General features: G+C 45.2%; 1 protein-coding gene across 1 annotated transcript; it reads right to left on the bottom strand.

Annotated features, from left to right (window-relative positions):
* Positions 1 to 19,472: 19,472 nt before the first annotated feature.
* Positions 19,473 to 50,811, bottom strand: FAM241B (family with sequence similarity 241 member B). The gene is made up of 2 exons (XM_069242264.1): positions 50,722 to 50,811; positions 19,473 to 19,730 (listed from the first exon to the last, which is right to left on the bottom strand). Exons 1-2 carry the CDS (start codon positions 50,809 to 50,811, stop codon positions 19,473 to 19,475), a joined length of 348 nt encoding a protein of 115 aa, XP_069098365.1.
* Positions 50,812 to 72,089: the final 21,278 nt, after the last annotated feature.

The raw sequence follows: 72,089 nt of genomic DNA, 5'->3' as shown, positions 1-72,089 counted from the left end.
TAAGATTAGGCCTGTCTTTGATCATTTTGTAGATCATTTTTCAGAGGTCTATGTTCCAGGCAAAGAAATAGCTGTGGACGAGTCTTTGGTCCTCTTCAAGGGTTGTTTGGTTTTTAGGCAGTACATTCCTAGCAAGAGGGCATGATGTGGAATTAAATTGTATATGCTGTCTGAAAGTAGTACAGGATACGTGTATAATTTCCGTGTCTACACTGGTAGGGATTCCAGTATTGACCCCCCTGGTTGTCCTCCCACTTTTAGAGTTACTGAGAAAATTGTGTGGGAACTTGGTAGACGACTGTTCAACAAAGGTCACCATTTGTATGTAGATAACTTTTACACTGGAGTGCAGTTGTTCAAGGAATTGTTTAGAGTGGACACTGTTGCTTGTGGCACAATTCGTTGTAACCGGAAAGGCTATCCAAGGGAGCTTGTCTGTAAAAAACTTGAGAGGGGGCAGTGCAGTGCCTTGCGGAGTAATGAGCTGCTAGCTCTGAAATTTTCAGACAGGAGGGATGTGTACATGCTATCTACCATCCATGATGAGAGTACTTCCCCCGTGACTGTTTGGGGCCAGATTGCTGAAGTGCGCAAACCTGTGTGCATTTTAGATTATAATAAGCACATGGGAGGTGTAGATAGAGTTGATCAGAGGTTGGAACCTTATACTGCTATTCGTAAGTCTTACGTTTGGTATAAGAAGTTAGCAATTCACCTCTTCCACTTAGCAACTTTTAATGCTTTTATTGTGTTTAAGGATAGGTCTCCAGAGTCAAAGATGACATTTGTGAAATTTCATGAGTCAGTGATAGAGAGCCTTATTGTGGTGGAACAGGCCAGAGTTCCTAGAGAAGCAGTGGTGGAGGATATGGCTAGATTGAAAGATCGCCACTTTGCTGAGCACATTCCTCCCACACCCAAAAAAGCCTTTTCAGCTAAGAAATGTAGAGTGTGTTTTCGAAGAGGTATCCGGAGGGAGACTCTAATGTACTGCCCAGATTGTCCTTCAAAGCCTGGGCTGTGTGTGGGTGGTTGTTTTAAGAATTACCACACCAAGAAGAATTACTGGGAACAACCATGAGTGTAAACTCATGTCTGTTTTGTATTTTCATGTGTTCAGTTTCATGGTTAGCATTTCTGTCATGTACTTAGTTAGAGCTTTTGTGTTTGTAGTTTTGTAATTATTTCTACTTAGTTAGGGGTTTCTTTGTTTAAAAAACAAACAAAAGTGATGCCATTGTGTGTGGAGTGGGGTTTGGCTGAGGGTGTACATAGTGTACATATTGACTTGCTGTTGGCTACTGCAACACACTGCCAGCCCAACACCAGTCCACACACTCCCATCAGCTGGTGTGATTGTTGTATCAGGCATGTGGGCGTATGTAAGTGATGGGCCCTTGAGTGGCGCTGTCTGTCGATGTGAGTGTTGTAATGTGCTGGGCCCGTGGCTGGCGGTGTGAATGGTCTTGTGTGTGTCATGTATGAAAGGTGTGTGAATGGACTGTAAAGCGGTTGGTGCCTTGTCGCGGCTTTACATCTCACGAGCTGTGAGTCATTGGTTCATTTTTTTGCCTTTCAGTTATTAACAGTGCATTTCATTTTTGTGAAATCTCTTGTTAATAAAATGTGATCCACTGAACCATCACTCATCCTCGTGCCAAATCCAACCAGTATTTGTGGTAAAAATGACAAAACCTGCTCCGCTGTAATCAGGCTTCGCAGCAGACCTGTGACACGCTAGGTGCCTCGGGTGGGACCCCGATGATGAAGCATGCCACCAACTTGGTTGGTGGGTGAGGGGTCTTTTTCACATAACCTAAGTGCATTTCATTTCACAATTTTAGTGTTTGGCACATCACAGACGTATGTGGACACATCAAAATGATATATTACAAAACTACCTGTGTTTGGGGGGGAAGGGGCACCTGTTTTTGGTCCTGGGTGTGGCATTCATCTAGGGAAACCTACCAAACCCAGACATTTTTTAAAACTAGACACCCCATGGAGTCCAGGGAGGTGTGGCTTAGGGTGGATCCCCCAACATTTTCTTACCCAGACTCCTCTGCAACCCTCAAAATTTGTTTAAAAAAGCATATTTTCCTGGCTTTCGTTTGTGCGATCACCGCTCCAGCACAAAATTCCTACTCCCCAGTGTTCCCTTCGGTCTCCCAAGTAAAATGACACCTCACTTGTGTGGGTCCCCAAAGCAGAGTTAGCCTAAAGATGTATAAAAGAAGAATATGTCCTTATCAACTCGCTGTGCCATCCCCTCTATCTCTACAAGTTTTGGGCCTTAATCTGTTGCAGGCACCTGGCCCACCCACAAAAGTGAGGTATCATTTTTATCAGGAGACTTGCAGGAACGTTGGGCAGAAGGACATTTGTGGCTCCTCTCAGATTCTAGAACTTTCTGTCACCGAAATGTGAGGAAAATGTATTTTTTTAGCCACATTTTGAGGTTTGCAAAGGATTCTGAGTAACAGAACCTGGTCAGAGCCCCACAAGTCACCCCATCTTGGATTCCCCTAGGTCTCTAGTTCTAAAAAATGCACAGGTTTGGTAGGTTTCCCTAGGTGCCGGCTGAGCTAGAGGCCAAAATCTACAGGTAGGCACTTTGCAAAAAACACCTCTGTTTTCTGTCAAAAAATGGGATGTGTCCATGTTGTGCTTTGGGGCATGTCCTGTCGCGGGCGCTAGGCCTAGCCACACAAGTGAGGTATCATTTTTATCGGGAAACTTGGGGGAACGCTGGGTGGAAGGAAATTTGTGGCTCCTCTCAGATTCCAGAACTTTCTGTCACCGAAATGTGAGGAAAATGTGTTTTTTTAGCCAAGTTTTGAGGTTTGCAAAGGATTCTGGGTAACAGAACCTGGTCAGAGCCCAACAAGTCACCCCATCTTGGATTCCCCTAGGTCTCTAGTTTTCAGAAATGCACAGGTTTGGTAGGTTTCCCTAGGTGCCGGCTGAGCTAGAGGCCAAAATCTACAGGTAGGCACTTTGCAAAAACCACCTCTGTTTTCTGTCAAAAAATGGGATGTGTCCATCTTGTGTTTTGGGGCATTTCCTGTCACAGGCGCTAGGCCTAGCCACACAAGTGAGGTATAATTTTTATCAGGAGACTTGGGGGAACGCTGAGTAGAAGGGAATTTGTGGCTCCTCTCAGATTCCAGAACTTTCTGTCACCGAAATGTGAGGAAAATGTGTTTTTTTAGCCAAATTTTGAGGTTTGCAAAGGATTCTAGGTAACAGAACCTGGTCAGAGCCCCACAAGTCACCCCATCTTGGATTTCCCTAGGTCTCTAGTTTTCAAAAATGCACAGGTTTGGTAGGTTTCCCTAGGTGCCAGCTGAGCTACAGGGCAAAATCTACAGGTAGGCACTTTGCAAAAAACACCTCTGTTTTCTGTGAAAAAATGGGATGTGTCCACGTTGTGTTTTGGAGCATTTCCTGTCGCGGGCACTAGGCCTACTCACACAAGTGAGGTACCATTTTTATCGGGAGACTTTGGGGAACATAGAATAGCAAAACAAGTGTTATTGCCCCTTGTCTTTCTCCACATTTTTTCCCTCCAAATATAAGAGAGTGTGTAAAAAAGACGTCTATTTAAGAGATGCCCTGTAAATCACATGCTAGTATGGGCACCCCAGAATTCAGAGAGGTGCAACTAACCACAGCTCCTCAACACCTTATCTTGTGCCCATTTTGGAAATACAAAGGTTTTCTTGATAGCTATTTTTTACTCTTTATATTTCAGCAAATTAATTGCTGTATACCCGGTATAGAATTAAAACCCACTGTAGGATGCAGCTCCTTTATTGGTTCTGGGTACCTAGAGTTCTTGATGAACCTACAAGTCCTATATATCCCCGTAACCAGAAGAGTCCAGCAGACGTAACGATATATTGCTTTAAAAAATCTGACATTGCAGGAAAAAGTTACAGAGTAAAACGTTGAAAAAAATTGCAGTTTTTTTCACCTCAATTTCAATATTTGTTTTTTTCAGTTCTTATTTTCTGTAGGAAACCCTTGTAGGATCTACACAAATTACCCCTTGCTGAATTTAGAATTTTGTCTACTTTTCAGAAATGTTTCGGTTTCTGGGATCCAGCATTGGTTTCACGCCCATTTCTATCACTGACTGGAAGGAGGCTGAAAGCACAAAAAATCGTAAAAATGGAGTATGTCCCAGTAAAATGCCGAAATTGGGTAGAAAAATTGGGTTTTCTGATATAAGTCTGCCTGTTCCTGAAAGCTGGGAAGCTGGTGATTTTAGCACCGCAAACCCTTTGTTGATGCCATTTTCAGGGAAAAAACCACAAGCCTTCTTCTGCAGCCCCTTTTTCCAATTTTTTTGAAAAAAAACTAAATTTTCACTGTATTTTGGCTAGTATCCTGGCCTCCTTCTGGGGAACCCACAAAGTCTGGGTACCTCTAGAATCCCTAGGATGTTGGAAAGAATGACGAAAATTTGGCGTGGGTAGCTTATGTGAACAAAAAGTTATGAGGGTCTAAGCGCGAACTGCCCCAAATAGCCAAAAAAAGGCTCAGCACAGGAGGGGGAAAAGGCCCGGCAACGAAGGGGTTATAGAAGCACCCTTGAAGAGCTTTTACACCCTTTCCTGAAAACACAGTCACTACTGTTGATCGGGCCACAGACACGTGAGAATCAAGAGGATGCCTACTGAAGTTCCATGGCCGATAATATCACACCCTCGTTGAGTGTGTTCATGTCCAGCTATGCTCGAGGAAAGAGATGTCAAGGTCCCTGTCAGACTGTTGATTAGCTGGAGCAATGGCTTAGTCAGTTAATGGCAATACTGGCATCTGTCACATCTGCAATGATGTGGGGATAATGAGTTGGAATCTTGGCAAAACGACTCCGTCGTTCATTCTGCTCGGATAAACAAACTGAGTATTATTAAATGGTTAATAGTAACATTTATTTACAGCCCTTGGAAAAGGCACAAATGGAGTGTGACATGCTCTATTAGCAGAGTCTAATGCTTTGTATCATGAAAGCGTCCCAAGATCAACAATATATATGGACGTGGATTAAAACATGTGAATTCGACACTGAGTACTGATATAATTTAAATACATAAAAATGCTACCCATATGGTGGTGAGATAAGACTAATACAAATCTGAAGACACATGGGGGCTCATTATAACATTGGCGGTAAAAGGCGCTTACCGCCGTGCAGAAGACCGCCTATACACCGCGGCGGCGGCGGCATTCCGTCACAGCTATTATGACACACATCTTGGAATCCGCCGAAATTCAGACACCCACACAAGACCGCCACCCCAAAGGTCAGTGATAAACTGGCGGAAACAAATCCTCCACCTCCACACCAACAGAAACACGCCCATGCTATTACGACCCACGAATCCATGCAGCGGTCTTTCAACCGCGGTATTCCATTGGCGGTACACACCGCCGCACTCAAAATACACACACATCTCCAAAACACCGCCACATTGGACAATTACAAATACACACACCTGATACACATACAAACACCACTCCCACACACCCAATACAATATAAAACACACACCCACATCACCCACAAACCCCTACTACCAAAAATTAGAGACGAAGGCGACAGAGAGAGAGCACAGAATAGACAACCCCACTACACAGAGGCACACAACACCATCACCCACACAACATCCACGCACAAAACACCACACACCACACACCACTGCACTCACCACAACCATCACCACATACACCACCCCACACATCACCCACACCACCCCATGGCACGCCAAAGACACCCCCGCTTCTCCGAGGAGGAGCTCAGGGTCATGGTGGAGGAAATCGTCCGGGAAGAGCCACAGCTATTTGGCTCACAGGTACAGCACACATCAATAGCCAGGAAGATGGAGTTATGGCGCAGAATAGTGGACAGGGTCAACGCCGTGGGACAGCACCCAAGAAAAAGGGAGGACATCAGGAAGAGGTGGAACGACCTATGGGGGAAGGTGAGTTCAACGGTCTCCAGGCACAACATTGCGGTACAGCGGACTGGCGGCGGACCCCCACCTCCTCCCCCACAACTAACAACATGGGAGGAGCAAGTCTTGACCATCTTGCATCCTGAGGGCCTCGCAGGTGTCGGTGGAGGGTGGGACACTGGTAAGTCAAATCTTAACTATCATATCCCCCACCCTACCTGCATGCTATCACACTCCCCCTCCCTCACCCCCTCCCCTAACACTACAACTCCTCACTAATGTACCCATGACATCAACCACCCATTCCAACACCAAGCCCTGCTTGACACAACTAAGCATGGACACCCATCACTAAAGCATGCCCACTGCACATACCCAGTACACCCCCCCAACCATCACCACACAAACCCACACACAGGAATGCTTGCACTGGGGTACACAAACATCCACCCATTGCACACCATTACACACACACATGCAATAATCATGCTCTTATGCCCCTGCAGGAACCCGAAGGACCGGCCCCACACCAGAGGGTCCAGACAACACCACTCCACCCCCAGAAGAGGCCCACAGTGAGGAGAGCAGCTCTGCCCTACTGGATCCTGATGACCAGCCCGGACCATCGTGGGCCTCGGGACAGTCGGTTCCCCTTGCACAGGCACAGCCCAACACCGACCTTCCACCCTCTGGTAACACCAGCACAGCACCCACCCAGAGGGCCCAAACCTCCCTACCCAGGACAGGTCAATCAGCGGTGTGTCCACCACTACAGGGCACCCAGGGTAACCCACCACCCCAACAACAACAGGGACCTGGGGGCAGTGGTAGTGGGCACACGGTCCAGGGGACGAAGGCACAGGAACACAGGGGAACTGGGAGGGCTGCTGTGCGACAGGGGGCGGACAGGCCAAGGGAACCCACTCTCCACGAGGCCCTCTCCTCCATCATGGGAGCATACCACCACTCCCAGGAGACGATGGCGACGGTCCTGGACAAGTTGCAGGAGACCCTGCGCCTGCAGGACGAACTGTATTTGGGGTTCAGGGAGGAGCTCAGGACCATCAGCTCCGCCCTGGGCACCATCGTAGGGGTGCTGAAGGACATGCAGCAGACCTTGAGGGACACTGTGGCACTCCAAGGGGCCCCTGACACTAGCATGGACGATGAACTGCCCACCACCTCTGCCGGCGCTAGTGGACAGGACGCCCCGCCACAGGACCAACACACCAGCACCCCACCCCCTGCAGACGGACAACCACCACGCAAGCGGTCCCTGAGATCCAGGAACAGGACAGAGCAAGATGGCAAGACCCCCACCAGGAAATGAGACCAATCTGATTGTCGTCCCACTTTGTTACCCTGTCCATACTTAAACTGCCCCAGCTCCACTTCCTATTCCCAGATGGGCAGTGCACCTGTGAGACTAATAGACTGGACTCTGCCATGGACATTCCTCCGCCATCACCCATCCTCATTTTACAACCCTCTCCCATTTCTGAGCACTTCAATAAACACCCTTGAAACACAAAAAAATCTGGAGTCAGTCTGTGATTTAGTAAAAATGTATTATCAATGACAGTGTCATAATGGGTGTACCATTGTAAAGCTAACATACCTATGTCACACATCACAAGGCCTTGAAGGATGCAAGCAGTTGACACGTAGGTAACCACACCTGTGAAACCGTAATGGGAGGGTACAACTCAGTTACCAAATAGTGATTTAAATCGAAAAACAGGATAGAGGTAGACGTGTGAAAGTTAATGTAATGCTAAAAATGAAAATGTTCTCACCTGTGTCTCACTGGAAATATTGCTGTATGACTGACTCCCTGTTTTCGTTGTCTTCTTCATCAGCTTCATCCTCATCACTGTCCACAGGCTCCACAGGCTCCACAGCTGCTACAACACCGTCATCTGGATCATTCTCCTGCAGAAAAGGCACCTGGCGTCGCAAAGCCAAATTATGGAGCATGGAGCAGGCGATGAAGATGTCGCACACCTTCTTCGGTGAGTAGAATAGGGATCCACCTGTCATATGGAGGCACCTGAACCTGGCCTTCAGGAGGCCGAAGGTGTGTTCGATCACCCTCCTAGTCCGCCCATGGGCCTCATTGTATCGTTCCTCTGCCCTGGTCCTGGGATTCCTCACTGGTGTCAATGGCCAGGACAGGTTGGGGTAACCAGAGTCCCCCAATAGCCATACACGGTGCCTCTGGAGTTGACCCATCATATCAGGGATGCTGCTATTCTGCAGGATGTAGGCGTCATGCACTGAGCCAGGGAACATAGCATTTACCTGCGAGATGTACTGGTCTGCCAAACAGACCATCTGGACATTCATCGAATGATAATTCTTCCGGTTCCTGTACACCTGTTCACTCCTGTGGGGGGGGACCAGAGCTACATGGGTCCCATCAATAGCACCTATGACGTTGGGGATATGTCCAAGGGCATAGAAGTCACCTTTCACTGTAGGCAAATCCTCCACCTCAGGGAGAATGATGTATCTCCTTACGTGTTTCAGCAGGGCAGACAACACTCTGGACAACACGTTGGAAAACATAGGCTGGGACATCCCTGATGCCATGGCCACAGTTGTCTGAAAAGACCCACTTGCAAGGAAATGGAGAACTGACAGCACCTGCACGTCAGGGGCGATTCCAGCCGGATGGCGGATTGGTGACATCAGGTCTGGCTCCAACTGGGTACATAGTTCCTGGATTGTGGCACGGTCAAACCGGTAGGTTACGATGACATGTCGCTCTTCCATTGTCAACAGGTCCACCAGCGGTCGGTACACCAGAGGATTCCACCATCTTCTCATATGTCCCAGCAGACGGTGCCTACGAAGGACAACAGCGAAGAACCAGTCATTATTCCTCCAGGTATGTACTCACAGTCACACACAAGACTACACCACTCACAAAACCCTTCCTGTATGTGTGTTGAGTGTAGGCCTAGCTATGTGTGACGCAGTAGTAAATGAAGCCATGTGGGCCCCTGAAATGGCGGCTGCCTGACCTCTAAAGTGGGACAATGGGATTGTGGGGTAACTGCGCTGGCGTTGCACACCGTCGGGGTAGGCGGTTGTAGACCGCGGCGCAATGCTGCATTGGTTAACAGTGGACCCTATGGGTCCCAGGAGCCAATGAACAGGTGCGCTGGCGGTGATGATGCGCACCGCCGCGGACGTCACCGCCGAGGACGTCACCGCCATTTTCTATCTCTTCAATCACTAGATACCTGACCTTTGACAGGAGAGGACCTACACTGCAAGTGCTGCTGTGACCTCGGTCTGGAAGCTACGATGGCTGCTGCGTCTGGGGATAGGGCCTCTGCCTTCACTGCACAGGAGTTGGAGAAACTGGTAGACGGGGTCCTCCCCCAGTACACGCTACTCTGCGGTCCTCCAGACCAACAGGTTAGTACACAGGGAGCACGTTGTATGGGCTAGACCTGGGTGGAGAGGGCTGGTTGGAAGAGGGAAGGGGGCAGAGTTCATAGAACATTTATGCATGGGAATGAATGGGCCACATGGCCAGAGTAGGGAGGGGGCCACTCACAACGACGGTGCAGTTGGTAATGACTGTTACTCTTTCCTTGTGCATGTCATGTAGGTCAGCGCCCACCAGAAGAGGGACATTTGGCGTGCCATCGCCAAGGAGGTCCGGACCCTGGGGGCCCACCAGAGACGGGGCACCCACTGCTGTAAGAGATGGGAGGACATTCGCCGCTGCAGCAAGAAGACGGCGGAGGCTCAGCTGGGGATGGCCTCCCAACGTGGGAGGGGTGCCTGTCGCACCATGACCCCCCTGATGTTCCGGATCCTGGCGGTGGCCTACCAGGAGTTGGATGGGCGCTTGAGGGCATCACAGCAGACACAAGAGGGTGAGTACACTATCATTCAGTGGACTTTGCGCGCAGTGAAGGTGTCTGGGTGGGGGAGGAGGGCTGTGGGTTTCCCTAGGCCAGGGCAAGTTCCGTAGGCATGGCCCCTCCGTAATGTAGGCCATGTGGCACTCTACCCCACCTCAGCAGAGTGCCAAGTCGAGGTATAGTTGTCCCTGTGGCATCCATGTGCGCAGATGTACACCATTGCTATATTGGCCATATCCCAGAAATTGCATGTGCAGAGGGCAGGAGCACGGCGTAATGCAGGGGGCAGCTGCGTTTGTCTTGTCTGCCAACGGTAGCGGTATGCCATGCACTAAAACCCTCTTTCTTCTGTCTCCCCCCCTTTTTCTGCTCTCCATGTCCTTTTGTGCATCAGCATCAACAGGCGGAGGTACCGTGGCACCGGAGCACGAGGGAGCTGCATCCCACATGGCCATGGAGGGCCACACCATGGACTCTGAATGCACCAGTGGGACGGAGGGCGAGGGGAGCTTCACGTCGGCCACCGGATCACCAAGCAGCGACATGGACTCGTTCGACGATGTGGGCGCCCTTGTGGTGGCGGCACCATCTGTGCCCCCCACCTAAACAGGTACAGCCGCCACCTCCCCTACTAGCACCGCCCTCCCAGCAGCCCCTCAGTGTTCGCCCCGTGCCCGCTCACCCAGGAGGGTGAGCATCACCTTCGCCCCAGGCACCTCAGGCCCTGCCCCAGTCACCCCTGCTGCCCTCAGTGAGGAGGCCATTGACCTCCTCAGGTCACTCTCTGTTGGGCAGTCTACCATTGTGAATGCCATCCAGGGTGTAGAACGAGAGTTGCAACACGGTAATGCATTCCTGGAGGGCATTCATTCTGGTCAGGCTGCCCTTCAGCGAACCCTGCAATCTTTGGCCTCAGCAATGATGGCAGCCATTGTCCCTGTGTCTAGCCTCCCCCCTCCAACTTCCTCCACCCAGACCCAATCTCCTGTACCCCAGCCCATCCCAAGCACATCTACAGACCAGCATGCACACAAGTCAACACACCCAAGTAGCTCAAGTCAACACACCCAAGCAAACATAGGCACCACACACAACACAGGCACTCACGCAAGCCTCAGCCACACACAGACACAACAACATCCACTGCCTCCACTGTGTCCCCCTCCTCCTCTTCTCCCTCCTCCCTCCCAGTCTCGTCTACACACACACCTGCATGCACCACATCTACAGGCACCATGAATCGCACCAGGACACCCAGCACCACAAGCCGCTCACCTGCACTCACCACCTCCACTGCCATTTACACGTCCCCTGTGTCCTCTCCCAGTGTGTCTGTGATGCCCCCTCCCAAAGTACACAAATGACAGCAATCACTCACCCAACATCCATCCACCTCACGACAGCCTCCAGTACCTGCACCTGCACCCAAAACAGCTAAAGTGACACCTCCGACAACCACCTCCTCTTCCTCCACTCCCAGACCCCCTCCAACTACCCATCCCAGTGTTCGTCAGAAACTGTCCCTTTGTAAAGTTGACCTTTTTGCCCCCTCCAATTAACCAGTCCCGTCGTAGCGCCTCAGCCAAAAAGCCTCCAATACCAGTGGTGCCTGTTCAAGGTTTTTGGAGTGCACCGGCCACCAGGGCAGGCAGTAGGACCCGGAGCCAAGGAACTGGCAGCCCACCCCCTGTAAAGGCTCTAAAATTGGAGAGTGGACGACGGGACTGTGTTAAGACTCCTGGTGGGAAAACAACTGACATGGGTTCCAAGGGGATTGTAGAGTCAGCTGTGACTCCACCAAAGGTGGGGAAGGGCCAGAGGAAGTCTCCCCAGCCTGTTGTGAGTGTCACGGCGGAGAAGTGCGCCATCATTTCCGGCGGTCGAGACACAACCGCCAGCACCATCGTCACTGGTCCAGAGACCACCGCCAGAGTCACAGCCCAGGAGGGCCCAAGTATCGTCACTGGTCCAGAGACCACCGCCAGAGTCATTGCCCAGGAGGGCCCAAGTATCGTCACTGGTCAGGAGACCACCGCCGGAGTCATTGCCCAGGAGGGCCCAAGTATCGTCACTGGTCAGGAGACCACCGCCGGAATCATTGCCCAGGAGGGCCCAAGTATCGTCACTGGTCAGGAGACCACCGCCTGAGTCATTGCCCAGGAGGGCCCAAGTATCGTCACTGGTCAGGAGACCACCGCCGGAGTCATTGCCCAGGAGGGCCCAAGTATCGTCACTGGTCAGGAGGCCACCGCCGGAGTCATTGCCCAGGAGGGCCCAAGTATCGTCACTGGTCAGGAGACCACCGCCGGAGTCATTGCTCAGGAGGGCCCAAGTATCGTCACTGGTCAGGAGACCACCGCCACCGCCAGAGTCATTGCCCAGGAGGGCCCAAGTATCGTCACTGGTCAGGAGACCACCGCCGGAGTCATTGCCCAGGAGGGCCCAAGTATCGTCACTGGTCCGGAGACCACCACCAGAGTCATTGCCCAGGAGGGCCCAAGTATCGTCACTGGTCAGGAGACCACCGCCAGAGTCACAGCCCAGGAGGGCCCAAGTATCGTCACTGGTCAGGAGACCACCGCCGGATTCATTGCCCAGGAGGGCCCAAGTATCGTCACTGGTCAGGAGACCACCGCCAGAGTCACAGCCCAGGAGGGCCCAAGTATCGTCACTGGTCAGGAGACCACCGCCACCGCCAGAGTCAGAGCCCTGGAGGGCCCCGGCTGCCACAGCCCTGCTGGGCAATGATGAAACGTCATGCCACACACCAATGTCCAGTGTAGAAGACGTCATGCCACACACCAATGTCCAGTGTAGAGAACATCATGCCACACACCAATGTCCTTATCAGAACCGCCATGGCAAAGCACCGCTGAACAGTCCTGAACCGCCATGTCAAAGCACCGCTGAACAGGGCAAAGACCGCCATGGCGAAGCACCGCTGAACAGGGCAAAGACCGCCATGGCAAAGCACTGCTGAACAGTCCTGAACCGCCATGGCAAAGCACCGCTGAACAGGGCAAAGACCGCCATGGCAAAGCACCGCTGAACAGGGCAAAGACCGGCATGGTGAAGACCGCTGAACAGTCCTGAACCGCATTGGAATAGCACCGCTGAACAGGGCAAAGACCGCCATGGCAAAGCACCGCTGAACAGGGCAAAGACCGCCATGGTGAAGACCGCTGAACAGTCCTGAACCGCCATGGCAAAGCACCGCTGAACAGGGCAAAGACCGCCATGGTGAAGAGCGTTGAACAGGGCAAAGACCGCCATGGTGAAGACCGCTGAACAGGGCAAAGACCGCCATGGTGAAGACCGCTGAACAGGGCATGCACCGGGTAGGAATGCATAGACCGCCACATCAGGCATCCTTATCCCACGTGCAGTTGGGGCAGTGACAGGACACGACCTTTCACGGGGAGACTCATCCAGTCTGGGCACCAGTCTCCCCCAGTACCAGTAGAGACCTGCATCAACTTGAGAGACTGTGGCTTTGCACTCCCCAGGATGGCACAGTGGGCAAACCACCCACTGTATAGACTTGAGAGACTGTGGCTTTGCACTCCCCAGGATGGCACAGTGGGCAAACCACCCACTGTATAGACTTGAGAGACTGTGGCTTTGCACTCCCCAGGATGGCACAGTGGGCAAACCACCCACTGTATAGACTTGAGAGACTGTGGCTTTGCACTCCTCAGGATGGCATAAATGGGCATGGAGCCCCGTCGTGGATCTGGCTTTGCAGTCATCCGGCTCAGGTGCCCCCCCTTCCCTTCCCCCTGATGTGCCTGTAGTATTTCTATCTGATGCCCCGGCAGTGTTCTCTCCGATTGTGGTCAGGTATCGTTTGTGGGCCTCGCCCACGCATTTTTGGACTGTTGCTGCACGGACATTGTTATGTACATATCTGCACTACTTCTCGTATTGTATATAATTATGACCAATTTTCAAATATATATCTGTATATTTTTGTATGACATGTATATTGGCACATTACATTGTTAGACCGATTTTCGCTTTGTGTATTCATTCTTCCGGGGGGATTGTGGGTTGTTACTGTGATTTTTTGTGAATGCATTGGTGTGTATGTTGTAATATGCGAGAGCAGGGGTGGGGGTGTTTGGTGTGTGTCCCCCTAACTTTTGCCTCCCCCCTCCCCCATGTCGTAGGTGCAGTACTCACCGTTGTCTGCGGCGCCTACGTAGCTGTTGGTCGTAGAGGAGCAGAAACACAAGGGCAGGAAGTATTTGGAGTTCCGGCTCCATGTATTCCTCGTTCCTCGGGGGATATGTTCAGGTGAGCGTTTTCCCATTGCAAAAGCTGTTTCCGACGTGTTTTTATCCACGGTGAATCCGCCCCGGAAAAGGTGGTGGATTGGCGGGTTGTAATACTGTGGGCGGTACATTGTCTTCCGCCTGTCTGTTGGCGGTGACCGCCGCGCTGCTTGTCTGTACCGCCGTGGCGGGCGAAGTGTTAAAGTGGCTGTCTTTGTTGGCGGTTTCCGCCAGGGTCATAATTCCCTTTTTTTGTCCGCCGGCCTGTTTGCGGTATTTTTGCTGCTTTAACACCGTCCGCCAGGGTTGTAATGACCCCCATGATCTTTAGGCATGCTGAAGGTGGCATCTTAAAAAAGTTTAGAATTACCGTGGTTCTCAAACCCTGAAGCAGCAGTTTTATCAGTGCAATACCTGCTGGCTGTAATTGTGTAGAACTGCTCACGACTATCGGCACGTTTGTGTATATCTAGGTTTACTTGAAAGTAGACAGACGGACAATGAATGCTTTTATGTATAATAAAAACAACAAACTGTGGTATGTCAATCCATGAAAGCTAACTGGAAGATGTAAGTATGCTCATTTTTGGCTGTAGTCGTTTGGTACTGACCAGGACTTTCAGCGCAGCAGTGTACATCTGAGCTTCTTTGAAAGTAGATTGACAAAATGAATATAAAAGAGAAAAAATCTGGAATGTAAACCAATGAATTTTAACTGTAAGATTTATATATGTTGGTTCTACTATGAGTAAACTGATCAGTACTGACAGTTTTTTAGCATTATCTTTTTAATGTTTTGATTCTTCCCAAGAAAAAGAAATCTGTTGTTATATTTCTATATTTCTTATCTTTCAAAAGATGTAATTCAAAAGTTTTGCTGCATGTCTGGCAAAAGAGTTCCAACCAACGCAATTATCGTATAGAGTGACGGTCGTCAACATAGGTACAAATGAGGACTCTGTACTGTGAGGGGCATATTTATACTCCGTTTGCACCAAAAAAATTTCGACGCAAAACTAACTCCATATTTATACTTTGGCGTTAGACGCGTCTAGCGCCAAAGTTCATGGAGTTAGCGTCATTTTTTTGCGTGAACACCTTCCTTGCGTTAATGATATGCAAGGTAGGCGTTCCCGTCTTAAAAAATGACTCCGATGCATATGCGTCGTATTTATACTCCTGGGCAAAAATGACGCCCGGGAGTGGGCGGGTCTAAAAAACCTGCATTAGCGCCGGATTTTAGCACCTGGGTCAGGGCAGGCGTTAAGGGACCTGTGGGCTCAGAAAGAGCCCAGAGGTGCCCTCCCCTGCCCCCAGGGACACCCCCTGCCACCCTTGCCCACCCCAGGACGACACCCAAGGATGGAGGGACCCACCCCAGGGACATTAAGGTAAGTCCAGGTAAGTATTTTTTTTTGTGGCATGGGGGGCCTGATTTGTGCCCCCCTACATGCCACTTTGCCCAATGACCATGCCCAGGGGACAGAAGTCCCCTGGGCATGGCCATTGGGCAAGGGGGCATGACTCCTGTCTTTGCTAAGACAGGAGTCATTTCAATGGGGGATGGGCGTCGTAAAAAAATGGCGCAAATCGGGTTGTGGCGTTTTTTTTTGCCTCAGCCTGACTTGCACCATTTGTGGACGCCCATACGCCATTTTCCCCCTACGCCGGCGCTGCCTGGTGTACGTTGTTTTTTTTAACGCACACCAGACAGCGCCGGCGGCTAACGCCGGCTAACGTCATTGAATAAATACGGCGCCCGCATGGCGCTTCAGAATGGCGTTAGCCGGCGCTAATTTTTTTGGCGCAAAACTGCGTTAGCGCAGTTTTGCATCAAAAAGTATAAATATGGCCCTGAATATCTTTGCAGTTTTACATGGATGAAGGCCTGGTGCCTTGCCACAGATGGTTCTGTTAGTGATATAGAGAGTCCTGAAAGATGAGCAGCTACTAAATGAAGCCAGAGCAGTTCTTGGAGAGCAATTAATATAGGATCTCGTAGATTGACCTACACTCATTTTGCTGCTACGTTCTGGATTCTTTGCTGTCTTCAGTGCAGAAACAAAGGGTCCCCTGGCACAGTCTTTTTGGATAGTCAAGGTGGGCAAGATAGGATAGGACAAATGAGGTGGCAGCCTGATGTTTGTAAGGGAAACATAAACCCAGGTAGTTGCACCATACATTCTGCATGAGGTAGAAGGCATTTCTTTAACCTTGGTTCACTTGGGGGACCAGGAAAAGCTGAAGTCCATGAATACTTCCAAGTTTCTCACTTCTTTTTATGTCGATGGTTGTACACAGTTTTCACAGAGCCACATGCTCATTTGTTGTTTGTCTTTCATGCCATATTATGATCTCTTGACAGGTGACTTTTAAGGGGATTTCTTAATATTAATTGGTTGATTAACTAGGAGACGGTGGTCTGGTGAAGGGTCTATAAAAGTTCCTTTGTTAAGGGGTGTTCTGTAGATCAATAGATATGCACAGTAAAAGGTGCAATTGGTGTGGCTTAACAGTAGACTAGGATTCATTCACGAGATTAATTTCACTAGAAAATGATGGTGAGCAAAACCCATTTTCCACCTATATGTTACGTTATGTTAACTGAAATGTGTAGGCATATTGTTGTTATATTGCCTTACTTAGATACAATGAAAAAAGCATCGTGATTATGGCTAAATAGTTCACATTTGTGAATGCCTTGTCAATTTCTAATCATTAAAGGGCTTTAATAGTCTTAAATCTCTGCCAATTGGTTAAAAAAATGAGTTCATCACAATTTACATAGACTAACTGCAGATTTTATTGTCAGTAAGGAGCGCGGCTGTAAACCTTCGACTTAAACACTTACACTTATTGATCTTCTCCACTGACATCAAACTACAGCTACTGTAAACTATCTAGGGCAAGTAACTGATCCTGTGGGCAGTATTTTCTAAACAAGGTGCACTGCAAAAAATGACAACAGTTCCCAAAATGTCTGTGTAATCTGAGTAGAAGCTTTAGCACCCATTACTGATGAAAAGCACAAAGCATATGTTTATACCAGTGGTTCCCAACCTTTCGACTCTGTGGACCCCCACTTAATCATTATTGGAACCCGAGGACCCCCACTGAATCATTATTAGTATCTGGGGAGCCCCCCCGCCCCCTTCTCCCCCCATTGAGCCATTACTGAAAGCTGGTGACCTAATCTGTTAATATTATTTCATTTTCTTAGCCGTCGCGGACCCCCTGAGGAGGCTTCCGGAGCCCCAGGGGTCCCTGGACCACAGGTGGGGAACCACTGGTTTATACTGCTAGAAGAATGTGACATGATTTAATTAAGAGGGTGTGTAAACACTGAACCATGGACAACTGTAGCTATCAAATAATGTGAGCCTTTATTGTTACTCATCATTTCCAGAATTAGATCCATAAAAACTTAGCAGGTATTTTTTCAGTTCTGAACTAAAGCCACTGATAAAGGTAGACATCCAAGATATTAACTTGTTGCGCCACATTCACTGCAGGTCACTGCATCACTGCAAGGCTGGAGTAAAAATAGTTCTTGATTGGTTGAAAACTTTGACAAAAGTGATTCTAAGACTCCATCACACAGTAATGTTCAGAAGATAAGAAGGCGGTAATAAAGTGAACAACATCCCCTAAATAAAGTATTTGGCACTGAAGGCGTACAACTGGCAATTTCTAGTGGGAAGCAACAGCATGGATTAGGAAACATTAATTTGCTGACAACGCAGGCTTTTCGGCGTATGTGGATCTCTCTGCTCATTAGGATTACTTTGGTAGAGCCAGAGGTTGACACTCCACATACTTTCCCCACTGGAAACTCCGAGGTATTAGGCAAAGGCTATAGGTCTCTTGCTCCCGGCTGGCTTTCTGCTTCTTTCTGAACAGTTGCTGTGCACCGGAGTTTGGGAAACTGTTCTCTTTGTCATGATCATTTACAAAACTTCCTACTGCCTTTAAATCAGAAGCCTAAAGAGCAAAGGTCGTGGGTACAGTCACGGATTTTCTCCACTCCTTGAAATATCAGATTTATGGGCGTGGATATGCCTGCTCTAGCATTTCGGCGGATGCCACTGCTAGACTTCATCAATTTGGTCCATTAGCTCATACAGCTGTTAAGCATAGCCAGCTTGTCAGTGGCAGGAATCACTCACCTGTAACATATGTTTTGCATGCAGTCAAGCATAAAAACACACGTCACACCTCTGTACATTAGAATAATAAAAACAGAATTCTATTTCAAAGAGTACAGAAACTACAGCAGCTTCAAGGTCAAGCAACAATATGCAACATTCACCAATGTCCAGGTACTTCAAAGCTTCCTCTAGGGACTTCCAACTGACCTGGTAACTGTTTTCCAAGATCGTAGTTTTTATGTCTGACTCCTATTATAACAAAACTCTATTACAAAACATACTTTGAATATACATCATGATTATGAATTATTGAATACAATGGTTTGAACTCGAGTATCTCAACCTTTTCCTTCTTTAGTATCCTCTGTAAAATGTCTCAAAGTTACTACAAGAAGCTCCAAACAGAAGCAGAGCCAAAAACAGGGAGACGAGGAGACTGGTCTGTGGGGTGGTACTTTTTTCATTTTGTTGTGGCTGTGAATGTATTACTCATACGATCTCAGATTGAGAGCCTGGCAAAAGGACATTGTTTGTGTATTGGACTCAACAAAGAAAGCAAGAAAGTCCAAGTACACATCGAAAGCATGAAGTGGGTGGGCAGAAATCTTGACCTCACTATCAGCATTGTCAAGACAGGTTCCAAACCTTATTGCACAATTGTCCTATGGAACAAAACGTGCACAGTAGAGGATTTCACACTGGCCATGAACAACATGTGCTGACAGTGTTTTTCACTAAGAACAAGGCTAAGAGTGAATTGTTCAAAGTTGAAAATGGTAAAGAAGGGGCCCAAATTGCATAGTAGAAAAATCCTGCATCACAAAGGCACTTACAATTGGTGTCCAAAATGGTACCTGTGGTGGTGCAGTGGGCATCAGAAAATTTGATAGACATTTGACAAGGTGGGATATGTATGACCTACTGATCAGTGTGTACATGCAATTCAAGTCTGGTCCCATGAGCCTAGTCACCATGGTTTTATAAAGGGTGCTAATCCACCTGTCATTAAGTCCTAAATATAACCAATTTGCTCATTCATTTTAAAGTCATACAAAAAGAATGCACATAGCAATCCTGTAAATCTCTCTCCCACCACACACACATATACACAAAACCGTGTGTTTCCAGTAGGTGCATACATACATTGTAAAACAGTTATGCCTACAAAGACATCAGACCAACCAGTGTCATCATAGAAAGAGACCAGTTACCGCTGACTGAGGTGCGAGACTACGTAGATGAAGCCCACTAGTAATAAGCCCCGCACACCCAAAATCATTATGAGGAAGAGGAGGACGATGGACATCACTGGCTCTACCACCTGGTTGCCGAGGCTCCTGCGGGGGAATCCCAGGGTGACCAGCTGCTGGTTAATATCCATGAACTGGGGGCGCCCCTCAGCCCTTACGCCATCTGCATGCTGTGGGGGAGGCGGGGCAGGGTTTTGGGCAGAATCGAAAAAGCCCTATGAATTTAAAAATAAGCATAGTCACCAATCTAAATATGATTTGTGTGCATACCTAAGTAAAGCAAAGAAAAAAGTAAATACTAATCTTTAGTATTCATTTAAGACTCCATGAAATACAAAATTAAAATAGTGTTTAAATGTTCTTGAAGGATGCAAGAGCATGCACTGCTGCACAAAAAGGTGCATCTGCATTATGGTGAAGCAATACAAATTTAACCAAAAATAGAAAGGTCATTAAAGAGAAAAACAAAATAAATAACACAGCAAGAAAGTCAAGATTGAAACATGGGTTTTAAAAACATCTAAATTACATTGGTAGAAGTACATTTCTTCAAATCACAGGTCAGAAGCAGGCGAGCAACAGAAGTCATCCAAATAGCAAGCAACTGATGCTGGTTATTGAGTGTGTAGTGGAGTGGGTATGCTACTTGGATTGACGTTTCTAATGGAAATACTACATTCTGGACTTAACCTCTGGACATTGGTGACGCAGTGTTAATGTTTTTTGTTTTGCATAACATATATACTAATCTGCACATTATATTCACATATGTAAAGTATGATTTCCACGTTAGGTTATCCATAGTTACTGTAGGCCTCAGTTTAACCGACTCTTGTTAACTTGAAAATGTACCATTGCCTGCTGTGTTTTCTCTCTTTCTCTCGAATCAGGAGCCAATTTGCAATAGTCGGAGTTAATTAGACTGTAACAAAATGTTTTGGTTTCTGTGAGGATTGTTTATTTCTGTATGTATCACTAAAGCTGAATAATGAATAAAAAGGGTTGACCACTCTTCACTCCCCCCCCAAAAAAAATATCGTGAACGGTTCAATCCTGATTGTGTCCTCTCCTTGGGAACCATGGTAAGTGCCGCATCTTGTCGAGAATTGTATGTTTTAATTGTTGATTGCTTAGCAAGTTAAATGATGCCCCTCTCCACGTGCACGAGACTAGACAGTCACCTTTGCTTTTGCTCAGAATTAGACTCCTGATCAAATTTAATCTAATTTACCTACCTGATTTTTTACTGATTCTGCCTATTAGCAGCTTTATTTGTTGGCACCTTCTGCTTGACTTCCCGCACAAATTTCCTGATTTACTTTCAGCTTTGCAAGTTAGGGAATTTACCTTTAGGGAAAACTAAAATGTGCTTGGTTTGCTTATGACAACTTTAAATAGTTTGCCTGTATCTGTTATTTTTAATTGCTTTGAATTATACTGACCCATGCATTTTTATGATAATTGATTTATGACTAATTTGAATGATTAGAGGTTGTAAATTTGCTAATCTGCTAATAAACCTTGATAATTTGCAAATCTACTACTCTCTATCAACCTTAAGGGCCTAATATGCTTCTCTGCAAATGATGAATTGTTGAACTGTTGATATTAAACCTCAGCTTGAACTAAACGGCCCAAACGCTCCAGTGCATTTGTACTTGAGTTTGCATCACCGATCTGCACTGCACAAATCCCATCCCCACTGCAATAACAGTCAGATCCCCACTGGTTTGAACCATGGAATACCATGGTGATCATCTGGTCAGGTGCAGATTATAGAGTGAGGCATTGAATATGAGTGAGATGTACACTATTGGTAAAACTACTGGATACAAGTGTGGTGTACGGTATAGTCTTAACCACTGCACATCAGACTATGGATTCATTTAAATTCATGACTAGGTGGGCATTGTGGAAACAGTCAATAGATAGCAGTGTAACAGAGAATGCACAACATAAAGATAAACATTGAAAAGTAAACCAGGAGCATAATATGGCCTCAACCACTGGATGCAATGGCCAATATTACAACTACTGGCTACAAAGGTGGAATTATAAGGGCAGCAACTAACATAAAACGGATCTGAATATACTTGACTGTAATACTTTTAGATCCATAAGTGTGTGGCTGCCACAAAAGAACAACATGATTAAGTCCCATTTAGAATACCCTGGTAGGAGCGCGTCAGCGACCTCCCGAACAAGCCTTCCCTTGATACAAGTACAAAAAAAACCATTCTAAAGCCCACAGGTGCCCCCAAAGAGACATTCAGGTGCTAGTGGCCTAGGTCAGACAAGGAAAAATGAGACTGTCGAGTTAGTTTTTTTCTAAAAATCGCTTCAGAGAAAGTAAGCCTAAGGCTAGCAGGAAGGGGATTCCTGAGCCCAGCAGTTGGGAAAGGAAACAACCTTCCTCCTCTCCTTGCTTTGCGCACCCAAGGAGTTTGAAGAAGTCTTTGACTGCTGGGTCTCAGAGAACGGTAGGCTATTATTCTCCTTTATAGATATACAGGTCCTTTAAAGTCCAAAGTTCAATAGGCTAAGGTGAGTGCCTTAAATAGGATTTGCTTAACAATAGGTAGCAAATGAAGGTGTCAGAGATGGGCATTACTAATTGAGAAACTGGAATTTTCAGGATCAGCCGGCAGCCGCATTTTGCAAGATCTGTAGACGAAGCAGTAAGTAAGCAGGCAAACCAAAATAAAGGCTATTTGCATAGTCTAATTTGGATGTCACTAAGGAGTGAACAATGGTCTTACATGTGTCCTTTGGCACAGGATGCAATGTTCTTAGTGACAGAGATGTAAGAGTGGCAAAGCAGGTAGCCAATACGCTTTTTACTTGGGACTACAAGATTTATAGCTGTTGGTGCAGAGGAGGGCGGGGCATCCAGTTCCGAAGGCCAAATCAGGACAGCAACTAATAACAAAAAAGAGGACCTCTGTTTTATCAGAGTTAAGCCTGAAGAAATTATCACTCATCCAACCTCCAACAGACTTTAGGCCCACTTTAAAAGGATTAAAGGCTGACGTGTCCCTTGAAAGGATAAAAGCAGTTGGGTGTCGTCAATATAGAAAATCACCAAGTTTCACCTAGGCTGGCTAGCAGCTCCAGGTAAATGTTAAAAAAGGTGGGACTTAAAGCGGAGCTCTGAGGTACTCCACACGCAAGCGGTTTTGCTGTAGAGGAGAAAGGAGATAACAGGACAGAAGCTGTCATGTACTCCAGGAAAGACAAACCACAAGAGGGCCTGGCCTTGTATGTTCCTAGGTCTACCCAGAAGAATCTCATGAGAGACCGAGTCGAAAGCTGAAGGTGAGTCTACGAGCACCACTATGGCCGCAGAGTTCTGATCAAGGTTCACTTTTATAAATTCTTAAGACTTTCAGCCAGCAGAGCCGACTTGTTGTTAAATCCAGTCTTAAAGCCAGATTGGGAGTTGTTCAAGATGCAGTTGGGACCAAGTTTCTCCTTCATTGTAGTCACAGTTGGCAGAAGAAAAATTGGTCTTTAGTTGCTTAAAATCTTGGAGTCAGCATTAGGTTTTCTGAGTAAAGGAATCAGGAGAGAGAGCCTGTTTCCAGCACTTAGGAACTGGGGCAGGGTCAATGGAAGAATTCATCAGTTTATTCAAGATAGGCTTCACAATAGAAGCCACCTTTTTATTAGGGTCGAGCCTGCGTTGCATGCGCTCACGCATGCGTAGCAGCGAGACTCTTTAGTGTTTAGAAAAGGGCATTGGAGCCCTGTCAACATCACGTCAGTGTTTTTTATTGGTTCGTGGGCTTGCCTAATAAAATCTGCTTGCTGTCATTAGTCGAAGGCACACATATGGCAGGCCATTTCCAGTGGCTAGCCCTCCTCGAGCGGAGCGACCAAGTACAGAAAACATGCGAGGCTCACTGTTTTCCATCGGGCTCGTGGACTTCTTTTTCTCTAATTTACGAGTGCGATCTCGCTTGGCAGAAGTCTCGCTTTACATAGTTAATCTTTTGGTGAAAAGTCGGGTTAGGAGTTTCAACGCTATCAGCTCTAAAATGAGCAAACGCGAGACCCGTATTTTCAGTTTAGGTGGCAAAAAAGAAAAATCCAGTTAGGAATTCACAACACCTAATAGCTCTAATGCGAGACCCACTGCATTGAAAATGCTTGTATTTGCTTTAGACATTTCCCCCTGCTATTAGTAATGGGCAGGTTTTATTAGTAACATGTGAGAAGTCACTGGAGGTCGTAAAAGGCGAACTTTTGAACTTTGGGGAAGGGCCTTGGAGCAATTTTCTGAAGCAACAACATCGAGAGAGCTGCATCACAAAGGGGTTTAGGGAAAGCGAGGAGAGAAAGCAGTGCGCCGAGCCCTCACATTTGTGTGTTGGTTCAAAGTGTGCACCTGTAAACACACCGGTGCTGTGCCAGAACTCAGAGTGACATGTTACATCTGTGCGTTGCAAGCAAGCACAAAATTCCGACTGTATCACAATTATACTTACATCTGCGTTTTATAAGTATATTTACATCTGTGCATTCGTTGTGAGCATATGTAGAGCTGTGTGTTTTGAGTGTGACATGTAGAGCTTTGTTGTGAGTTTGATACATACATCTGTGCGTTGTGAATGTGAGACCTACATCTGTGTTGTGAGTGCGATGCCTACATTGTATTATGAGTGCAATACCTACATCTGTGCGTTGTGATTGTGATACCTTTCTCTGTGCGTTGTGAGTGTGATGCCTTCGTCTGTGTGTTGTGAGTGTGATGCCTTCGTTTGTGCGTTGTGAGTGCGATGCCTTCGTCTGTGCGTTGTGAGTGCGATACCTACATCTGTGAGTTGTGAGTGCGATACCTTCATCTGTGAGTTGTGAGTGCGATACCTTCATCTGTGAGCTGTGAGTGTGATACCTTCATCTGTGAGTTGTGAGTATGATACCTTCATCTGTGCACTGAGTGTGATACATCGGTGCTCTACTTTGTGAGTGTGACATACATATCTGTGTTGTTAGTGTGATACTTGCATCTGTGCTTTGTGAGTATTATATGTAGATCTGTGCTTTGTGAGCGTGATACCTACATTTGTGCTTTGTGAGCGTGATACCTACATCTGTGTTTTGTGAGCGTGATACCTAAATCTGTGTGTTGTGCGTGTGACACCTAAATCTGTGTGTTGTGAGTGTGACACCTAAACCTGTGTGTTGTGAGTGTGACACCTAAATCTTTGTGTTGTGAGTGTGATATATAGATCTGTGCATTGTGAGTGTGACACCTACATCTGTGCTTTGTGAGCGTGATACCTACATCTGGGCATTGCGCGTTTTACACCTACATCTGTGCGTTGTTAGTGTGATTTATTGATCCGTGTGTTGAGTGATATATAGATCTGTGAGTGTGATACTTACATCTGTGTTTTATTTCTGTGAAATACAGATCTGTGCATTGTGAGTGTGACACCTGCATCTGTGTGTTGTGTCACATCTGTGAGTTGTGAGGGCGATACCTTCATCTGTACGTTGTGAGCATGACATCTACACATGTGCGGTGTGAGCGTTATTTCTATGGGTGCGCGTGCCAGTCTCAACCTTCACTCAACATGCCGCAGAATGGAATGTGTGTTATAATTGTGCTCCTGAGTTGACTGATTATGATGGGCTCCTGGAGGACACCTGTGTGCGTGCTTAAGGTGGCACTGACCTATGAAAAGCCACTGAGGATGTATCGGAAAGAAATCTGTACAGCTGATATTGTAATACTTGGTGGAAACATGTGATAGTGAGCGTATGGACTGACAGTTTAGACCATTACATGGTTTTATTCAATTACATTGGATTAAGAAAATCTTTTAGCAGCCAGTAAGTTAAACAATTGCGAAGCTATCCCCTAAACAAGGAAGCCCCAGTAAATTACATAGCTGTACTTTGCTTTGAACTAACATTTCAAAGACCCCGGGAAATATGGATTCTTTGTTTTATTTTACAGAGCTCCCGTCAGCAGTGCAGTCCTTTCAGGGAGCATTGTGACTGTAGCAGGAGAATGAGAAGTTGAGAGCGCGGTGTGTGTGGCCTGCAAACAGCCTGGTTTCAGGGGCTGCAGATGCCGCCTTTACACCTTTACATGGCACATCTTCAGGGAGAGGCAGGTTTGTACTGACTAACACGGTTTGTGGTGCTTAAGTCAAAAAGACAGGATTGGAGCTCTATCGCCGGGCTCCAATGTTCCTTGGGACCTCAGGCGTGTTACTTTGTTAAACTTGCTGAAGCAAACGGCCCGCAGTTAAATTACCTGCTGTTAGGTATACTGATGTTGGTCCCTCCTTGGGGCGGTTTGTTACCACCTTGCAGACTGTCCCCGTTACATGGATAATTGCACAATTGTCAATATGTTTGACTGAGAGCGAAGTTATTTTTCCTTTTTTGTCCCTCCTTCGCACTCATGCTCATGGCAGCCGTTGCACTTTGAATTGGTTTGCTTAAGTTAACTAATGTTTTACTTTTCATTTTCAATTTATGTGGCAGGAAAATTCCAGTTATGAATTTACAACACCAATAGCTGTAACTGAATCAAATGCGAGACTCATTGCATTGCAAATGGTTGTTAAGAATGTCAGGTGGACACTTGTCCGAGGGTGAAAGAGACTTGCATTTAGCCAGTTCTAGTAGGGAGTCCTGAGATATAGGACTATAATCTGCTAGGATTTGCCCAGAGGAGCAGTTGACCTCCATGCCGACATGGATTCTGAGTTCCTAGGGAATTGGTCATAGATAGCAGTGGCCTTATTCTGATGGGCACTTGAAGAGAGGAAGGAATTCACCATTTTGAAAATCTCCCAAGGTTTATTGACTGCCTTAGCAACAGAGGAGGAGATATACTTCTTATAGGCTCTGATAATAGCTGTAAGATAGGATTTCAGATCTATCTTATATGTGGATTTGCCCTCAGCTTCCTAACATTTCCTCCAATTACGTTCTAGCCTTTTACACAAGGCCTTTTCTTTTTTTAAATTTGCTGGGAACGAGGGAGCAGACATTGTCATTCTTTTACTAGCCAAGTTTCTTATAGGGGCGATACGATCAAACGCTTCTGTAAGCTAGACAATAAAGTTTTCTATATCTCAATCCAGAGTACCTGTCGATTCTAGAGGCATATATAAAAGTGTCTCAGTTAAAGAGGATTCTGAGATTTTATGCCAAGGCCTCAAGGTTTTGTGATCCCAATTTGTCTGACCATATACCCTGGGTGGGCGGATGATCACAAAAGGAATCACAAAGCGGTCTGAACATGTTGTAGAGGAGGCCTAACTGAATGATTTAGAGGGTCCGCAAAATGAGATCTAGTGGATGCCCTGCTTGATGTGTTGGATCCTTCACAAGCTGCTCCAGATTAAAACCCTCTAAATGGGTCAAAAATTGTGCGGCATTAGAGCAATGAATTTTGTTCACATGTAAATTAACGTCGCAAATGTCTATGATGGAAGGAAGAAAGGCTTTCAAAGCCAGTCGGATCGCTCCTAGTTCCATCAGCTTGATGAGGAGATGAGACTCCACCGGAGACCAGAGGCCTCTGATCTTCACCTCTCCCAGGTGGTAGTCTCACCCTAGAAGTGACGCATCTGTACTACTGGGAACTCTGGGTAGGGAAGAGAGAGTAAGAGGTCTGCTCTTGACCAAGTTGCAGTATGTGAACCACCACTGCAGGTCTTCTGCAGTTCCTTCCGATATCTAGACCAGGTCAGAGAGATTTCCCTGACGCTGTGCCCAGTGATTCTTCAAGTGCCACTGTAGATCCCGCATATGCCAAAGGGCATGTTTTACCAACAGGAGGCAGTGAGACCCAGAAGCCTCAGAGTCCAGAATCAGTGTCACCAAAATCCAGGATAGAGGCTGAAACATTGGTTTCATAGCCCGAATATAGTGGACTCGTTATTCCAGAGGATAAGTCTGAAACTGCACTGAATCCCGAATAGCTCAGATGAAAGGGAGCATCTTAGAGAAAGTTAGGAGTAAGAGGTCCACCGTAGTCTGGAGGTGGGATACGACTTCCTGGGGTGAGCCCGCCTTCAACAGCCAATCATCTGGGTAAGGGAAGGCTAGAACGCCTAATCTCTGAAGATGTGCTGCAACCACCGCCATCACCTTGGTGAACACCCGATGGGTACTGGTAAGGCCAACAATGAGCACAGCTAACTGAATGCTCATGACCTATCCTGAACTGCAGATAATGCCTCAGGGCAAGTAGGATGGGAATGTGGGAATAGGCGTTCTGCAACTCCAGAGCTACCATCCAGTCTCCAGGGTCGAGGGCAGATAAGACCTGAGCCAGGCTAAGCAAGTTGAATTTTTCCCTTTTCACAAAGTAATTGAGAGTGCGCATGTTAGACCTGGCAGCTTTTTGGCTTGTCTCCTCTGTTTTTCTGCCTTCTGACCTCATGTTTTTATGGCCTACTGGACTGTGTTTTTCTGGTTTATTGTCTCTGCACACTTTACCACTGCTGATCAGTGCTAAAGTGCAACTGCTCCATATGAAAATTGTATTAGTGATTGGATTATCCATGACTGGCATATTGAATTTACTAGTAAGTGCCTAGTACAGTGCACTAGAGGTGCCCAGGGCCTGTAAATCAAATGCTACTAGTGGGCCTGCAGCACTGGTTGTGCAACCCACATTAGTAGCACTGTAAACATGGCTCAGACCTGCCACTGCAGTGTCTGTGTGTGCAGTTTTAAACTTCCAATTCGACCTGGCAAGGGTACCCACTTGCCAGGCCCAAACCTTCCCTTTTTGTACATGAAAGGCACCCTAAGGTAAGCCCTAGGCAGCCCCATGGGCATGGTGCAGTATACTTAAAAGGTAGGACATGTACTGTAGGAGGCTGGCCTGGCTTCTAGTGGGTTCCTTGTGGTACTTACACCTTGTGCCAGGTCCAGTTATCCCTTATTAGTAGAATAGAGGTGTTTCTAGCAGCTTAGGCTGATAGAGGTAGCTAAGGCAAAGCAGCTTAGGCTGAACTAGGAGACATGCAAAGCTCCTACTATACCACTTATATCATATAGCACAATATCATAAGAAAACACAATACTCAGAGTTACTAAAAATAAAGGTACTTTATTTTAGTGACAATATGCCAAAAGTATCTCAGAGGATACCCTCACTTAGGAGGTAAGTAATATACACAAATTATATGTACACAAAACAAAACAGGTAAGTAACAGTAAGAAAAGTAGTACAAATAATGTAGAATCACAATAGGATGCATTAGGTAGACATAAGTCTAGGGGCAACACAAACCATATACTCCAAAAGTAGAATGCAAATCATGAATGGACCCCAGACCTATGGGAGGTTGTAGAGGGTTGCTGGGACTGTGAGAAAACAGTAAGGGTGTCCAAGATACCCCACCCCAAGACCCTGAAAAGTAGGAGTAAAGTTACCCAACTACCCCAGAAAGACAGAATAGTCAGGATAGGGGATTCTGCAAGAACCACAAGCACCAGCAAAACACTGAAGACGGATTCCTGGACCTGAGGACCTGTAAAGGAGCATAAACACTGAGGTTCTGGTTAGCAGAGCCTCAGTGATACAGTTAGGCACCACACAGGGAACACACACAGGGCATACATTATGAGCACTGGGGTCCTGTCTGGCAGGATCCCAGTGACCCAAGGGCAAAAACAAACATACATGCAGTGAAAATGGGGGTAACATGCCAGGCAAGATGGTACTTTCCTACATGTACTGGTGTGTTTTACATGTCCTAAGAGTGAAATACTGCAAAATTCGGGTTTCACTGTTGCAAGGCCTATCTCTCTCATAGGGTTAACACGGGGGCTGCCTTTTAAATCACTTTAAAGCACAGATTCCTTTTGAGAGCAGATAGAAATATGGAGTTTCGGGTCTCTGAACTCACAATTTAAAAATACATCTTTTAGTGAAGTTGGTTTTTGGATTGTGAATTTGAAAATGCCACTTTTACAAATTATGCATCTTTGTGCCTAAACCATTCTGTGACTCTGCTGTTTGTGGATTCCCCGTCTGGAACAGTTTTACAGTTGGGCTGTTTACACCTCTCCTCTAGACAGTGACACAAAGGGAGCTTGGGTGTAGCCTGCATATCCTGATGAGCCACCTGAGCTAGAGTTGAGGGAGGAGTGGTTGCTTACACCTGAAAGGACTGTGCCTGCTCTCACACAATGCAGTCCCAACCCCATGATGTGTGCCTGGGGCCTGGCCTGAACATGGAAGGATCTTGCACACACTTGAGAATTTGCTCTGAAGTTTGCCAACTTCAAAGGCAGAAGGGGTATAAGTATATGACCCAAAACCCTAGATGATTTTTAGAATCTTTCTGGAATCAAGAGGAACCTCTGCCAAGGAGAAGGGCTGAAGGACGAGTACTGTCCCCTTGCTGTGTTGATTTGGCAACACAGCCAATTCAACCTTAAAATAGTGCAGAGGGTGAACTTTGCTGTGTATTCTGCTTGAGAAAGTTCTTCAAGGGCTTGGAGTAGAGCTTGCCACCTTTTGGAAGTCTCAGGGACACCAAAGACTTCAGTATCCTCGACCTGCAGCACTGGGAACTGTGTGTTTTGTGCTGTTCAAGAGGAGAAACCACTGCGCCGCCACCAACAACGCTGCTGTCCTGCACCATGACCTGCCGATGCTGCACGGAGCCACACTGCCCTGCTTCGCATCGCGACCCTGGTCTCACCGTCGCAATCATTGGACAACTTCACTGACCGCTGCTTGCACCACGGCCTGTGGGACCTACACTCTGGCGTTGCCTGCTCACACCGCATCTTGGGCATCCCCGACTCCGCCACTCCTGCGGGCACCGGCGCAGCTGCCTGCACTGTGGCCTGTGGACACCACTTGAGAGGAGCACAGAACCCCGTCCCGCACCGCAGCCCCGGCCCACTGATGCCAGCACCATCGACTCCAGTGTCATCACTAGGCATCTCTGCCTGCACCATGGCCTGTGGACACCACTCATGATTGGTCACAAAGCACCATCCCGTCCCACCGGCTTGGGACTACCGATGACATCGCTCCTGCCATGACGCTGCTGCTGCCTGCACCGAGACCTGGTGACACCGCATGCAGCACTGCCCCGCTTCACACTACACTGTGAACTGTGGGCATCGCACGTCACATCATCCCCCTTCGCACTGCAGCCCCGACACCATCCACGCCAGCGCTCCTCACTTCATCAGCCCAGAGCTCGATCTGCAACGTGTGTGACCTTAAGGGCCTGAAGACTCCTGCACTGATTCTGGAACCAACACCCCGACGCCAGCGATGCCGCTATCCGGATCTCATAGTGAGGATCAAGACACCCTGCAATTGCAAAGGTACTGTTTGCAGGTCTGACACCGTAGCTGGCCCATGTTGACGTGGCTGGCCTGAACTGTTGGTCTTGTTGATCAGGACGCCGTGATAGCCCCAGGTGGAGCTATCGACCTCAAGGAAAGGTATTTTTGAGTAAATCTTGCAGAATTCATATTTTATTACTGAATGATGGATTTATATTGTATTTGGTCTTCTTTTATATAGATAAATATTGGCTATTTTTCTAAAACTGGTGTGGTGTCCTTTTGTAGTGTTTTCACTGTGTTACTGTGTATTATGTGCAAATGCTTTACACATTGTTTCTGAGATAAGCCTGACTGCTCATCCCAAGCTACCAAGGAGGTGAGCAGGGGTTATCTGAGCGGGTATCTCCCTTATCCTAACTAGAGTGAGGCTCCCAACCTGACAGGGTGCAAACCGACTGCCAACTAGCGACCCCATTTCTAACAGCGCGCATCTAAGATAGGACAGAGGCCCCCATCCTTCTTTAGCACCAGAAAGTATAGGAACCACAACCTACTTCTGATGCTAGCACCATCTCGATGGCTCCTTTGGCAAGAAGGGCTAGGACATCCTGCTGCAAGAAAGCAAGATGGTCCTCCGTCAGCCAATCATGGATACAGAAGGTGGCACCGGAGTCTGTTGGAAGGGAAGGGATTCTGCCACCAACCGGATGCCCATGTTGGATCAAGGACATATGAAAAGTCTGACTGTAGGCTGCCATTGGGCGGACTGGGCGGCCCTTTGACTTTGGGTCTCACAAGGCTTTTGGGAGTCGCATCTATGATCACAAACATACTGTGCCTGCTGGCTGGGGGAAATGGATGGGTCTGATAGCCTTTACCATAGCCACGAAAGGTGAAATGCTGGGCCAGAGAGTCCCAACGACCTAGCAACAGCACTACTGTTCTTGAATCTCTCTTAGGCCAAATCCACCTTGTCACCAACGTTCGGAGGCCAATTGAAGGGCATGGCAATAAGGGAAGCCAGTATTCCTCAACCAGGCATGATGTTAGAGCACCACTGAAGAAACAATGGCTCTGTACAGTGAGCCAGTCATGTCCAACTCCCATCTTATTGTGAATTTTGCTGTGTCTTGCCCATCAGTAATAGCTTGGGTGGGTAAGGTCCTTTGTGCAACCATATCCCCGACAGTATGGGAATAACAGTCCAATAAGCATGCAGTGTTCATAGTACCAGGCTGGCAGAAGAGAAACTCCTCCTACTGAAAGCATCTAGCCTCTTGGATTCCCTATCAAGTGGTGTGGTAGGGAACGTGCAAGAACTGATTAGGTGAGTTGAGACCTGAATCACAAAGCTCTCAGCGGTGGGGTGCTGGAAAATAAAGGCTTGGGCCCATATTTATACTTTTTGACGCAAAACTGCGTTAACGCAGTTTTGCGTCAAAAAAATTAGCGACGGCTAACGCCATTCTGAAGCACCATGCGGGCGCCGTATTTATTGAATGACGTTAGCCGGCGTTAGCCGCCGGCGCCGTCTGGTGTGCGTTAAAAAAAACGACATACACCAGGCAGCGCCGGCGTAGGGGGAAATGGGGCTTGGGCGTCAAGAAATGGGGCAAGTCAGGTTGAGGCGATTTTTTCGCCTCAACCCGATTTGCGCCATTTTTTTTTCACTCCCAACCCCCATAGAAATGACTCCTGTCTTAGCAAAGACAGGAGTCATGCCCCCTTGCCCAATGGCCATACCCAGGGGACTTATGTCCCCGGGGCATGGTCATTGGGCATAGTGGCATATAGGGGGGCACAAATCAGGCCCCCCTATGCCACAAAAAAAAAAAAAAAAAAAATACTTACCTGAACTTACTTTAATGTCCCTGGGATGGGTCCCTCCAGCCTTGGGTGTCCTCTTGGGGTGGGCAAGGGTGACAGGGGGGTCCCTGGGGGCATGGGAGGGCACCTCTGGGCTCCTTCAGAGCCCACAGGTCCCTTAACGCCTGCCATTTGCCGGTGCTAAAAAACGGCGCAAAAGCGGCCGTACGTCATTTTTTTTGACCCGCCTACTCCCGGGCGTGATTTTTGCCCGGGAGTATAAATCCGACGCACATGCCTCGGAGTAGATTTTTTAGACGGGAACGCCTACCTTGCATATAATTAACGCAAAGTAGGTGTCCACGCTAAAAAATGACGCTAACTCCATGGACTTTGGCGCTAGACGCGTCTAACGCCAAAGTATAAATATGGAGTAAGTTTTGCGTCGAAATTGCGTAAAAAAAAACAACGCAATTCCGGCGCAAACAGAGTATAAATATGCCCCTTGGTCACCAGGAGTAGGGCAATGGTGGTGAGCAAAGGTCTTGTGCACAGGAATGTGTGTGCAGGGCATGGTCCACGCTAGATGAGGACATCAGTGAGGGCTTTAAGAAAGGGTAATAAGGGTCCTGAAGGAGAATTGGCAGGCAGAAGCACCTCTGTCAAGACACTTGCCTTGATCTGAACCATGGGCAGAGAAAGATCCGAGACCTCAGCAAAGCTTACGCAACACCATCGCAAAAGAAGCTCCCGCCTCTGTTGCTACTGTAGGAGGAGAGAAGAGTCTAGCATATGGTCAGGTGTCCAGACCACTGCTTTCAGCCAGGTCCTTGTACCAGTTGTGATTGGCTATGGACCCTGCTGGGGAGGGGGGAGTCAGTGTAGATATATGGATCCTCATATTCCACTAATTGTGTTCCTCATCTGGCCCTTTGGAAAAAGAGGGCTCCATCTCCAAATAGGAGTAAAGCAGAAAGGTCAAAGAGCGCTTCGACTTCTTGGACTTCTTCTTATAGGATTTAAGTGAAGAAGTCCAGGAGTGCAACGAGGACTGACACAAGCCATTTCGAGAGCGGTCCTGAGACCTCCCACACGAACAGGACCTGGAGCTGCACAGTCACATGGTGAGTAGCCAAGAGCTTTATGGCCCACTCACGGGTGGCCTTGGGGTTCATGGCTCCGTACTCTGCCCGCAATGCAGAGCTTTAGTCCTTCTCCAGGTACCACAGACACACCAAGTGGAGTCCATCACTGACATCTGTCGATGACTGGCTCCACAAGACTTGAACCTGGTGAGTTTCTTCAGAGACATCTTAAAAATATGAGAAAAAAGCACACTAATCGTGGAAAAAATGGTTGAGGAATCCAGTCAAATAGTGACTGAGGAGAGCTAGTCTGGATCCACGCTGATGGAGCATAAAAGAAGGAGCTGTGGTCAGCGCACTGGGGTAGTGCCTATACAGGGATAGCACACATTACTTCTGGCACAGATGATGTCAACGATGCCATGTGAAGCCAAACAAAGCCACCAACTGGTGTGCAAGGGTATTGCTAAAAAAATTCAGGATCCATTCTAAGGGACGGAATCCTCGGTTAGAAGTCTCTATCAGATATTTGATATTTTAACATGCACCGCCACAGAACTTACTTGGTTTAGTTTCAATGATCATCAACTTTACTTAAAAAAAAACCTAAACAAATGCAGACACCTTGATACTAGCCAGGCAGAGCCACACATCAAGAATCTTATACATGTCACAGATGATGCAAAATGTTTTGAAGCTGTAACTTCAGAAGAATGGCAGAGTGGGTGAACTACCTGTTGTGGGATATAAAACATTCTATAGTTCACACTGAGGCAGCCTGACATCTCAACAGTAATGATAATGAAGTTCAAGCAGACTATCTTCTGTTGCATACTGGTACCGTCCTTCCATAGGTAATGTTTAGCCGGATGACCAAACTCATTAATCAATCTGGGTTCGACACATATCTACCATCTTCTGTGAAATCCCTCCAGGCCAAGCAATCACAACTGTTCACCTTAATCTCTATAGGACACTCCTAGCTCCCATCCTGAAAGATGTCAACTACTTTATGCTTGCAGTATGGCTCAGTGTGATGGATGTTCACCCTTGAAACATACATTGGTTGTTAGGTCACAAGTCTGAACCCTGGCAAAGCCAATTCAGATTTGCAAGATTGAACAAATAAAACAAGTACACTGACTAATGCAAGACCTATTATTTAGAGTGTTTAGAAACAGCAGAAGTGAGGTATGAGGAACTATGTTGGTGAATGAGGCACATATCATCTACAAAGTGAAGGAGGGATTTGAGGCTAATCTTCAGGTTCCATAATGTTTGATAAAGTCTATCACTTTAACGCACTGAGTGTTCTGACTGTCTGACTGACCAGCTCGTGGCCCGTGGTGACCCTTAAGCTATCACTTTTACCAGGCACAATATAGACCGAGATAGATCTATCGACATATATAGATCTATTATAGATCACTTTTGTCAATCCTTGTGTGGTTTCCCTGGGGGCTGCGATCGGCCCCCAGGAAAATTAGACCCACATATACAAGTGATATATATATATATGAGACGCTGCAGATTCACATGCTGTGCACATCCCGCCATCTAGTGTTGGGCTCGGAGTGTTACAAGTTGTTTTTCTTCGAAGAAGTCTTTTTCGAGTCACGAGATCGAGGGACTCCTCCCCTTTCGGCTCCATTGCACATGGGCGTCGACTCCATCTTAGATTGTTTTCCCCACAGAGGGTGAGGTAGGAGTTGTGTATATAGCAATAGTGCCCATGCAATGGAGTAAATATGTATGTACATAATGTGTTTAAAAGTAATATATTTACAAATTTACAAATGTACAAGTCTAATTTTTCTCAACTTAAAACAGCTACAGGCTCCCGGGGTGGTAGGAGGGCGCATGTGAATCTGCAGCGTCTCATGCCACGAACAGATGTACACTGGGTAAGTGACATTTTCCGTTCAATGGCATGTGTAGCTGCAGATACACATGCTGTGCATAGACTAGTAAGCAGTTATCTCCCCAAAAGCGGTGGTTCAGCCTGTAGGAGTTGAAGTTGTTTGAAATAAAGTCCGTAATACTGCTTGTCCTACTGTGGCTTGCTGTGTTGTTAACACATTCACGCAGTAATGTTTGGTAAATGTATGAGGCGTAGACTATGTGGCTGCCTTACATATTTCAGTTATTGGTATGTTTCAGAGAAAGGCCATGGTAGCACCTTTCCTTCTAGTTGAGTGTGCCTTTGGTGTAATAGGCAGTTCTCTTTTTGCTTTTATATAACAGGTTTGAATACATTTAACTATCCATCTGGCAATGCCTTGTTTGGATATTGGATTCCCTGTATGAGATTTTTGGAATGCAACAAACATTTCGTTTGTTTTGCGAATTTGTTTCGTTCTATGTAGTACATTAGTGCCCTTTTAATGTCTAATGTATGTAATGCTCTTTCAGCTACCGAATCTAGTTCTGGAAAGAATACTGGGAGTTCCACTGTTTGATTTAAGTGGAACGGTGATTTGACTTTAGGTAAGAATTTAGGATTTGTTCGTAGAACTACTTTATGCTTATGTATCTGAATAAAGGGTTCTTGTATAGTAAATGCTTGTATTTCACTTACTCTTCTGAGAGATGTGATAGCTATCAGAAAAGCTACTTTCCATGTTAAGTACTGTATGTCACATGAGTGCATTGGTTCAAAAGGTGGACCCATAAGTCGTGTTAAGACAATGTTGAGATTCCACGAAGGAACTGGTGGTGTTCTTGGTAGTATAATTCTTTTCAGACCCTCCATAAATACTTTTATGACTGGGACCCCGAATAATGAAGTTGAGTGCGTAATTTGCAGATAAGCTGAAATTGCGGTGAGATGTATTTTAATGGATGAAAAAGCTAACTTTGACTTTTGTAAGTGTAGTAGGTAGCTGACGATGTCTTTAGCAGATGCGTGTAATGGTTGAATTTGATTATTATGGCAGTAATAAACAAATCTTTTCCACTTATTTGCATAGCAATGTCTTGTGGTTGGTTTCCTAGCTTGTTTTATGACCTCCATACATTCCTGTGTAAGGTCTAGGTGCCCGAATTCTAAGACTTCAGGAGCCAAATTGCTAGATTCAGCGATGCTGGTTTTGGGTGTCTGATCTGTTGTTTGTGTTGAGTTAACAGATCCGGTCTGTTTGGTAGCTTGATATGGGGCACTACCGAGAGGTCTAGTAGTGTTGTGTACCAAGGTTGTCTTGCCCAAGTTGGTGCTATTAGTATGAGTTTGAGTTTGTTTTGACTCAATTTGTTTACTAGATATGAAATGAGTCAGAGAGGGGGAAAAGCGTATGCAAATATCCCTGATCAACTCATCCATAACGCATTGCCCTGAGAGTGAGCTTGTGGGTACCTGGATGCGAAGTTTTGGCATTTTGCATTGTCTTTTGTTGCAAATAGGTCTATTTGCGGTGTTCCCCACCTTTGGAAGTAAGTTTTTAGTATTTGGGGATGAATTTCCCATTCGTGGATCTGTTGGTGATCCCGAGAGAGAATGTCTGCTAACTGGTTATGAATTCCAGGTATGAACTGCGCTATTAGGTGAATGTGGTTGTGAATCGCCCAATGCCATATTTGCTGTGCCAGGAGACACAACTGTGTCGAGTGTGTTCCACCCTGTTTGTTCAGATAATACATCGTTGTCATGTTGTCTGTTTTGACAAGAATGTGTTTGTGGGTTATTATAGGTTGAAATGCCTTCAACGCTAGAAATACTGCTAGTAGTTCTAAGTGATTTATGTGAAACTGTCTCTGCTGAGTGTCCCATTGTCCTTGGATGCTGTGTTGGTTGAGGTGTGCTCCCCACCCTATCATGGAGATCATCCGTTGTTATTACGTATTGAGGCACCGGGTCTTGAAAAGGCCGCCCTTTGTTTAAATTTATAGTGTTCCACCATTGAAGCGAGGTGTATGTTTGGCGGTCTATAAACACCAGATCTTGAAGTTGACCCTGTGCCTGTGACCATTGCGGTGCTAGGCACTGTTGTAAGGGCAGCATGTGCAATCTTGCATTTGGGACAATGGCTATGCATGAGGACATCATGCCTAGTAGTTTCATTACTAATTTTACCTGTAAGTTTTGGTTTGGGTGCATGGCTTGTATTACGTTTTGAAATGCTTGTACCCTTTGTGGATTTGGAGTGGCAATCCCTTCTGTTGTGTTGATTGCTGCTCCTAAGTATTGTTGTATTTGACACGGTTGTAGGTCTGACTTGTTGTAGTTGAGTGAGAAACCTAGTTTGTGAAGGGTTTCTATGACATACTTTGTGTGTTGTGAACACCGTTGTTGCATATTGGTTTTGATTAACCAATCATCTAGGTACGGGAACACATGTATTTGCTGCCTTCTGATATGAGAAGCCACTACTGCCAGGCATTTTGTAAAAACTCTTGGCGCTGTTGTTATCCCGAATGGCAACACTTTGAACTGGTAATGTACTCCTTGGAATACAAACCTTAAGTACTTTCTGTTGGAAGGATGTATAGGTATATGGAAATATGCATCCTTTAGGTCTAGTGTTGTCATGTAGTCTTGTTGTTTGAGCAGTGGGATCACGTCTTGCAGTGTCACCATGTGAAAGTGATATGATTTGATGTAGATGTTTAGTGTTCTGAGATCTAATATAGGTCTTAGAGTTTTGTCTTTTTTGGGTATGAGAAAATACAGGGAGTAAACTCCTGTTCCTCTTTGATGAATTGGTACTATCTCTATAGCATCTTTTTGCAACAACGCTTGGACCTCCAGTTGTAAGAGTTCCATGTGTTGTTTGGACATGTTGTGTGTTTTCGGTGGAACATTTGGAGGGAATTGTAGAAATTCTATGCAATAACCATGCTGGATAATGGATAGGACCCACATGTCTGTTGTTATTTCTTCCCAGTGTTTGTAGAACTTGCTTAGTCTCCCCCCCACTGGTGTTATGTGTTGGGGATTTGTGACATTGAAGTCACTGTTTATTTTGTGAAGTTTTGGGACTCTGGAACTTCCGTCTACTCTTTGGGAACTGTCCCCCTCTATATGGTCCCCGAAAACTTCCCCGCTGATATTGACTCTGATAAGTGGGCCTTGTTTGTGAGGTTGAGGGTTCTGTGCTCTGTCCCCGAAACCCCCCTCGAAACTGTGATTTCCGAAAAGTGCCTCTGCTCTGTGGGGAGTAGAGTGCGCCCATGGCTTTGGCCGAATCTGTGTCTTTTTTGAGTTTTTCGATTGCAGTGTCCTCCTCCGGCCCAAACAACTGCTGTCCGTTAAATGGCATATTCAGCACGGCTTGTTGTATTTCCGGCTTGAATCCTGATGTACGCAGCCATGCGTGTCTCCATATGGTCACTGCTGTATTTACGGTCCTAGCAGCTGTGTCCGCTGCATCCATTGCTGAGCGTATCTGATTGTTCAAGATACTCTGTCCTACCTCCACCACTTGTTGTGCTCTCTTTTGGAACTCTTTGGGCAAGTGTTCTATGAAATGTTGCATTTTGTCCCAATGAGCCCTATCATATCTAGCCAGCAAGGCCTGTGAGTTGGCAATGCACCATTGGTTGGCTGCTTGTGCCGCAACCCTTTTCAACGCAGCGTCGAACTTGCGACTCTCCTTATCTGGAGGTGGTGTGTCTCCTGAGGTGTGTGAGTTTGCTCTCTTGCGAGCTGCCCCTACTACCACTGAGTCTGGTGTTAATTGCTGCGTGATGTACACAGGGTCTGTTGGTGGCGGTTTGTACTTCTTCTCCACCCTTTGAGTAATGGCCCTGCCCTTCACAGGCTCCTGAAACACCTGTTTGGAGTGTTTCAGCATTCCTGGTTGCATAGGGAGACTCTGGTACTGGCTATGTGTGGATGATAGTGTGTTAAATAAAAAGTCATCCTCAATAGGTTCTGCATGCAGGGTGACATTAGGAAACGCCGCTGCTCTTGACACCACCTGTGTGTAGGCTGTACTGTCTTCAGGTGGTGACGGTCTCGCTGGATAACAGTCGGGGCTGTTATCTGATACCGGCGCATCATAAAGATCCCATGTGTCGGGATCATCCTGACTCATTCCAGTATGAGTTGGGGACTGCATCATTGGTGGAGTGGCTACCGGTGATGGTTGTGGTGAGCGTTGTGGAGATGGTGGGGGGGTTACTTGCAAGTTTTCTTTTCATTCGAATTGGGGGAAGAGTACTGATCTTTCCTGTGTCTTTTTGAATGTGGAGCCTTCTTTGAGTGTAATCTGGCTCTATTGTCTCTAGTTCCTGTCTGAATCTGTGTCCTTGTATTTGTGAGGACAGGCACTGTTCCTCTGTGTAGGAACTTGATTTCGGTTCCGAGGCCAGATGTTTCGGTATGGAAACTTTTTAGGCAGTCTTTTTCGGTTCCGACGAAACTTTTTTGATCTTCGGCGTACTGACCTCTCGGTGCCGTCTCGTTTCGGTGCCGCCCTCTTGGTGCCAAGATTGCTCTGACCTGCAGTCTCGGGGTAGAGTCTGCTCTGTGCCGGTATCTCAACCGGAGTCGGATAACTTCGACACATGCGTGCCCTTTTTCGGTGCCGATGGTCGGTCACCTATTTTTCGGGTTAAGCCATGGCCTGCTGGCGGTGGCGTCCCCTGGGCTTTAGTGGTTTTTCCGTGGATTTTGTGTACTGACGTCTTACTCACGGTTTTCGCCGTCTGTTCAGGATCGACCGAGTCCGAAACCTCGATGGAGAAGGTTTCTTCTTCCTCTTCCAAGTGTTTTTGTCCTGTCGGCGCCGACGCCATTTGTAGTCTTCTTGCTCTTCGGTCTCTTAACGTCTTCCTCGACCGAAACGCTCGACAGGCCTCACAAGTATCCTCTTTGTGTTCTGGAGACAAACACAAATTACAGACCAGATGCTGATCTGTATAAGGATACTTGTTGTGACATTCGGGGCAGAAGCGGAATGGGGTCCGTTCCATTACCCTTGAAGACGCACGTGGTCGGGCCGACCAGGCCCCGCCGGGGAATCGAAAACCCCGAAGGGCCACCGGAGCTCTTCAAAATTCGGTGTCGATCTGTTGTAACTAACCCGATACAGAACGCAAACAATACCGTCGAATTTTCCGAGATTCTAACTATCTTTCTGAACCGAAACGCGGAGCGAAAAGGAACACTTCCGAACCCGATGGCGGAAAGAAAACAATCTAAGATGGAGTCGACGCCCATGTGCAATGGAGCCGAAAGGGGAGGAGTCCCTCGATCTCGTGACTCGAAAAAGACTTCTTCGAAGAAAAACAACTTGTAACACTCCGAGCCCAACACTAGATGGCGGGATGAGTACAGCATGTGTATCTGCAGCTACACATGCCATTGAACATATATATATATATATATATATTTGCCACCAGTTGTCTTGCAGTTGCAGCTTGTGTCTTCAAAGCAATGCACATACTTCAACTGATGCGTTTCAACTGTAGCTTTTAGTCAGCAATAAAAAAAGTAAAGTAAGTCTTGTGATTATGTTTCTGCTACAAAAGGATCAGACTTTTGTCTAGTGGCAGTTTTGGTGCCATAAAGAAGCGCAGAAGGTTCATATATGCCTACTGCAAAGAGAAAATTTGTATTTTATGTAAATTGCTGAGTGCATTAGTAAAGTCAGCCATTAACTGCGCTATAATACAAATGAAATGTATGTGCAGGGGTGGTTATGGAGAAATGAAGGGCACTTTTGCTGGGTGGTAATGAGGAAATCCGAGGAGGAGGACATGGGAGTGGGAGCAACAATAATGGTTGTTGGACTGGGTGCTGGAGGTGCTTAAGACTGTGACGACTGGTATGTGACAAGGTGTTTTTTGAGTGTCTTGAAAGAACGTGCTGATTGAGGGAAGAAGCGCAGGTAAGGTGACCTCTACTGTTGCACGGATCACACACACACAAGCAATTTTGTGACTGTCTACGTAGGCTAGTGTTTTAGAGCAACAGTTTAGCCAGTAGCAGAGATGGCATCTTGCTGGATGACTGCTGCTAATGCCCTCACTCGGGGTATAGAGGACAGCTCTGACTTAGGATCAGAGACTGAGATAGCAGATACTGAGACAGCATCTGAGGGATAGGACAATGGCACAGACTCTGGGAATGATTTTTCAGTCGGAGGAGTCACATTCGATAACTCCTCTTACAGTAATTATGAGGGAGGTGATGAGGACAGTCCTGCTGTCCCTTCGCAAACACAGCCTGTGCAACAGGAAAATAGAGGGTTAGCCCAACCCAGAGAGCAGGTGAATGCGGCGGCAAGCCAATTTAGTTCAGCCCCAAATTCCACTGCACAAACGATATTGTGGAGACCTCAAAATTATCTATCAGAAAACAAACTGGTTTTGTAAGGCAGGCACCTGTGTTTTTGGTCCTGGGTTCAGCGGCCATATAGGGAAACATACTAAACCCAGGCATTTCTGGAAACTAGATAGCCGGGGGAGTCCACAGAGGTGTGACTTGTGTGGATTCCCCAAAGTTTTCTTACCCAGAATACCCTGCAAAGCTGAAATGTTGAATAAAAACTCTATTTTTCTTGTATTTCTGTCACACAAACTATAGGAATATGCTATAGGAATATGCTGGAATTCACAAAGTTCCTACCACCCAGTGATTCCTCACCTGTCCTGATAAAAACACTACCCACTTGAGTGCTTGTACCTAGTGCCTGCGTCAGGAATGGATCACCCCAGGGTCAACAGTTGCTTCATGTAAGGACCAACATTGACCATTGTGTGATCTATTCCTGTCGCAGGCACTAGGCCTACCCACATAAGTGAGGTACCATTTTTATCAGGAGACTTGGGGGGATGCTGGGTGGAAGGAAATTTGTGGCTCCTCTAACATTCCAGAACTTTCTGTCACCGAAATGTGAGGAAAAAGTGTTTTTTGGCCAAATGTTGAGGTTTGCAAAGGATTCTGGGTAACAGAACCTGGTGAGAGCCCCACAAGTTACCCCATATTGGATTCCCCTAGGTGTCTGGTTTTCAAAAATGCACAGGTTTGGTAGGTTTCCCTAGGTGGCAGATGAGCTAGAGGCCACAATCCACATTTAGGCACTTTGCAAAAAAAAAGGTCTCTTTTCTCCGGGAAAATGTGATGTGTCCATGTTGTGTTTTGTGGCATTTCCTGTTGCAGGTGCTAGGCGTACCCACACAAGTGAGGTACCATTTTTATCGGGAGACTTTAACACAGAATAGCACAACAAGTGTTATTGCCCTTGTCTTTCTCTACATTTTTTCCTTCCAAATGTAAGACAGTGTGTAAAAAAGACATCTATTTGAGAAATGCAATAATAATAATAAAGGTCAGTGAAAGGGGAAAGTAGCCTAGACTTCCACGGAATATAAACAGCTTAATAAAATCTCTCTATACCATAAATGTAAAACAAACGAGATTTATTAATACTTTCAGGCGTTATCTCCATATGAATCTTATGCTAACATATAATTCTAATAACAAATTGTCATACTATTTATAAGCAAAGGTAGGTGCTCCTAAAAGAACAGTGAAAATGCAGAAGTGTAAGTGAGTGACGGTGATATATACAAGTAGTGCAGAGTGTGGTTGTATAAAATTATCTTCCAGTGGCTCCTGCAATCCAGGAGGCCCTGGAGTATCATTAAATTTCTTTTATGTTTTTCACATCCACTCTTTTAGAAATGTGTTGATGTTTCGACCCCATATGCAGGCAAATCAGGATGGAGTCATCATCAGGACAGGGATGATTGCAATGGAAGCACCTATGGGGGGCATAAATCACCGGATTATTGGGGTTCATGTGAATCACTATCTATTAATAGGGATATCTAAGTGCAACTCACCTATGTTCCAATGTGGGTAAAATGACACGCAATGGCTGGGGTCTCCCTATTGGAAAATAAACCGTGAGTTAAGGACATCAGTCAGAGTTTGATTCAAACAATAAAGAATTTTTATTTATATAAAGCGAAAAGGGACTTACAGGAGTCGTGGTCCCATGAGTCTGTTATTTGGTGTCAGTCAGATGGCTCTTGTTATTTGTATAAGCCAAATGTCGCTTGAATCCAGTGTTCGGGAGATTTACTGAAATATATATATTAAAAATTATATAGGATTATATATATATATCTATCTCTAAACATGAATCCGTGAATAATAAAGAGTGTGGTAAAAAACTCACATCAACTAGAACAATCTGTAGGTTATGTATAGCCAGGAAGCACCAAAGATATGGTGCTCCCGATATCTATGGACCAGAACAAGGGGTAGAAAAAGGATTATCAGTACCTCCAATGGTGGGGAAGCATGTGTCAAGTGTGGTGGAATCTCACCTACTTGTGGTCGAGAACACTCTTGTGTCCTTCAGACGGCCGCGTTAATTGGCCAGTGCCCAGGTATTCAGACTCAGTCTCTTGAAAATTCAGCAAGAACGCCGCTCGTACCGCGGACGTTCTGTATAAAAGGGTCCGTTTCCATAATGGGGCGAGTAATCCAAGTTGCGATTGGAGGAAGTCCCCTCCAATCAGCAAGCCGCATCGCCCACTGGTGGGCCGGACCGTCAGACCGGGAAGAGGGTGTCCCCCTTCTGGTCCGCTCGTCCGGGTTCATATATAATATATAATAATGTAGCTGAGTGCGCCCGCGAATTGCATGCGTGCGCATGCGCTCAGGCTGCTAAGGGGATTAGTCTAGTGAGTGTCCGTCATAGATGCCGCTTGTTTAGAAGCCGAGTACGGCCGCACATGACGTGCGCGTGCATACGCTTTGGTTGTTAGGGGAAAATTAGTGATGTGATGAATGGATGCGATCTGCATTATGCAACGTGCCCGCCCCCTATGACGGCGGAGATTGTGAGCATGCCTGGTGTCTAAATGATTGAGTTGCTGCAGTTAGGTGAACATGCAAGCAAAATGCAATTATACACTACTGTAGCAAAAATCATCACAACATCTACATCTATATCATGTCATATTACAGTATATCAACCTATAGGGCAATTCCTAGTTATAAGCAGTGACATAAGTAAATTAAAATAGTATAAATTACAATAAAAAGGATTTGTAATAAATGGGTGTGGGGAGGTGTGGGGGAGGGTTCTACTAAGCCCTATCATATAAATGATGGTCGTTGGGAGGAACGTCGACCTACAAATTACCCATGTATCCCCGGAGGAGTACAAACTAAAACAACAGCCAGCCTACATATCACAGCTGTGGTGTTACCTATCAGTATGATGTAAAATTAATAGGTCTATCATACAAAAGAAACTTATAGAGCCGAGTGTCGCCAGTCCTCGGTGGTGTTGAGTCCCTTACTGATGGTGTCACATTTCTCGATCCAATAAAGTTCACGTTTTGATAGGATGCGTTCCTTATCACCTCCCCTTGGTCCCAAGGAGATTCGCTCAATCACTTACCATTTCATTTCTTCACACGTATGTCTTGCTGTCTCGTAATGCTCTACCAGTGGAGCGCCAGTCTTTTTGCATCTAATTCTACTTTGCTGTTGGAGGATCCTACACTTAACTTTTTGCGTGGTATGTCCTATATAGAGTAAATCACAGGGACACCAAATGGCATAAATAACGTCCTGCTTGTTACAATTGCTAACTTTCGGCAGTGTGGGCGTGTAGTTATTGTGACCGAAATCTGTTGTATTAAAAGTTGTTTTACAGGCTGCACAGTTACTGCACTTATAATGACCAACTACCGCAGGTAGGCCCCACAGTGTATTAACATATTTTTTGGGTGCCTGGGGCAGGAGGGCATTCGGAGGCTATCTTTCCAATTTCTAACCTTCTTGAATGAAAACAAGTGTGCCTCTTGTGTATGTAAGTGATCCTTAATCAATGGCCAGTATTGTAGCATTATTTTGCGGATGTTATTGCTGGCAGGGTTAAAAGTGGTGACACAAGCAAGCCTATTGTTTTCTGTTTTGGCTTGTTTGGGCTCTAGAAGGTGTGGCGTCTATGATTGAACCAGGCACGTTTACTAGCCCTTTTTACCAATCTCTTGGGGTAGCCCCTTTCTATCAATCTATTGATCAGAAAGTCAGATTCCTTGAAAAAATCTTTTTTATTCATGCAATTTCTCTGGATTCTGAGGAATTGCCCGAAGGGGAGATTATCTCTAAGGCCTCTTGGGTGATGGCTTGTGTAGTGCAAGAGTGTGTTCCTGTCAGTAGGTTTGCGATATAGGGTCACATAAAACTTTTCATTTTCCACTCCCAATTTCAAATCAAGGAACGCGATGAATATTTTGCTGGATTCCTTTGTAAATTGGATGTCCCTAGATTGGCCGTTTAGCCATATGTGAAAATCTCTCAGTACAGTCACAGCCCCTTGCCAAATCAGTAGAACATCATCGATGTACCTAGACCATTTTCTCAAATGACCTAGAAAAGGGTTAGCTTGGCTGAAAATATGTTGTGTTTCATAGTCTGCCATATATAGATTTGCTAGATTTGGTGCGAAAGCAGCACCCATAGCTACACCCTTAGTCTGGAAATAGAATTTATTATTGAACATGAAGTAGTTTTTTCCATGGCTATTCTCATCATCTCCACCAGAAACCATGTGGGTCCCTGTGCCGGTTGGTCCCGGGTGTCAAGTATCTTAGCAAGGGTGGCGAGTGCATGTGCCCGGGGGATATTGGTGTATAATGATTGTATGTCCATGGTGACGAGGATTTCTGTTTCTGTAGAAAAATTGAGGCCCTCGTATATCGTACGTGCATGCTATCTCTAGTGTATGCATCAGTGAGGGGGTACAAATGGTTTGATAATATAATCTAAATATTTACATAGGGATTCCAAAATGGACCCGCAACCCATGACAATTGGTCTACCCGGAGGGTTCGTCAAATTTTTGTGTATCTTGGGCAAGGTATAGATGACTGGGATAAGTGGATTTTTCTTGTTAAGGAATTGGAATTCCCTCTTAGAAATAAAGCCCAAGTCAAAGCCTTTGGTTGTTAATTCTAGTATTTCCTTACTCAATTGTTTGGTAGGATCAATCGTACTTATTTTATAGCAGTCTTGATCACTGAGTTGTCTAAGAATTTCCTGTTTGTAGTTGTCAATGTCCTGTAGCACTATCCCACCCCCTTTATCAGCTGCCTTAATTATCACATCTCGTCGTTGCTTCAGGCCTTGAAGGGACATGTTTTCTCCATATGTTAGGTTAAATTTAATGTAATTCATTTCTTTGCTTAGGGTTTCTTCGTCCTTGAGTACCATCTTCTCAAAGGTAAGGATTTCAACTGGCATGGCGGTTGAAGGAGGGGTAAAGGAGGAGGGTGGTCTAAAGTCTGTGATACTACGGGGACTCTGTGCGAGGTTATCCCTGTAGAAATTACTCAGGCGAATACGCCTGAAAAACCTCTGCAACTCAATTTTGGTTTCAAAGAAGTCCTGTCTAGTAGTCTGCACGAATGATAAACCCTTTTCGAGGACTGTCAGTTCTAGGGGTGTCAAGGGGTGGCGTGACAGATTGAAAATAGGGGCAATATCTGCTGATGTCACTCTAGTCCTTGAATGTAGTGTTTCTGGTCCACTAGTATCGACTGGGTTGAGCAGGGAAAAATCTAATAGGGGTGGTGCAACTGGTCCAGCTACCATGAGTATTGTTGTCGTCTGGTCTGGCGTTCTCCGTGGGTTTCTTGAAAGTGGACACGCCCTCTGTTCCTTCCCCTGCCCCTCCCCCTTCTCCCTCTCTGTCTGTTCTCCTCTCCCCGGCTCCACCCTAAAAAAGGCTCTGGGGGTTGTAGTGGGAAGTGTTTGGAACTGGTGCCTGGTTGTTCACCGTCTGAGCTATCAGACGCTGTGGTGTCAGAAAAGGTATAATGCCTCCTATAACCACCCCTTCCTCTGTTTACAAATTTACCAGTGTTGTCCTGTTTATAGTAGTCCTCGTCTAGATATGGGTATGTGTAAGCTTTATCATATTTGGCAATGTCCTTAGCTAGTTTGTCAAGTTTTTTCTTTTGAGTTACGTAGGTGAATTCTTTAGCAGTTTTCTCTAGGTCCTCTAGTGCTTGTCATGCATTAGTTAGTGCTGTATCATCCAGTATTTCTCTTACTAGATCGGCTATTTCTTTTTCCAGATTATTTATGCGCTCCAAAGCTGTGTCGATACCTAACACCATCCAATGCCTGGAGCACTGATTGGCCACAAAGCTGAAATTTGTTCTATATTTGGGGTCCTCTATGAATATTGCAGGTTCATTCCTGACTTGAAGACCCACCGGTATAACATTAGAGCGTAAGTACTCCTTCATGAGGTGTCCATGTAGCTGTGTCCTTGTGAGTTTCTTTTTAATACGTTCCAACTTTGTGATTTTCTCCTGCAGGGCATCTACTACAATGGTGGGGGCGGCTTCTATGAATGAAGATCCACTCACTAATCTATTTATGTAATCTTCGGTGTAGGAAAGGGTGTCCCTTTCTGTCATTATAGTGCGATATACAGTATTGAATAGTACCCAAGGGTTACAAAAGGTATCTCTTTTAATCTCCCAGAGGGTGCCTTCGCAGTCCACTGACTGCACTTTAGTAAGTAATACAATGAGGCAATTGCCCGCTAACCCTCATGACCAGGGTAATAAATGCAATAATAATGATAAAGGTCACTGCAAGGGGAAAGTAGCCTAGAATTCCACAGAATATAAACAGCTTAACCATAAATGTAAAACAAACTAGATTTATTAATTTTTATGATTTTTCTAGGCCTGCTCTGCCTCTCAATCTGCAGACCCCAAGAGACAGACCCTTAAGGAAGTCCATCGGAAGGATCAGATATCTAAGAAGAGATGAGAAAAATCCATAGAGGTACATAGGCCAGATAGAGTAACCATGGAAACGAGGGTTGGTGTTTCCAATAAGGAACCATCAGGAATGCTTCCGCTTTCTCTCCTGTGATCTTCCTTGTTTATGAGAGGAAATGCATACAACAGAAAGCTGGACCAATTGAAGCTCATCACATCTGACCCCCACAGCTCCTAGCATAGAAGAAGGGAGCACAAGTTTGGCAAAAGGTCATTTGGAGCAGAGGCAAAGAGGTTTAGCCACAGAGTTCTGAACCAAACTATGATCTGCTGGAACAACTGGGTACAAAGCGAGATCAATAAGGGAAAAGCTTGACTCAACAAGTCTGCATGCACATTCTTACCCCTGCCCCCTCACCTCCGGAAGACAGATCGCTATCAGGGAGAGAAGGCTATTTTCCTCCCAGCTCCCAATCTGCTCCACTTAGGAAGCCAACTGAGGAACACGGGTCCCCCTCAGAGATGGTTCAGATAAGCCTGTCACCTGGTTGTCTGTTTTGGTCTTAACTGATGTGTTGAAGATCTGAGGAGCAAAAAATAGAAGAGTGTTGTGAATCGTGGCTAGTTCCTTTCCAATAAGAAGAATTTATGGTTTCAGTTTTGACCAGAGGCCCTCTGCCGTAAGGTTCTCCATTACTGTTCCCCACCTGTGGCTGCTTACATTCATGGTGATTGTTAATGGAAGGGGGAAGAATGGGACCCCCACCCTCCTTTGTACAAGTCTGAAACTGTTAACGACCGGTGCAACATCTGGACTATGGAAAGGAGCCTGTAATTTGAATCTAATAGTTCTGGCATACCAGTTTTCAAAGGGAGAGGCGGTGATGCACTAAATTATAACGATGGAGACATGCCAATGGCACTAGGAACAATGATGCCGCCATGTTTCCCTGAACCTTCAAAGCAGACTCTTGCCAGGGCTTCCTGACAAGATAACAATGCTCTGAGTTGAGAAACAGTTTTTGCTGGTGTGCCAGAGGGAGGAATACCTATCACAGACTGGTGATGAACAACACCCTGATGAACTGCAGCTCACAAGAGTGCAGAAGTTGAGACGTTTTGATATTCAGTAGTAAATCATGAGTCTGAAGACTGTGGCACACCAAGTTGACAGCTTGCAGACTCTTGGAAAAAGAAGAGGCTGCAATCAGCCAATCATCTAATTAAGGGAAAACCAGCATTCTCAAGGAGTGCAGGGTGCCTACCAAATATGCATTGGTTTTATTGAATACTCTAGATGCTGAAGAAAGACTAAAAGGAAGCACACAGACTTGAAAATGGAGTCCAAAGACACAGTACATAAGAGAACACTGAGAAGAAGGGAGCACGGGAATAAGCAAGTATGCATCCAACAATTTTATGGAAGACAAGTACATTTCAGGGGAGATAAAGGGTAGGATATTTTGGAGACACCATCTTGAATTTCTGAATTGCTTCATAGATTGTAGAGCCAGGACGGGCTGAAAGTCTTCTTAGCATTTCTAGATGCATAACAAAATAAAGTAACATATGTGCCCCATTTCCCTCTCTGGTACTGGAATGATGGCTCCTTTTGCAAGAAGATCTTGAATCTTATCCCTCAAAGCCTGGAGTTTTTCTGTGTTGCAGGTGTTCGGAGGTGAAATTCCACTGGGAGAGTGGCAAATTCTATTTTGTAGCCATTCTTCCCCAGTTGAAGTACAGAGGCATCCGAAACATCTGAGTAGTTACATCTAAGGATCTCCCCTTTACTACATCAATTTTGATTTGTAGATTAATTATTCTTTCATTTTTTTAACAGGATTGCAACAAAAGGAAGGCATAGCTTCCTATTGCATAAATAGTTGTTTACCATAGTTCCCACATATGTGGAACAGCACCCATTAATACTGCTCAGTTTACCCTTGCAACAAAAAACTCACATTTCTGTGGGTATCAAAGTAGTTACTGTTAAAACATGAAAACAAATAATGCTAATAAACTGGTGACCTTTAGTTAAGAAATGTAAATTTATTTAATGTTCAAGTCCACATGAACAGTACAGGCAACATCTAAGTCTGGGAACAAATTTAGGACGGGATGTAATTCCATGCTTTCCTCCAGTTATAAACATATGAGTCTTCTTCACACGTTAAAAGAAGATGAAAACTGGCAAAAAAAATATTCATGATTTATGCAGGTGTTCATATTTTCAGTCTTCCACCTCAGGCGGTGAATAGAATTTCCTACTTTTAGAGCCTCTTCTCTCACACAGCTTTAACAGGATATTTACCTGAGGAGGAGTGTTCCTGTGCTGAGTGTTGGTCCTGACACGAGGGTCATCATCTTGTACAATCTCTCCATTGGCTAAAATGTGCACCATTGTCCAATGTGCAATACTTGGCTTCAAACCTGCAATAAAACACAAAGATCAATGAATGTGATGGCGTCTCATAATGTTAATCGAAACATCTGCGCTTTCTTTTTCATTACCCAAAAAACATTGGGACCATGAAGGAAGCTAATTATTCAGTTATTACTCAGTAATTTGTCTCAAATCCCTTCCCATGGTATTAGCTCTAGGCAATAAAGAGTACAAATTAAAATGTCCTCCTCAATCGTCATCTTTTGGTAACCTAATCATAATTTAGTACAATTGCTTCTCTTGAGGTAAAATGAGTCACTCAAGTATTTTAATCCATAAGGATGACAATTGGGGCCATATTTATACTTTTTGACGCAAAACTGCGCTAACACAGTTTTGCGCCAAAAAAATTAGCGCCGGCTAACGCCATTCTGAAGCGCCATGCGGGCGCCGTATTTATTCAATGACGTTAGTCGGCGTTAGCCGCCGGCGCTGCCTGGTGTGCATGAAAAAAAACGACGTACACCAGGCAGCGCCGGCGTAGGGGGATATGGAGCTTGGGCGCCAAAAAATGGGGCAAGTCAGGCTGAGGCAAATTTTTTGCCTCAACCCGATTTGCGCCATTTTTTTCGACTCCCAACCCCCATAGAAATGACTCCTGTCTTAGCAAAGACAGGAGTCATGCCCCCTTGCCCAATGGCCATGCCCAGGGGACTTCTGTCTCCTGGGCCTGGTCATTGGGCATAGTGGCATGTAGGGGGGCCCAAATCAGGCCCCCCTATGCCACAAATTTTTTTTAAAAAAAACACTTACCTGAACTTACCTAAATGTCCCTGGGATGGGTCCCTCCATCCTTAGGCGTCCTCCTGAGGTGGGCAAGGGTGACAGGGGGGGGTCCCTGGGGGCATGGGAGGGCACCTCTGGGCTCCTTCCGAGCCCACAGGTCCGTTAACGCCTGCCCTGAGCAGGCGCTAAAAAACGGCGCAAAAGCGGGCGTACGTCATTTTTTTTGACCCGCCCACTCTCGGGCGTGAATTTTGCCCGGGAGTGTAAATACGGCGCACATGCCTCGGAGTCAATTTTTTAAACGGAACGCCTACCTTGCATATCATTAACACAAAGTAGGTGTCCACGCTAAAAAATTACGCAAACTCCATGGACTTTGGCGCTAGACGCGTCTAACGCCAAAGTATAAATATGGAGTTAGTTTTGCGTCGGAATTGCGTCAAAAAAAGCGACGCAATTCCGGCGCAAACAGAGTATAAATATGCCCCTCAGTGTCTACATTCATATCTTACATGCATACTGCCAAGTTCATCTAAACACATACCAAACATGGGAATGGAATGCCTAAGGAGCATGTCACTTGTCAATAGGCATCTTTGGAAACCTAAGCTCTCATTTCAACAATTAACTTAGTTGGATTTTTCATTATCCTTTTTACTTTTTAAGTTTATTGCATGAGTTTATATAAATATAGATAAAACCACAAGAAGCTACCAATAATTTTTACTAACTCAGAAAAACATCTTTCTCGCCTATAAAACGCCAATTTTTTGTCTATAGTAAACATCTCTTCACCTATTTTTGATCCTTCAATTAAATAGGCACATTGGCCAAAAGACACAAACTGAATGAAAAAAAAGCAGCATCCTTGAACACCCCTATATTTAAATATTGAAGTATCAGAGTTTAAAATCTTTTCAAGAACCAAATCCAGCCACTATTAGTAATAGAAGGGCCATTTTAGCTGCAATATTTGCATCACAAGTCACTATTTATAAAAATATATATCCACAAATAATACAATTGGAGGTTGGTGCATTTACAATGCCATTCAAATTACAAAGGGAAAACAGTTGATTGCTTATTATATATCTAAGGGACTTTAGAGCAAAAAGTTAAATTAACTGGGAAGTGATCATTTTTCTTATATAAAAAACACAAAATGAGGCATGCTTGGCAGGGTATTTTAAAGAAAATGGACATAAAGAAACTGAAAATTGTTAATTCTAGAACACAAGGATGTTATCGCTACAGCTGGAGTTTTTATTTTTTTAACTTCAACAATCAAAAACCCAATTGATACTTAATCTATAGTCAACCACATTTTTGCTGAAGGAACAACACTGAATGGATATCTTAAATACATTGTTAGATGCACATTTTGAGAACAATATGAAAATGAGGATTTTTTTTTTTTTTTAAAAAGGAAATGTGCTGCTTTGCAAATATTTGTTCCGAAGAATAATGAGCGATAAATTCAGTCCGATTGAGTTTATTATCTCGGTTTTATTTTCTTAACGTCTTGATCTTTTCATATGGATCTTCCTGATGTTCTTCAAAATTCAAAAGTACCAAAATATTTAGATTTTAAATGAAGTCCACACACTTGGATTAATGCTCTCTCTTGAGGAAGCGCCTATGATGAAAACACAGTCCTCTAGAAACTGCAAGAAGTCTACTCGCAATCAGGAAGTGGCCGCATTACCTGGAAAGAAAGCATCTTCTGATGAGACAGTAAGTATCACAAAATTACCCTTGGGAACAATATCACAGAATCACACACAACACCAATATTCTCACATAAACAAACTATTCAGAACCACATTCTACCCATGAGTGCCACAACGATTTAAAGAATACATATGTCTTTACTAAACATCCATAATAATCTATATAGATTATTTATAAATATGTCTCTTCTTTTATATACAACAATCAATTATCACAATTGAGTTAAAAAACATGTATAAACACCAAAATTAATAATGAGGAATAAAAATGATAAAACATGATCAAAACAAAGTGGAACGAATAAGACAAAGCAACGGATCTATCAAAAAAGTATCATCAGGGATCCGTGATTATATCAATTTCTCATATTAAAGCCATCCCATGTACAGCAGATTCTGCATTTCACCATGTCAACATGTTTCAGTGGATTTATTTATTAAAAACCACCTTCTTCAGGACAACCAAACAGAGTTTTGTCTCCCACAGAGTTTTTATAACATCTATTAACAAGGGCAACATAATATTAACATCAGACAACAAACATGAAACAATTTTCATTACATAACAAGACACCATGAACATTTAAAACTGCATGCACCTCCCAATCACCATGGCATTCACATGAGGAAACTATGGATACATGCAGTCCATCCACCAATGCCATTTCACACACATACATTCTTACATTCAATCCTAGAATCCCTTAAAATCACGGAATACATTAAAATTCAGGTATATGACATCGTCCAAACTCACCTAATGGTAATGTCACATGGGCCCATTGATCACCTCCTCACAAGAACAGAAAGAACAGTCTTATAGGTTTGTTGGATAAGGCACCTGAGGAATACATTCCATTTTACACAGCAGGCAAGGAGAGACCCAAATGAGCCAACGTTCCTCACCGTAATTGTCTGATAAACCAACAGGTATAGTTAATTCTCAACTTTTCTTTTTATAATTTATACCAGTATTCGTATCAGGTATCAAGATCCTCTTTCAGTCATAGAAGTCCTTTGCCACAAATTTCCCTGTTTGGGAAGTCAGCACCAGAAGGTTCCTGAAGGACATTCATTCTCGGCAGCTCCTACCAAGTAACAAAACCTCCCACATATAGCTCATAGTTCTTATCAGTGAGTCTAGAGGATCCCTGACTCGATGATCGTAATCCCTGGACTTCCAATAAAAGACCAGCTCGCCTCAGTCTGCAATATAAGGGTACCAAATAACCATTCTGCAATGTCTCTTTTTATAGCAACTTCTTTATCCAAAAGGTCTGTTGACATGACTCTAACAACTCACTTTGTGCTCCCAATAATAATCTGATCCTCTTCTGACGATCACAACACTCACTTTCAAGCTAACTTGCCTCGTGACAGTTTCGATGGCTGCCAACATGCAAGAGTCAGCAGGTAGCTGCGTGCAATTCAAATATGGGCAATCATTATCAAAACCCGAATCACCTGTATACTCTCAATCCGCCCACCAATCAACATGAGATGTATACTCTTTAACACTGCTCGACCAGATCAGGCTCTGCAATCTCTGAATGACTGTTCTTGAAACCCCTTTCCTGATAATCTGATGAAGGGGTCTACTGTCCCAAGAGGGTAGCCCCAGCCCAGCCAAAAAATGAAAGTGAAAACATTAAAATAATTATAAAGATTGTCCACTTCTACTAGCTCCTGCTACCCAAGTCAAAAGTGGTACACAATACAAAAACACTGCATAACGCAAAACAACAGACGCCATTTTCAAGTGGCACATTCTTGCTTATTCTCTGTGAAAACTGTCCATTGTCCACTTCACACAAGTGTGTAGACCTCCTTACACACTGATGAATCGATCCCAGTCAACGCTACTAGTAAGATCACATCTCACACTGTAACACTGCTTGAATGTACCCAGCCTGCACCATCTTTGAACGACTGCCCTGTTAACATCTACTTTTAGGGGTCTACTGTCCGTAGATGGTAACCCCAGCACAGCAAAACGGCGAAAAAACTGTGAAAAAATGAAAATAATTATAAAGATTGTCCACCTCTATTTGCTCCTGCTACCACTGTCAAACGCGGTCCATGATACAAAAACATGGAATAACCCTAGACACAATACTGAAGTGGCAAGACTCGCTCGTTCTTAGTAAAAACTGTCTAGTGTCCTCTTCACACAAGAGAATAAACCCCGTTATACAATGATAAATCAATCCCAGTCCTCCCTGCTATTAAGACAACTTCTCATGGTATTAAATTTGAACATAAAAATTGCTGTCTCCAGATGAGAATACATTAGATTGTACTATGTTGAGGCAAGGTGGCTCAAATGGACCTTTAATTTATACACACCTGCTCCTGCAGGGCTGGGGTCACACAGAAGGAAACAGAAGAAAAAAAGGAACTTTAAAGTCCATAAAGATCATACCAACAGCTATAAAACCTGGTACAATGCAACAATCTATCCAAGAATGTCTAAAGAAGGTAGACAGAACATCGGACAGCGAATCACTTCCTAATACCATCTTAGGCCACTCCCATGTGTATCCAGGGGTGACCTACATGATACATGAATGTGAAACAGGAGTTATTAATAAAAACAGCATGTAATAACTACCATAGTAGAGATATCTATACTTCCTTCTCATACAAACACAAGAGATTGTATCATCCCAGATGCCCTTGATTGGCCTGAAAATTCCCCTGGAGATTTAGGGAATTTGGAATAAGACAATCTCTATGCGTGATGATTTAGGAGATACTCTGGGATCAGGAATTGATCATGACCACACTGAAATTTCGTCTAATTTTTTAGATGATTCATTACTTTCGGATCAATTACAGACTTTAAAACACCTGAGGGATATATATCAACCCATTCCATCACCAACTAATGTGGATGCAAATAATAAATCTCCACTCATAAATAGGTCAAATACTGAATCTAAAAATTCAACAGAGGAGTTTACTTCCCCCACTTATGCTGTATTAGCAGCAATGGGGGCTATTAATAGTACTCCGGCACGAATGTCAGAAATATTATCCAATCAATCATCACTATTATCTGAACTATTAAATCAAATAATAAGGAATGAACTTTGCTTAAATCCCAATGCAATTCAGATTTCTGCAATTAAACAAATCCTTAATGATCTGATATCTGCTTCAAACAACTTAAATATCCTACATGACATAGTAGACCTGCTACAGTTACTTTCAATGAAGATTCAGACACTAGTAACATATACACACAAAGCAGATGCATCAATTAATACCATCTCAGATTACATTGGTGATAGTGGCGCAAAGAATATTATTATCCAATGGAATGATCAGTATGAAAAAGCAACTGGTTAAATACACAACACAAGGAACCAAATCACCTGATCCTTTGTCTGCACGAACAACAAAGTTTAACTAAGAAATTACCAGAGAATGAATGTAACTGTGACAATTGTGTCCCATGTATAGGCAAGCGCTGAATGAAGAAATTAAAACAACTTAAGAACACATGTTTAAATAAGGAATCTGCTAAACAAAATTCTCCAACAATGTTAGATAATTACCATATTTTCATCAACACAACTTCTAATACTACATCTCATTCTCCTAAGGCAACCACTTAATCTTCACCTTTTAAAAATATAGATGCTGCAATGTCCACATATATAGTAATTTCCACCTCAGTCATCTCAAATGCTACATCTACATTATCAACAAACCATCATCTAACGCATAGTGACAAAGTGAAATTTGGAGCGCCAGTTTTTAAACGATCAGTTGAAAAAATGGAAGCCTCTTGTTATGACTTCAGGCACCAGAGTCAGCAGTATTAAAAAATATAATGGTTGGAATCACTTTAATAGCAAAAACCTTAACAATTCCCAACCCTGTCCCAGAAGGCCCAATCAATTTGAATCAGGTCCATCAAGATGCTGAACAGGCAGTTACTACATCTTTTTCCAAAAACAACAGCTGCCTCGAGCAACATCAATTTACCAATAAATAATAATATGGAAAATCAAATACAGAGGGAACGAGGGGCAGGTAGACATGATGCAGGGGTCCCCCATAACCATAGGTGGCTGAGCCATATCGAATAGCACAAGCAAATATGTCTCACAATGGTCTCATTTCGATATAAACAAATTTGATTTAATTCCATTGAATAAATCAGAGAGTTACTTTAGTACTCAACAGTCCCAATATAATCAAGTTATTAAATTATTTTGATGAGAATGGAAGTCAATTCATCAAGCTGATCAAAGGTGTGCTTTTTTCAAAACCAACAGACTAAAGGAGGTAGAAAAACCACTGGGACGACATGGGGAGGGAACACTATTGTTCAGAAAATCTGGGCTTGTCAAGATCTTGCTTATTGGGGCATTTTAGTTGCACAAGTTGAAAAACCTAAATACCCTTATGTACTGAGGCTAAGTGGTCAACACCCAGCAAATTCAATACCTTTGGAACAATCAGTTCCAAACTTCAAATTCCCTGACTTATACATACCATTAATTTATCTAAAGATTACAACAAATGTGCAACTACCATTTGAATTCTCAATACTTCTTTCATGCAAGCATTTTGGTAAAAAAATCTTTGTTAATCCCACTCATGAATTAGTGTACCTATTGTTACTAAGGAAATGTTCAACTCTCTTGGATAACTATCCTTAATTTCATGGAATATAGCAGGTCTAGCTAGGCATCTAAATCTACTGGAGAAAACTTTAATTCTTTTTTTGACAGATCATCATATAATATGTTTACAAAATACCTGGTTGTCCTCTCACATTATTCCTTCCCAAATCTTTCTATCCACAAAATACTGGCAAGAAGAGTAGTTATGGGAAGGCCTAGTGGAGGTGTGTTGACTACGATCAACAATAAACTCAACTTGGAGAGTAATAAGCTAAATTTAAACGCCAACTATATTTTCACAATTTTGGTAAGTCATTATAACAATTGGAAACTTTTGATTCTGAACATCTACTTTCCACCAGAGTTGTTAAAGGATAAACACAAATATGCGGCAATACATATGGAGTTAGATTCGCTTTTAGAGAAATATAACCATCTTTTGATTATTATAACTGGGGGTTTCAATCAAAACCTCTTACTACCAGCACTATACAATACAAGTACAAAAGACCCAGTCTCAGCTTATAATATCTGATGTTCTCTAGTAAATTTGTCTGAGAAACATAAGCGATCCTCTTTACCAAATAGAATCTTTTAACTGATTCAGACTATAGATCACTTAAATGCAGAGTGCCAAAGGATCAGCCAGCGAAATCTACATTGCGGCCCATCACTGAATGCACCTTCATCCTCTATACCAATTTCGACATATGTATAAAATAAGTAAGAGGAATGGAAGTGATCATGATCCCCAGAAGATGACAAACTCAAACTCAACAACCTTAAATTGGGGAAAGCCCTAAATAGCAATCACTTATGTGTGGCAAACAGGACAAAGCTCATATGGAATGAAGAACTTAGGACCAAAGTACTGAATCTGAAAATAGATCTCCCTTCGCTCCTGCCAACTAATCAGGCAGATGCATGTTTTTGGTGCCATCAGCTGTGACTGGATTCAGTCTTGGCAAAGTATTAGTGTGTGTATGCTCAAGCATGTAACATGGAAACTATCAGGCGGTATAAAGGTCAAGGTGTCACTGATGCCTTTAATCAGGAAAATGTGAATGCCAAAAGGCTGTAATGCAAAAGTTTTAGACTCACTATGAAGTTACCTAGTTCTGATAACCCTCAGGAACAGGCTTATGGGAATAAAGGCAAATAATTATTAGAGAGCTTGGGCGAAGTTATCGCATGCAATTAAAACCCAGAACAAGAAAGCATTCTGGACTATAAACAGGCACGGATCAGGGGCTGTTTGATCTGGCCTTTTTTGCAGGGTTACCCCCAAACGTGTTGCCTTCTTCTTCCTCTTTTTCGGGCCACCTTTTTGTGGGCCTTTGGGACTCTGAACACTTTACCACTTTTAACCAGTGCTAAAGTGCATGTGCTCTCATCTCTAAACATGGTAACATTAGTTTAAACCGGCTTGGCATATTCAATTTATTTCTAAGTCCCTTGTAAAGTGGTATACCATTCACCCAGAGTAAGCATCTTAAATGCTACTAGTGGGCCTGCAGCACTGATTGGGCCACCCACAGAGATAGCCTCTTAAACCTATCTCAAGCCTGTCACTGCAGTGCCTGTGTGTGCAGTTTACTGCCACTTTGAATTGGCATTTAAAACTAATGCCAAGCCTTAAGCTCCCCTTTAATTACAGACAGGTCAGTCTTAAGGTACGCACTAGGTAGTCCATAGGGCAGTGAGCTATATAAGTAAAAGGCAGGACATGTTCTTTTATGTTTTACATGTTCTGGTAGTGACAAATTGCCTATTTCGTTTTTCAGTGCTGTAAGACCTTTTCCACTCATAGGCTAGCATTGGTTATTCCTTAATATATTTTTAAGCTATAATTCCTGATCAGAAGGGAGTAACTGCCTCATGTTTCATATCATTGGAATGGTAATGATAAATCCTCTTTACTTGGAACGTCAAATTTATTATTACTATTTTAGAAATGCCGCTTTTAGAGAGTGGACATTTCTTGCTCTCACTGCTCTGTGTGCATGACAGCCTATCTCCCATACACATCTGAACTCGGCAACAGCTACATTAGTGCATCCTCTCCAGACGGCCACAACAAAAGAAACTCAACTGCATCTGAATTAATCGGCACAATGATGAATCTTCCTGGGCAGGGAGAATGGGAAGATCTCTCACTTTTCATTGCAAGGGGTAGTGGCCTGATCACCCCACAAAGGGTTGATTACCCCCTACTGATAATATGGAGCCAAGTCTGGGATGAAAGGGGGACCTGTGCTCTTCACAGAGCTGCTCTGAAGTCACCCCCACTTAAAAGGTATTTTTGGGTATAGGTACAGGGGCCCTGACCCCCTGAAGTCAGGTCACTACTGGACTTGGGAAGAACTCTGCTGGAGTAAAGACTGCTGTGCTTTAAGGATTGCCACAATGCCTGGACTGACTGTTCCAAGGAACTGCTTCTCTGTATTGCTGATCTGCGCTGTTGCCTGCTGATCTCTGCCATGCACAGTACAAGGACTGGACCCATCCTGCTGAACCAGAGTGTCCTGCAGTCTCAGGGACATCAAAACATGCTTGCAACTCTTCTGGTGCTGCTGAACCCTGCCATCTGTGAGTCCTACCCTTGCCTGAGGTGTCCCTCTCCAGTCCTGGGCCTCAGAAGTGGGTTCTGCAGCTGAATTCTGCAAAAACTAGACGCATCGCCTCAACTGAGCGTAAAATTTAGATGCATCGCTCCTTCGACGCAGAGGTTGCTTGACGACATCTGATCCACAGCCTGCGTGGATCCACAATGAGGCATTGCACTAGCCTCTACGAAGCCCACTGATGACCAGTGGCCGACTGCAAAGAAAATTCAAATGCATCATGCCCTCGACCTCAATGCTTTGCTCCATACAAGGTACTGTCTCAGTGGACTCTGCGTGGGTTCTGCAGCCGGTCTACTCTCCATTGCGGTCGGCATGAACTTCCCTCGCAACCAAAGTAACCCTGTTGACTGTTAGTGACTTGTAAGCACTATTTCATCTTTAAAAAATTATATCTTTACTTCTACTGATTGGATTTTTGTCTTTTTGGTCTTGTTTAACTCAGAGAAATAGTCGCCATTTGTCTAAATCTGCTTGGAGTCTTTTTGAGATGTTTTCATTGAGGTACTGTATTTCAAGTGGGTTGCACAAGTATTGTACACATTGCCTCTTAGGGTAAGTCTGCCTGCTCTGTGCCAGGCTTCCAGAGGTTGAGTATAGTTTAATTTAGGGTGTGACTGAATTACCATGACTAGGATTGTGGTCCCTACTTGGATAGGGTGCATACTTCTGTCAACTAGAGGCCCAACTGTAACAGGGGCCTATTGACATACAAACGACTTGTCGATCTCGAACGACATATGGGAGTCCCATATTAACAAACTATATACATTGAATATTCTAACTACTCAGATTTCTAGAGTAACTTATTTATCAACTTTAAAGATGACACAGTTGGCAGAAACAACTTTGATTAATAAGACCTGTCCATCGAAAGATGTAGGCCCAATTAGTATTCCAATTTTCCTTATTAAACTTAACGTCACGTTCTGAAGCACAATTCTGTCTCACCTATTTTTAAAGGTAATCGCTACCGGTGTGATCCCTTCCGCATGGTAACGAGCAGTAGTACAACCTATCCATAAGAAGGGCTCAAAGCAAGATCTGAAAAATTATCAGCTAATTGCCCTTTTGAATTTCGAGGGGAAACCTTTTGCTAAATATTTGTTAAACCATTGAGAGAAGTGGGCAAAGGATCCAGAATACCCTGCAAATCTGAAATGTTGAATAAAAACTCTATCTTTTCTTGCATTTCTGTCACACAAACTACAGGAATATGCTGGCATCCACAAAATTCCTACCACCCAGTGTTTCCCCACCTGTCCTGATAAAAACGCTACCCTACTTGAGTGCCTGTCCCTAGTGCCTGTGTCAGGAATGGATCACCCCAGGGACAACAGTTGCCCTCATGTAAGGACTAACACTGACCGTCGTGTGATTCATTCCTCTCACGGGCACTAGGCCTACCCACACAAGTGAGGTACCATTTTTAGCGGGAGACTTGGGAGAATGCTGGGTGGAATGAAGTTTGAGGCTCCCTTCAGATTCTAGAACTTTCCATTGCCGAAATGTGCAGAAAAAGTGTTTTTTAGCCTTATTGTTAAGCTTGCAAAGGATTCTGGGTGACAGAACCTGGTGAAAGCCCCACAAGTCACTCCATTCTGGATTCCCCTAGATGTCTAGGGCCATATTTATACTCCGTTTGCGCCGAAATTGCGTCGTTTTTTTTGACGCAATTTCGACGCAAAACTAACGCCAACTAACGCCATATTTATACTATGGCGTTAGAGGCGAATAGCGCCAAAGTTCCCGGAATGTGCGTCATTTTTTAGCGTGAACCCCTTCCTTGCGTTAATGATATGCAAGGGAGGCGTTCCCGTCTAAAAAATGACTCCCAGGCCTTTACGTGGTATTTATACTCCCGGGCAAAAGAGACGCCCGGGAGTTGGCGTGGCTAAAAACGGCGCATTTGCGCCACTTTTTAACGCCTGCTCAGGGCAGGCGTTAAGGGGCCTGTGGGCTCAAAATGAGCCCACAGGTGCCCTCCCATGCCCCCAGGGACCCCCCCTGCCACCCTTGCCCACCCCAGGAGGACCCCCAAGGATGGAGGGACCCACCCCAGGGACATTCAGGTAAGTTCAGGTAAGTATAATTTTTTATTTTTTATATTTTTTTTTGGTGGCATAGGGGGGCCTTATTTGTGCCCCCCTACATGCCACTATGCCCAATGACCATGCCCAGGGGACAGAAGTCCCCTGGGCATGGCCATTGGGCAAGGGGGCATGACTCCTATCTTTACAATGATAGGAGTCATGTTGATGGGGGATGGGCGTCGTTAAAAAATGGCGCAAGTCGGGTTAAGACGATTTTTTCGACGTAACCTGACTTGCCCCATTTTAAGACGCCCATGCGCCATTTTCCCCCTACGCCGGCGCTGTCTGGTCTACGTGGTTTTTTCCCACGCAAACCAGGCAGCGCCGGTCTGATTGCGCCGTCTAACGCCATTCCATAAATACGGCGCCCGCATGGCGCTTCAGAATGGCGTTAGACGGCGCAAAACTTTTTGACGCTAAACTGCGTTAGCGCAGTTTAGCGTCAAAAAGTATAAATATGGGCCCTAGTTTTGTTTTAAAAAATGCATAGGTTTGCTAGGTTTCCCTGCATTGCGGCTGAGCTAGAGCCCAAAATCCACAGCTAGGCACTTTGCAAAAAGCACGCCAGTTTTCACTGGAAAGATTTTACGTGTCTACGTTGTGTTTTGGGGCACTTCCTGTAGCGGGTGCTAGGCCTACCACATAAGTGAGGTACCATTTTTATCAGAAGACTTACGGAATTGCTAGGTGGAAGGAAGTTTGTGGCTCCCCTCAGGTCCCAGAACTTTGCAGCACCAAAATGTGTGGAAAGAGATTGTTTTAGCCCAATTTAGAGCTTAGCAAAGGATTTTGGGTGACAGAACCCAGTGAGAGCCTCCAAGTCACCCAAGCCTGGATTCCCCTAGGTGTCTACTTTCAAAAAATGTACAGATTTGTAGGTTTCCCTAGGTGCTGGCTGAGCTAAAGGTCAAAATCCACAGCTATGCACTTGTCAAATAAAGCGCTGATTTTCATTAGAAAAGTGTGTCCACGTTGTGTTTTGGGGCATTTCCTGTCGCGGTCACTAGGCCTACCCACACAAGTGAGGAACCTTTTTAAAAAAAAAATAATTGGGAGACTTGGGGAAATTCTGGGTGGAAAGAAGTTTATAGCTCCCCTCAGAGCCCAGAACTTTGCAGCAACGAAATGTGAGGAAAGAGTGCCTTTTAGCCCAATTTTGAGGTCTGCAAAGGATTCTGGTGACAGAATCCAGTGACAGCCCCACAAGTCACCCCATCCTGTATTCTCCTAGGAGTCTAGTTTCCAAAAATGTACAGGTTTGTAAGTTTCCCTAGGGGCCGGCTGAGCTACAGCCCAAAATCCACAGCTAGTCACTTTGCAAAAAACACTACATTTTTCAATGGAAAGTGAGGTACTATTTTTAGTGGGAGCCTTGGAGGAACACAGAATAGAAGAACAAGTGTTATTGCCAATTGTCTTTCTCTACATTTTTGCCTTACAAATGTAAGGCAGTGTGTAAGAAAGAAGTCATTTTGAGAAATGCCAGGTCATTCACATGCTAGTATGGGGACCCCGGAATTCAGAGATGTGCAAATAACCACTGTTTCTAAACTCCTTTTCTTGTGCCCATTTCAGGAAATATTTAGGTTTCCTTGATGTCTATTTTTCACTCTTTATAGTTTGCCAAATGAATTGCTGTATACCCAGTATACAATGAAAACCCATTGCAAGGTGCAGCTCATTTATTTGCTCTGAGTAGCTTGAGTTCTTGATGAACCTACAAGACCTATATATCCCCACAACAAGAAGGGTCCAGCAAACATAACACTATATGGCTTTCAAAAATCTATCGTAGAAAACGTTACGGAAGAAAACGTAGTCATAAACGGCTGCTTTTTTCCAACTCAATTTCAATATTGTTTTAGTTCAACTGTTACTTTCTGTAGGAAAATCTTGAAGGAACTACACAAATGATCCTTTGCTAAAGTCAGAATTTTGTCTACTTTTCAGAAATGTTTACCTGTCCAGGATCCACCATTGGTTTCACACCCATTTCTGTCACTAACTAACTGAAAGGAAGCTGAAAGCACAAAAAATAGTAAAAATGAGGTACGTCCCAGTAAAATGTCAAAACTGTGTTGAAAATTAGGTTTTCTGATTCTGCCTGTTCCTGAAAGCTGGGAAGATGGTGATTTTAGCACCTCAAACCCTTTGCTGATGCCATTTGCAGGGAAAAAACAGATGCTTTCTTCTCCAGCACCGTTTTCCCATTCTCTAACCCCCCCCCCCCCGGAGGAGGCCCGCAGGACCCCATACCACGCCCTTTGCAACTTGCCAGGCTAGGGGACGGAGCCCAAGTGCCCAACCCAGGGCCAAGCCCTGGACCGGCACAGCAGAGGAAGCCTCTTGGGGCCTGCGGGTCCCCGTCCCGGGTGCTTTGCGACGTGGCAGACCGGAGAACGGAGCCTGGTTTGAAGCTTCCACACACAGCCAGCAGAAAGCTCTGATGTGGTGCCCATCAGAGGTTCTCTCCCTACTTCATCCAGGGCACTGTGCATCGTGGAGGGCCAGAGAAGGGAGCCCAGGGCCCTGGTGGCTTGCAGACCCGGGTCTGCTGGTTCCTTGACCCTGCAAGATTCTGTCCATAGGCTTTGTGATTTGGAAGCCCTGACCAGGGGGAGTAACGGTCAGGTGTTTCCTACAAAGCAACCTATTGCCAAATAGGCTTAAGTATGCCCGATCAAACAGTGTCCTTGAGCAGGCCACCCTGTTGGGGAGCACAGAGCCCTGGCAGAAAGGGCCAGCGAATGGAGCCTAGGCCCTTCCAGAGATCTGACTAAGGGCACCACCATGCTCCTCTTCCTACCAGATGAGGGTGAGACAGCTTACCCGGCCTGTCACTTCCCCTTTGCCAGGCCCTGCTCTTGTGGGGAGAAGTGGGGCACAGCGGAAAACAGTGAGCCTTGTGCTGGGCCTGCCGGCAGTATCTCCTCAGTGGCGAGGGAAATAGACAGTCGCTGCCTTCGAGACTAGGCCCAGGAATCAGCTGACAGCTGCTCGGAGCTCTTCTGGGCTCATGTTCCAGGTAAGTGCCCCGCGGGGAGGCCGGGAGCTGGGCCTTAATGCAGGGCTGGTCTCAGCTCTAGGCCCAGACCTAGTAAAAGAGAAACAGAGTCCTCCATGATCTGCAGCCATCCTACCCTGGGTAAGAACTACCACTACCAAACCAGAGGCTGAGGTTGCTGCCTTGGTGGGTACCTTCCACCTTACTGGAGCCCAGGCCAGGGGAGCCAAGGAGGGTTAAGCCTCCTGCCCACACCAAACCATCTCCCCTTGGGCCTGCCCTGGATGGGGATTTTCCTTTCCTCGACCATTGAGCCCCCACAAAGTGGTAGGTTACAGAACCTGGGGGGACAAAAGTCAGATTTAGTCCCCAGGACAGCCCACTGACATCTGGCTGACCCACCAACATGATGACCCAGACTGACTCAGCACCCAGAAGCCTCAGGCCCACAGCAGACCTACGATGACAAGAGTGGCCATGCACTCTGAGGCAAGCACTCGGAAAGCTACCTGCCTCCTGACAATTTTTACGGGGGAGAAGGAATTCTGCTCTTTCCACTGAACTTGAATTCAATAAGCAAATTCCAGTCAGTTGGGGTTTAGGCCCAGGTATTATGCAGAGCCAGTGCTTCTGGAGATCAGCAAGTATATCAAAACTGGGGTGTAGAATTCCTATAGCCGACGCCCAGGACATTGTTTGGGGTCAAGGAAACACATTTTCAAGTTTATTTTGTCCTTAGGACAAGCAGGCCCAGCCCCCTGCAGCACAAACCCTTTGGCTGACAATTTACAGTACCACATTAAAGAGTAGGTAACAGAACTGTCTACATTTGAGATAATATATGTCCATATGGCTATGCTGTTCGAAATTGTATTTAAGGTTCTTTAATGCAAAACCTTTATTATTAGGGTGAGTGTTCTTATAAATGTTATAAGCTCGGACTACACTACTGACAGTGGTTCTAGTAAAACAAAATGTGTAAATGTTTGCAAAGTTTAAAATATCAGGCTACGTATAATGCTTCCAGAATGCTCTCTGAATAAATGCAAATTTTTATTTTCAAAATAAAATGTTCACAAAAAAAGCAACTAGGAAAAAACTGTTTTGCTAAACTACTTAGAATCCATTTCTTTGAAGCCTCATTTAGTAAAATGTCTATGCATACAAAGAATATTCATAATGGAATGTCAGTGTAACCAGTTTCAACACGATTATTGGAAACATGAATATAAACAAGCACTAGCAAAGCCAATAGGTCCAACATTGGTGGTCAGTCTTTTGGTTTGGTCAATGTGTGTCTGTTTTGAAATGGCTTTTGTAAAACATTGTTGTGGGAGCTGCTGGGCTCTCAACACTGTAACAGACATTAGTAAAAAACAAAATAAAATTTGGTTGCATTAAACACACATTGCTACAGAAGTTCCTGGCACTGAACAAAACTACTTCGTGTGCCGGTATGCTTCATATGAAAGAGCAGATTGTCATTATTGTAATCTAATGTAACATGAATTTGTAGAGCATTGAACTTGTCACGTGTGAGTGTATCCAGGTGCTGAGTAGGAATGGGTTCTGAAGTAGGATCAGTCACAGTGAAGCCAGCTGATAGATGGATAGAGATATACTTTTAATAAAACAAAAGGTCTTGGTTAACACCAGACCTACTTAGGGGCCCAATTCTTAAAGAATGTCATAAAAGTGCATTCATGGTACATGTTTTTGCATTAGTGCAAATTTGCGTATTTAATGAATTCACAAGAATTTACAGAAGTAGACCAGGAAATCATATCATAGAAAATATTTGGGAACTGTGTTTTACCACAAGCAAATATGCAGGTGTAGATTTGCTCATGCATAAATCTGTTGAGTGTTTACAAGTTCAGTTACCCTTTTTTCCCAACCCTGGAAGACGTTTTACTTCTGACCAACTTTTCTCAGTATGGGAAATGATTAGAGAAGAGCCAGTGGAAACCCTTAAAACATGCAAGTTAATAGGTTTGCACAAACTAAAAAAGACATTACAACCTTGGAACTATTGCTTACTGCTACCTCCCGCCCAATTATGTAGATCTGCGGAAAGGTGGGAAAATGAAGAAATTGCTAGTATTCAAGCCCTACCATAGTACGAGCCCTGGCATAATCAGAGAGGCTACTATCAGAGCTCTAATATGAAATTGCTGCCATAATTTGTCGCCACACTACATGGCACCAAATGGACAAGTACCTTATTTTACAGGACCAGTAGATTTCTGAAGCAACCAGTCCCATGGACAACCTGTCACACGGATGGAGGTGGTAGGGCAGTGCTGATTATGTTGGACTTATCAGCCACCTTTGATACAGATCCCCATGCCAGACTCATGAAGTGTCTGTCATCAGTGGACATTTCTGGAGAAGCCTCGAATTGGCTGTCCCTTTTCTAGAGAGTTGCAGTCAGCAGATTTGGATTCCGCCTTTTTCATCTGAATCTTGGGATCTGTCAGTGGGGGTTCAGCACCTTTCAGCCCCACACTCTTTAATATATATTTGACCCCTCTTGCTGAGCTCACAAAATCTCTAGATCAATCATAGCATTTGTGAAGCGCACTACTCACCCTTGAGGGTCTCAAGGCACGTGGGGGGGGGGATGCTGCTACTGCGGTCTGGAGGTGTCACCTGAAGGTTAGCAGGTCCTGTGTTTGTCGCAGGTGGATAGGAAGAGTGTTCCATGTCTTAGCTGCGAGGTGGGAGAACTATCTGCCGCAGGTGGTTGTTCTGTGGATGCGTGGAATGGTGGTGAGGGCAAGGTCAGCAGAGCGAAGCTGGGGGGTCGGGGTGTAGAAGGATAGTCGTCTGTTAGGGTATTCTGGTCTGGTGTTGTGCAGTGCTTTGTGAGCGTGGGTGAGGAGGATGAACGTGATTCTCTTGCTATGGTCATGTCTTATGCTGACGATACGCAGCTCCTGTTCTCTTGTGAGAAGGACTGTGAGCTCCTGATGAGCCAGATTAGAAGGTGCTTAACTGGCTGTGTCTACTGGATGACTAAACACCAAGAAGATTGAAATTCTTGTGTTGGGTGATCTGCCTCCCAATTGCTGGTTATCTTTCTAGCCAAATAATAATCGTCACCCAAGCCTTCAGAGTGGCACTGTTAAAAATCTGGGAGTGAAAGTTGATGATCAACTATCTTTTAAGCCTCAAATTAAGGGGGTAGCCGGCACCTGCTTTGGGATTCTGAGATTACTAAGAAGGTTTTTGTATCTTTTGACTTTTGCAGCAAGAAAATCAGTCACCCAGGCCCTTATAACATCTAGGCTTGACTATGCCAATGCACTATATCTAGGTTTGCCTCAGTATCTTCTGGAGAAACTTAAGATGATAAAAAAAAGCAGCAGCTCGCCTTCCTTTCCATCTACCAATGTGAGTGAATATCTCTCCATACCTACGTTCGCTGCCTTGGCTGCCAGTTAGAAAAAGGATTCTGTTTAAATCACTAGTTTTGACACACGCAGCCCTTAATTCGTCTGGGGCTGATTACCAGAGACCCAGATTTTGTTTTCATCATCCTTCTCACGACCTGAGATCAGCAATTAAAGCACTGGCAGTGATTTCAAGAGTACGGAAGGCCAGAACTGGAGGTAGATCTGCTGCCTTCCTTGGGGCAATGGCTTGGAACAAACTACCATTAGAACTACAAATCTTGACGAGTCTATCTGCTTTTAAGAAACATCGGAAAACATGCTCTTTAAGCAGTGATATCTACTGTATGGCTCTAGATCTTGGCTTGTGCGCCAGAACACTCTATTGAGTAGCTGTGCGCAATATAAGTTTATTTTACATTACATTTGGTCGTCCTGCGACCTGCAAGGGATTGTGGCCCACCCTTCCCTGCACCCGGCGGTGCAAGAGGAGAGGAGGAGGCCCCCATGCCTGGTGGCACATGGTGGGGGCTGCCTCTCGCGTTCCCAAGTTCCCGCTTCCCCCCTGTCCCTCCCTGGTGGAAGAGGAACCCTCAGGTGTAGAGGGGGGCAAGCACCTATGGACAGAGACAAAAACTTGGCTCAGAGGATGACTTTTAATAGATTGTAGCAGGTGCCCCACGAACATGTGGTGCACTAAGGATGATGAAAGTGGCCCCCTTCCAGCCACGCTTCGGTCCCCAAGTAAGCAGTCCATTGGACAGGTCCAGAAGCCGCCTATCCCTGGCCAACAAAGGAACAACAGCACTGCACTTATCATTATGGTTTAGGGGGGATTCTGACTTAAGAGTTGTTCAGTCCTAATCCCACAGATAATAGCTTCGCCCCATTGGCTTGCTCAACCAAGCACATACAACAAATGTCTGAACATGCGGCTCGTCTCGTACTGAGCAAGATTACTATTACAATGACACATCAGCAGGGTAAAACTATTCAGACTCATAATGGTCTAAACCCAGCTCACATTACCCATTAGTGGGAGAGCAATCCAATACTTGGTGAATTCTGCTTCACAATGATAGGAAGACTCGACTTTGAAGGATCAAAAAGTGTGTTCGCTATAAATGCTTTGCTGCCACACAGGGTGGTCTGGTAACCTTTGAAAGTGGTGGGGTGAGCGAACAGCTTCACCACTTCACAAAAAACAAAATGAAACACCCCCTCCCTCCAAATGTTCAAAATAAAACAGCTCCTCGCTTCAAAAGCCCTTAATAAAACAACCCCACTCTCCAAATGCCCAAAATAAAACAACTACACTAAAATTTATAATAAATAAAACAATAAGTGGCATTGACCCACTGCTGCACGTCTTCCTCAGTTTTTTTAACCTGAAGTCTGCTGTGGAGCTCCCCTAACAAATCCAGACACTGCTCTCATGTTATTAACTAGCATGAGAGAAGCAGCAGGAATTGATGGAGCGGGTTAGCCGCATGCTCCTTCAGGCCACGGAGGCCTGTTCTTGCTCTCCACCCATCTGTCAAAGACAGGTCGGGATGGAAAGCTTCAAAGTGCGCATGTCATGCTGGCCTTCGCAAGACAGCTGACGCACTTCGGAGCATGCTGCTAGCCACTTCTCCATTCCTTCATGCTGCCAGTCAGCAGCAGAGGACATGCCCTACATGTCTCTCGGATCTGGGCACTGCGGTGAGTACATCGGTGAAAAATAAAATAGCAATTAAATCATTTCTTCCCCATTTTATTTATTTTTCTGTGCAGCTCGCAGCCAGGGGTTGGGGGGCTTCGCTGACGCCACATGGCAGTTATCTTTGTGGTAAGTTTTCTGACACCTCCTGCTTGAAACTCCAAAATCAGAAGGATCGTGAGGACCCACGTTCACGGTCTGCATTCACACTGAAAATTGAGATTGGAGGAAAGTGCCCTTTTTGTATGGTAAACCCCAAACCTATTGTCCCAATATTGATGGTTTTGGCTTTGAAAGTGCACAGGAGCTGGCTAAGCAGGCCCCAGTATCAGTGCTCTTTCTAAATATGATGAACGTGAACTTGTATTCACAATTGACAAGGACTTTAACCCCCTTATAAGTCCATGATAAAAGGTACCAGTGATACCCAGGTCATGGAAGTTAAAGGAGTCACCAGGGACTGAATCACTATTCGTGCCACCCTGAGTGACCCAAGTAAACATATGACAGCAGGCCTGCAATTACAGACTGCAGAACAGTGTAAACTGCTCCAGCTCGACTTTACCTCATAATATGTGGCAAGGTCAAAGCCCTACTTTTCATATATGCCAGTCAACCCTGAGGTAAGCTTTCTAAGCCCTTGAGGCAGTGTGCACTATATTAAATTAATTATATGTCCATATAGTAGTCTCTTTCCATTAAGGGATAATATAAGTGTTCAGGGGGCCTTAGGCTAACATGGGCTGCCAACTCCATCATGGCCCCATTGAAATATGTCATGCTTGGTATCCCACAGCTTATCTCATTAAACCTGACTTTATTCAAAAGTCAGATTTAATGTGACATGCACCCAGGTGGCTACTTTACAGACTGCCCTCATGGTTGCCCCAGTCTCACCTGTGTCTGCCCACCTGGTTTCCCCAGTCTCACCTGTGCCTGGGGTGGCAGACTGCAGCTGCCAAGACAAGAGCCTGACCTCCTGTTAGGAGATGTGAACACTTCCAGGATTCGGAAATGAACGCCTGCCTGGGCGAGAGGTGTCACCTCCTTCCCTGACAGGATAGCCAGTAAAGTGCCACATCATGGGGATGAGCTTCAAAGCCCACTCCACCTATGATATGCAAGCAGGCTGACTCCTAATGGAGGACAAAGCTATCCCCCTGCCCCAGGCACATTTGCACTGGTGTAGGTGGGGAAATTAAGTAGTCAGGAGGCGTACACCTCCAAAAGACTAGCCTAATCCCTGAGCTAGCTAGTCCGTACAGCCGAGGGTGACTTCTCTCATTTTGACGAGTGGTAAAATAAAGGGTTCTGGGTAGAAAAGG

Source organism: Pleurodeles waltl, chromosome 6 (genome assembly GCF_031143425.1).
Source record: "Pleurodeles waltl isolate 20211129_DDA chromosome 6, aPleWal1.hap1.20221129, whole genome shotgun sequence".
Taxonomy (NCBI): domain Eukaryota; kingdom Metazoa; phylum Chordata; class Amphibia; order Caudata; family Salamandridae; genus Pleurodeles; species Pleurodeles waltl.
The sequence above is the reverse complement of the archived record's forward strand: the minus strand, read 5'-3'. Positions and strand labels throughout refer to the sequence as shown.

Coding starts and splice junctions, on each gene's coding strand:
- FAM241B (XM_069242264.1), bottom strand. CDS start 50,811: ATGGTGCACATTTTAGCCAATGGAGAGATTGTACAAGATGATGACCCT. Junction 19,731..50,721: donor ACAGGAACACTCCTCCTCAG/GTAAATATCCTG, acceptor TTAAATTCATAG/GGCTTTTTCGATTCTGCCCA.